General features: G+C 38.7%; 2 protein-coding genes across 20 annotated transcripts in view; both read left to right on the top strand.

Moving 5' to 3' along the window:
* The first annotated feature begins 24,164 nt into the window (after window positions 1-24,164).
* Window positions 24,165-43,027, top strand: SH3BP2 (SH3 domain binding protein 2). Of its 2 annotated transcripts, none has more exons than XM_075148599.1 (13): window positions 24,165-24,382; window positions 29,191-29,330; window positions 30,411-30,513; window positions 33,268-33,385; window positions 33,983-34,053; window positions 34,456-34,544; window positions 36,503-36,568; window positions 37,150-37,738; window positions 38,834-38,942; window positions 39,260-39,315; window positions 39,755-39,836; window positions 40,098-40,157; window positions 40,618-43,027. In XM_075148599.1, the coding sequence occupies exons 1-13, from the start codon at window positions 24,273-24,275 to the stop codon at window positions 40,753-40,755; spliced, it is 1,731 nt and encodes a 576-aa protein (XP_075004700.1). In that variant the 5' UTR covers window positions 24,165-24,272; the 3' UTR covers window positions 40,756-43,027. The 2 variants fall into 2 exon arrangements, with proteins under 2 accessions (XP_075004700.1, XP_075004701.1); XM_075148600.1 differs by having other exon boundaries at window positions 38,837-38,942.
* A 7,490-nt stretch (window positions 43,028-50,517) lies between these two features.
* The window catches only part of ADD1 (adducin 1), a 67,144-nt gene continuing 45,572 nt past the window's right edge, over window positions 50,518-72,089 (top strand). For 9 of the 18 annotated variants that reach the window (XM_075148601.1, XM_075148606.1, XM_075148614.1 and 6 more), the window contains exon 1: window positions 50,518-50,712. The gene's annotated coding sequence lies outside the window, so the exon portion shown is untranslated. Of the gene's footprint in view, window positions 50,713-51,282; window positions 51,463-71,279; window positions 71,349-72,089 lie in introns of those variants that run through there. The other 9 variants (XM_075148605.1, XM_075148612.1, XM_075148604.1 and 6 more) reach the window with 5 other exon arrangements.

Here is a 72,089-nt window from a genome sequence, read left to right on the forward strand (position 1 = left end):
ATGATCTTTTTCTTTACGTAGAGCCTCCTTCAAATCCAATAGTAGGTGTTAACAGCGCTGTATTTATGTTATAAATCAATCAAAGATCATCACTACACCCCATTTCCTAACCAGCTTTTGCTAGTCTCTGTTGTACTTAACACACAGGGCTTCATTTCACAGACCAAGCACTCTCTCTATTGTATTCTCTTTGCTGCTTCATACTACAAATTTCTGTGAACGACAAAGAAAAAATACCAATAAGTGGCATTCACAGGAAATATCACACCACCTTATTTTCTGACCACAGAAACTACTCTAATATCATTGTAAAGGTTAAAGGCTTTAAAACTAAATGAAAGTATTAGCTGACTAATCACCAAAGGAATCTGCTGCTTTTTATTCAAATAAGTCTACAGAATTATGCAAAGATCAATGTTTTGGGAATAGTGCTTTATTATGTGCCCTCTTTCAGTTACATTCTTGTTACAAAAGTAAACGGAGTTAAAACTGACCACTTTGTACCTCCCATAGCAGTACTCTCACGATAATAATACTAATTTGTATATCATTTTTACAAGACAAAAAATGCATTCTAAGTTGCTGAGCATTTAAATAACTTTCTGATAGTTTTTTTTCATATTTTGCTTCTGTATATTTTTACATGTCATTTTGATTTTTCAATCTTCTGCTCATCTTATTTAAAAAAAAACCAACTTTTTTTTTAGTTAGAAAATCTGGGAAGTAATAAAAGGCAAATGGAGAAACAAACAAAAGGCCAAGAGAATCCAAAATACTGAATGAAATAAAAGCATATCTTAAATTAATATTTAACATGTGAGAATGAAGTGAATGAAGTAAACTTCATCTTATCAAATTTTAAAAGTCACCTTTTAGAGCACTTACTTAAAAATACCTTTCCAACCGTGTAATATCTCTTGTGGGTACAGGTAAGCTTCAGAGTAATGGGGTCTAGTTACCATGGAGATAGGGGAAAACTGGATAAAATGAGAGTTGAGCGTAGACGCAACCCAGCGTCTCTGCGTGCAGCCAGCCTGGAGCCAGCACGGCCGGTGGGGCCCTAGGCTGTTTCGGACCCAGGCTAACTCTGCACTGCTTCTGGTAAGAGAAGCAGGGTAGAGGCATCCCAACTACTTCATGGAGAGCCAGCCTGTGCCCACATGAGCCAGGCTGCAACTTACCGCTGTACCTTCCCCAGACCCGAGCTGGCCATCCCCGCAGCAGGGCCACGCTGCTGCAGTCCGGCCAGACCTGAATCAGTACCTCCACCTACTTCCCAATGGACATGGGACACTCGATGATCTTCACCATTTGCAGTTACGTTACAGCCTGCTTTCTCCCTGCCCCTGGTAGGGACCTGTGGCAGACCCTGGTGTCAGTCAGACAAAACCCGGTCCTACCAAGTCATGTCCTCCGGGGCTGCAACTGATACCCCTGCATTTGGCAGACCTGAGGGAGTGACCGCCGCCACCAACGGGTCTCATGAGGCCGCCGAGAGTTTTCAGCACACGCAGACCTGTCAGAGCCGAGCGGTGGCTACGGCTTCTAAACCGGACCCCGGCACATCAAGGCAGCCCCTCTGGCACAAACGGCCGTTGCTCCGGCACTGCGTTGTACAGCCCAGCCCACTCCCCGCCCAGCCCTCCCCCGGCGGCCTCCACCCCACGGCAGGCCGAGGAGCGACAGCACGGCGCGGCGCGGCCCGGCCCGGCCCGGCGCGGCCCCGGCTGCCGGCAGCTCCCAGCGGCAGGGCGGGTGAGGGGGGCGGGCCCGTCCCGGCAGGTGAAGGAAGGGGCGGGCGCTGGGCGCGGCGACGGCTGCGGGGCCGGACTGGGCTGTGGAGCGGGGATGAGGGGCCGGCGTGGCGGCTGCCGCCCGCGGAGCTGAGCCGAGCTGCGGCTGAGGTAAGCGCCCTCTCCTCACGGCGCCCATCCTGACGGGATCAGGAGGAGGCGGAGGCGTTCCCTCTCCCCCCAGCCACTGCCACCCCGCTCCACGCGCGCCCTCTCCAACGGTCCGCGCGCGAGACGCCCGCTCCCTCACACGGCCCTCGCGCGCCCCTTTCCCCCCTCACGGTCCTGTGCGGGGCGCCCGTGGGGGGAACGGGGCCGGGAAGGGTCCTCGGGCGTGTCCACGTCCCCTTTTCCCCCCTCCCGCCGCTTCGCTGCCGCAGCGCGGTGCCGAAGGGCGCCTGCAAACTCCTCGGTGAGTCACCGGCAGCCTCGAGAAGCGCCACTGCCGCCCCGCGGGAGAGCCCTCGTGCCGGGCGTGAGGGCGTGCGGCCTGGCGCGGGAAAGGCGAGGGGTCAGGCGGCCCCTGGAGCTGCCGCCTGGCGTTGAGGCGCTCGGGAGCGGCCGGTTTCCCCCTCGAGGATTTCTGGAAGCTTCCCCGGCCTTGGGCTGCGTCCCTCGGCAGCTGCGTGTCTCTGGGAACATAGATAATCCTCACCGCGGCTCTGGGGAAGGTGCCGTTCCCACTGCTGTGAGGGAGGCAGTGGGAAGATGCCTCGTGTCTCCCCGTCCCATGTGTTGACGCCTTCAGTTCGGTGCCACTTTGGTCGTCTGCAGGTGGAAGGTGGGACAGAGTCAGTTTGGCAGTGTGAGTCCGCCCGCGCGAGAAGGAAAGGCTCTTCAGGGTGGAAAAAAAAGTATAGGTGCTTTCCTTCAGGAAGGAAAAGATGAAAGAGCTGTACTGTTTCCCCACTTATGGTGAGCTGCAGCTTTGGTGTTGAGTTGTGAGCGTCAGGAGTAATTTCCTAGCACGTTTCCAGTGATAATATGTGTTAAAGGATGAGGCACAACTTTTTTGAGATGAAATATAGAGTACAAATGCATTTTTTACAGCATTTTCTTTAGTGTTACCATCTTCTTCAAGCCCTTCAATCTTGGAAGCCCCCTCGTATTTACTTGGGTCACACTGTCACTTCTGTCTAGGTTTGAAATTCCCATTCATTTAGAGGTGTACGCTCTGTGCAAGCTATGTACTGTACTTGTTGTGTCAGTAGAGAGCAAGGACACCTGGCATGTGTTTATTTAATTTGTCAGCTTTTATCCCACAAGTGCCCAATGGGAATCGGTAGCAATTTAAGGATACTGATATCCAGAGATGAGAATGTGGATAAATGTTTCCCCTCCTACCATTCTGTCTGCTAAGACCTCTTTTCTGTGGGTCTTGATGATGCTAGCAAAGAACAGGTCAGTAGTGAGACTGAACCGGCCTTGTACCTTGTCTAACTTCATCATTACAGATGAAGTAATGTTGCTGAGCAGATGTCAAAGAGCCTCTCCTGCTGGTGTATGCACTCTGGCTGGCCTGTGCACAGACAGGACTTCAGTTTCCTGTGTGAAATTAGTTGCATTGTACTGGTATGTCTCCTACTGTGAAAAGCAAATTTCCACTTTCACTCTGCTCTTAGTGTCTTAGGGGTTATGAAGCGAATTCAGATCTGAATAATTATACATGTCTTCTGTTTATTTTAGTTGTATTTGTACAGGAAATGTAGAGCTGGAGCCTCTGCAGTTTATTTCATTCATGTACCTCTTTCATGCTACAGACGAAAGTAGAATTAACTTGCTGTTTTTCTTTTAGGCATAACACATGTTTCTTTCCCTTCCTGTTACTGTATTTTGGAGCCATCTTGCTGTTGCAAGAGAGCTGATTAATAGATACCCCTTGCCAATATTCCATTACTGAGGAGTCAGTACTGGTTCAGCTTAGTGGTGGGTTAAATGCTGTTTCCTGTTTGTAATTTTTTTATTTTAAAATCTCCCACCTCTCTGTAAACTTCTCCACAAAGCATGACAAACTTCATGCTAAAACATCCAGAAAATAAATAACTTTTTTTTAAGTTATAAAGGAGGGAGATACAGAGGCATCAGTTCTGGAAAAGGTTTAAAGTTTTCAAACCAGTAAGAATGAATACACCAAGATAAATTCGTGCAGGCACCTCAGGCAGGGCTGAGTGAGAATTCCTGTGTTTGAGGCCAATCTGATCAGTTGACTAAGCTCCCATGGGCAGATGAACCCCCTGTACTTCTAAGACCAGGCTTCCAATCTAATTTTGTTGTTAGAAAACTTAGTTAGCTTACAAAAAAAAAAAACCCAACACCCAAACCACACCACACCACAAAACAACAAACAAACAAAAAACTCCCAACAAACAACAGGGGGCATGAAGAGTCTCCTCCTTCACCTTCTTACTTAAGCGGATATGGAGCAGTCTCCTTTAATAGAAAACCAAACGTGGCAGCCACTTTGGTAACGAATACTAAGTAGAAATGGAAATGCATTAAGAACTGTTAACTTACTCTTTACAACCCTGAAACACAAACATGGATGACCAAAAGGCACGCATATATTTGTCATTTTACCTGTAGGAAAAGTGCTTTTGACACTCAAACCCTGGTGGCTGCATTGTTTGCTCTTAGCCCCGTAGCCCTTAGGTTGTTAGTACATTTATTGCTATGCATTACAATACGGTAAGATTGCAGTCATAGCGGGGTATGTGTTTTAACTTGACGACATTGACTTAGTGTTGGTATATCTTCCAGTCTGTTTGGCATGAGATGTTAGACAATGGGTAACTTACACTTTCGTCAGATTATCCAGCAGTTTCATAAGTCGTTTGGAATGTGCAGCCCTGAAAGTATTGTGTCAATTAATTGGTGCTGGCGTAAGCCCTGATCTTAAAAGTACTTGCAGATGTAAGTAACCCTATTATTTGTAAAACTGTTAGTTTGTATTACTGTAGGATCAGGATCTTGGCTTACTACTTCTATCGGACCTGACAGGAAAGTTCATAAAAGCTCAGACTCTCAGCAGGATTGATGGATAGCTCTGTAAACAATGGTGAGGACTCATAATAGTTATCAGGGGACTTCCAGAGTAAATTGGTTTTGTTTATATTTGAAAGTATTGGTTGATACAATGATTCTTCCACAATGTGTTTTGTCTTCTGCTGGGGATTTCTGAGGGAGGAGAGGCAATAACCTCCTGGATGACTACTCCTCTCTTGCATAGCTAAGCATTCTTCTGGCCTTTTTTTAAGGTAAACTTATTCCATGAAGGCATTTCCTGATGAAATTGCTTCACATTTGCTTTTGAACCTGTACTGTAGTGGAACAAACAGTGTCAGGAAAGGAGCTGGGAGTCTGGAAATCAGAGGGACTTAAGGCAACCTCAAAGGTAATCTAGGAGACAGAGACGCACTTCTGTAAATATGGTACTAAGTGGAATGTGCATTTTTTTATACTATTATGACATGATCATGTGTCACTGTCTATTCCTCTAATATTTACAGACCATTGCTAACTCTCTTGTTAATCAATACCTCTTCTACTCACCTCATGCTAGAATGGCTAGACAAGTTAATCCTTTTGTGATGTGTTGAGGAGAGGCACTGAAGTTTTGGTCAGTATAACTACACTGGGTATCGTTGTAAACTTTAAGGAATTATTTATCATGCTGTATATTACAAGCATGTGTGTCATCAGATAGCTTGCTTAAGATAGATGACTAGACTAGAACATATAACTTTTTAAGAGCAATATGCTGTTTCCACAGTATTTTCCCAAACCCTGTTTGAAGGTTTTTTCAATCTTGCCTCTTCTCCATAAACTCCTATCTTGAATTTCTTATTTCTTTGTTAAAAAGAAAACAGGTTGAAGAGTCCACATTTCATTTAACACATGCAGGAATCTGAAAACTATTTTTCCCGAGGTAAGGGATGAATTTTAAACAGGGCAATAGTTAGGGGAGAATGCAGAGACGTGACTTCCTATGGAAACAAACCTAAATGTTATTCTCCCCCTATCCCAGCATACCAGCATAACTGAAATAATCTATTTATTTTACTTGCATGCCAGCTTATTTCCAGTAATGACCGAGTTCTTATCTCTTCCAGGGTGTTGTTTTTGCAGTGGTTACACATATCTGAATATCTTTGGCAGAAAGATATCTAAAGATGATGTACGGTGCAGAGAAGGAATTACAATCATTCAGAAATCAGATCTTCGCAATACTTATGTCTTCGGCTACCGCAAACTTTGTTTTTAGGAGCAGAGAAGAGAATAGCTTGCATGCCTGTTGTAAGGATTCCTGTTGTATCTTCCTGCCGCAGTCACGGGCTGGTTTAACCAGACTAATTCAGGGAAACCTAATCTGTAGCTAGGGCTCTCTCTGAAGTAGTTCTGGCAAATCTTAGCTTCATGGAAAGTGGGCATTCTGGATCTGTCTCCTAAAATGGTTCTAAAGAGCTGAGCTAGATAGCTTGTGTGGAATAAGCAAATCTTTGGCTAAGTTTAGGAATAGCTGCTTGCTGAATTTTGTTGCTGGATTTATCTTCGTATCTGTGGTTGCCCAGAGGTAGGGAAAGCAGACCTTTGCTTCCTTACAATCTTATCTTTCCAGAAAGGCCACAGGTAAAACTCCAAGAAGCCTAGGGAACTCCTGTTTTCATCCTCTTCATGTTTGAAAATTCTCACTGTTCAACTGGTTATGGTTAAAGCTTTCTGGATTTTTATTTTATTTATGTTGTTTTAACATTGACTGACAATGTTAATTGTCATTAGTCATGTATGATCAGGATCACTTCCGTCCTAATGGAACAGTAGGTACGTTTGAATCATTAGGTTTGTTCTGTCTTCCAGGGAATGCATATGTCTTTAATTCCCACCCACCCACCCCCCGCCCCGCTCTGCTCTGCTCTGCTCTGCTCTTCTAGTGTTGATTTGTCAAAGAAGGAACTTACCAATTCAAGCTAGCTTTGAATCCTTACATTTTTAAAAGGTAAACACTTTTTCCATAGTTAAATGCAACCACTCTACTGTAACTTATAAAAACATGAGATTTGTTTTTGTCATTGTAGACCGTTTCCTTGGGTATGTTAGGGCAGGAAGAGGGAGGTTTGAGTTCTGTTCTTTATAGTATGACTGACTCTAATTTATGTAGGCGGTGATACTGTATATTGTAGTGTGTGAGCACAGGATGACTGTGGTAATTTCTGGTAATTCCAAATGGACTTAGGTGCCTACAGAGACTTTTACAGCATGGAAATGACTTTCACTCCCTCACGGAACATTTAGAAAACTTAATACCTGCACATAGATTTGAGATCACTTTACAAAAACTTTAACGCAGTCCATGTAAATGGATTATGATTGTTGTTGCTTGATGTAGTAGACATTGCAACTAAACTTTGTTTATGTGTACAATATCATGTCCTCTTGACACATGCATGCACAAAGGACTTGCATATATCATTGTAAAACACTTCATTGATATTCTTTATTGCTTCAGTGCAGAGAATACATAACAACCCCCAAATAGGAAAGTTACTGAACATATTTAACCAAGGGTTTTATTTCATTATCCCTTTAGCTTTGCCATAAATGAGAGTACTAGGAGAAACTCGGATTTATGCCTTTAATCATGAACTCACCTGTAAGCGCTCTTCAAACAGGAAATCTTTCATTCCAGATGGTTTCCTCAAAATATGAAAATGGAACTTCCATCGGAACTCTGTGAGCAACAACTGAGCGAAGTATCAGCCTTAATAACTTTATTTAAAAATTAATAATTTTCTTTAAAAATCTGGTGGCCATGCTGAGTAATATTTAACTTTTTTGTGAGCACCAAACCCTGAAATTTTAGAATTCTATTCTTTTTGGCAGGAACACCACACAAATATGCAAGGTCATGAGTGAGGTCCCTAAGAAGAGGGAGCTGTATATATTTTAAGCAACCATTTATTGTTCACTTTCTTTCAGGGTGCCTGTACTGTATGTTTTAAGCCTTTCCTCTAATTGGAAGGATAACATGCTGTTTTAAACCCCTAGAAACTAAAATTCCTCAGCATAGTAGCTGGAGCCTTAAAAGAAGCAAGACTCAAATTTAGTAGTCAGCAACATTCACTACTACTTAAATATGATAAATAAGGATGCCTTTCCAAGGCTCTGGGTGCTTTTGCAGAGTTGTCAGTTCATCAGATTATTTCAGTTCTTAGAGTTTTAATTCAGTTCTGAGTTTCTGTATAGATAGAGCATCATTTTTGCCCAGTAAAGGAGATAGCTGTTTCACAGACTGCAGCAGCTGCCTTTTGTCATGTGGGTTGACTCGCTATGTCAGGGTGTAGTCATCCTTTCTTTAGTGTATTCACCTTTCTTTTGTTTGTTCACTTTCTCTGCCCCTCTCCCCGTATCCAATAACTGTATTGCTGTCTTTTTACTGTTTTCAGCATACCTATGAGAGTGGTAACAGTCTGTGGCCTGAGTTTTCAGGCAGAGATGGGGTTTTTTGTTTGTTTTCTCCTTTCTTTGTCAAAATTGATGGCACGACAGAAAGACTGGAGGTAGATCAACTATTTATCTTGCCAATTATTTTTAACTGTGCTGTGCAGCAATACCACAATATGCTTTTTGCATATATGGAGCAGTAGTGCAATGATGCTAGAATTCAGGTACTGTATCAGTTTCAGTATAGTTTCAGTGAGTTTACAAAAAGAAACCCCACACTGACTGACCAGTGCTTCTAGACAGTGGCTGCTCACACCCAGAGCAGAGGAGCAGCAGCAATAGGTAGACCAGAAATTTACTAAGAGACCCAGTTCTTGACATTGGCTGTTAGTATTTTATGTTACGGTTTATCTCCTGTCTTACAGCTAATTTTGTAAATTTCCAGCACCCTGACTTAACACTGGTTATCAAATTCCAGTTAAGTGATTAGTCCTAACTTGCTGTAGAAAAACAACCTGCGTTTTGGAGTTTGATTGATATTCCTTATTCTTGCTTCTGGCAATACTTGGAAAGAAAAGGCTGGCAGAGTCCAATGGCACCAATGTGCGTGTCTGGAACTGTTGCTACCTCGGAGATCTTTGTTTGTCTAAGTGTTGACTAGCGAGAGAGAGAGATGATGTTAGTGTGCTGCAAGACTCATCATGAAAGGTGATTTACGCATAACAGAGACGTTACTAAAAGCAAAAGATTTCTCAGGAGTTTGAAGTGTATCCAAATAAACAAGAGGAGAGAGAATAGTAGAAGGAAGTAGGATGATTTAGGATTCCTAGGTTTAGTACTTGTATGGTCAAAAAAAAAAAAAGTAAAACATACTGGGTGACGGAAAAAGTGTGGCCAGCAGGAGCAGGGAGGTGATTGTGCCTCTGTACTCGGCACTGGTGAGGCCGCACCTCGAATCCTGTGTTCAGTTTTGGGCCCTTCACTGCAAGAAGGACATTGAGGTGCTGGAGCGTGTCCAGAGAAGGGCAACGAAGCTGGTGAAGGGCCTGGAGCACAAGTCTTATGAGGAGCGGCTGAGGGAACTGGGACTGTTTAGTCTGGAGAAGAGGAGGCTGAGGGGAGACCTATCATGCTCTACAACTACCTGAAAGGAGGTTGTAGTGAGGTGGATGTTGGTCTCTTCTGCCAAGTAACTAGCGATAGGATGAGAGGAAATGGCCTCAAGTTGCGCCAAGGGAGGTTTAGATTGGACATTAGGAAAAATTTCTTTACTGAAAGAGTGGTCAGGCCTTGGAACAGGCTGCCCAGGGAAGTGGTGGAGTCACCATCCCTGGAGGTATTTAAAAGACGTGTAGATGAGGCGCTTAGGGACATGGTGTAGTGGGCATGGTGGTGTTGGGTTGTCGGTTGGACTTGATGATCTTAGAGGTCTTTTCCAACCTTTATGATTCTATGATTCTATAAATGTAGTCTGCATGTATGGGTTTTCTCTCTATTAGGACAAGAATGTGAATTTAGATTGGGCTTCAGTGACCTGAACTCTGTTGTTACTGAGTGTAAATGTACTTTTTCATTGTTCAGGTTAGCCAACCTGGAACTGCCAGCTGAACTGCATCTTTTGGTGTTATTCTGCTTTAACAGATGGAAATAAGGTCAGGTCTAGTTTAGCTGGCAGTCTTCCTATTTAGATGAACCATGAACCTGTGCTGTGCAATTTAATAATTAATCCTTAAACAAAAGCAAGACTTAATTCTAAATGTTCTTAAATTGAGATGATTTTAAATAACTCCAGCTTCATCTTGTATTAGCATTGAGTTTTTCATTTAAAGATATGCAAAATAAAAGCCAAGAACCCTAGGAGGAGGGAAATCTTACTTAACATGTCAGTTTCCACTTTCATGTCCAGTTCTTCTCCAAACAAATAAGCTTCCTACTCTCCAAAAGAGCTTTACTCTGTTGAAATCAGTCACAGAGATGTCTTTATCTTTATTTATGCAGCACTTCAGGGCAGCATCTCAGATCCTGAAACAGATTTTAGTAAGTGTAAAAGCGCGTATTACTCATTTTCATTTTTCGTGTAATAACTGCTTAGTAACAAAAAAGGAAGAAGAGAGCGGAAGTAGATAATGTGAGTACCTCAGTCTTGTCTGGTGAAATACGGCTTCTAAGACAAAAAAAAAAAAGTAGGGTGGTAGGAAGCTTTGTTTCCCCGTTCTATTTTTAACTTAAGCTACTGTAGTGATAGACATTATTCATCATTCTGGAAACAGTCATTTTTATAAATATTTGCATATTTTCCTATTAAATAAATGGTAGTCTGAGGTGGGGAAAAAACTCATTTTGAGTTTAAAGTTGTATGAACTATGATTTTTGGGGTTATACTTTGTTGAACCTATAGAAGTAGAAGCTAGATTTGATCTGCAATTTCCTTTCAATGTCTGCATGCAAATCTTATTCCAAATTAAAATCCCTTTGAGATGGTCCTTCATCTTGTGTTTTGTTAACTCTCTTACATTATTTTACAAGACTTACCATACTTCTTAACATTCTGACATGAGTGAGGGACAATCTCTCTATAGTCAAAACTCTTCTATGAAGTAAAAAGTTTTGGTTTAAATGCCACATCCTTACAAATTTCACCTTGAAGTCTACCTAGTTCCCCTTAATTTCAGCAGAAGTTGCTCGCATGCATCTAAGTGCTGAGGTTGGCATTCAAACCAGAATGTAGTTAACCTGAGAGCTAGTTCCTGCAACCAAGCAGCAGAGGCTTAAATCATTAGTCTCTAATCTTGTGACAACTCTACTAAAAAAGAGTAAATCATTACCTTGATGTTGCTTAACAGTAATTCTATTACAACATGTCACACAATTGTTTGTTTCTCCTAGACCAAACTGGAACTCTGAAAAGACTAAGTTCAATATATTACAATTGCAAGACAGTTATTTCCTCAAGTGAGAGCATCTCCTATCTCAGAGCACTGTGGTATGATCTTAATGCAGAGATGGCATAGGTTGTTACTGACATTGTTCTTTCATTACATTCAAATTGAGCAATCACACTGTTTTGACCAAGGCTATGTACTGAAGTCAGCTTCTGGTATTTCGTTATACTAATAAAACTGTACACTTCAGATACATAGGCTTGTGTAAGAGCTAGTCTTTTTCCTTTTCGTTGTTTTCTGTACTTTCCTGTATTCCTGGAAGGATTAGTATTTTTTCTACTTTATGTCCTGATAACGATGTAGAGAGAAATTTAGCACGAAGAAACTTGGACTATGAGCCTACAGGTCCTGTTGACAGATGAAAGGCTTATAATTGGCTAATTCAAAACTGATCTGATCTGTAAACTTGACTCATCAAAATGAGGCTATGTTTGGGCAAAAGAGTGACCTGACTTGCACAGCTGCTGAGCATCTGCAGCTGTTAATTGCCTTTAATCAGTCAGGCTTAAACATTCAAGCTTTCCACTGTAATTTTTCAGTCAGTTAATCAGACTCCACTGTCATGCCAGATAGGTATGTTTCCAAAGCACTGCGCACTTTTAAGTGAGTGGAGTCAGATTTGTGTATACACACTTTTGTACACATTGTGTGGAGAAATATGCCTTCTGCTGTCAAAGTGGGCATACCACCTGTAGGAGCTTGGGACAATCAATCCTGTGCAGTCTCTGTTGTTTGGTGTCTAGGACAGAGTACTTACCTCTGATTTCTAACTGGAGACTTGCATTAGGACTGTAAATAGAACACTAACCAGTAAGGGTTTTCTGAGAAGACAAAATACCCATTGCAGCAGGGGCAAATGAGTCTTCATATAAGATTATTAGTTCTCTTACCCCTAAAGAGCTGGAGATAGAAAACTACCTTGAAGAATACTAATGGGATTACATACAACAGAATTGTGATCCTGGGTTTAGGGGAACCCAAACAAATAAGATGATGATGCATAGTCTGGCCCAAATGTATTTCAGTCCCACCATCAATAAACTTGTGTGGGTACTCTTACTCAGGAGTAAATTAAGCATGGCAAACTGCTGGGATTATGCTAGCTAAATACTTGATGTGTGACTGTGCAGTGGGAGAGGGAGGGAAATTTGGAAGGGAAAGAGGAATATTTTAAATATACTTTTCATGTTTAAACTAGGAGAACAGAGTTAGATAGCCTAACTGTGGCCTCAAGTTGCGCCAAGGGAGGTTTAGATTGGACATTAGGAGAAATTTCTTTACTGAAAGAGTGGTCAGGCCTTGGAACAGGCTGCCCAGGGAAGTGGTGGAGTCACCATCCCTGGAGGTATTTAAAAGACGTGTAGATGAGGCGCTTAGGGACATGGTGTAGTGGGCATGGTGGTGTTGGGTTGACGGTTAGACTCGATGATCTTAGAGGTCTTTTCCAACCTGTATGATTCTATGATTCTATGATTCTATGATTCTCTGGCTACTTAGAGGAAATTGTTTTTTTGGGAAGCTGTTATGGGAAGAACTTGCAGTGAAATTCTTTTTTTCCTTCTGAACTCAAAGCCTCAGTGAGTCATACCCACCCCCCAAAAAAAGCACCCTTATTTCTCTCCCTGGGCAAATATCACAGCTGTTGTGAAGATGATTGTAGTTCAGGAAGCCACTGAGCTGAGTGCCTGAAGAGGCAAATTGAAGCATTATCAGAGGAATGTGTGAATTTGCTGAATCTCACATCTTTTGCTTTGAAGTGCAGATAACCTTTCTAATAATGATGGAAACAATGCTGATAAGATGGAATACTGTATTTCCAAATGTACACAGTACTACGTGATATCAAAGTGATTAAGTCCGGAAACTATCTGTCATATTGGCACTACGCCTGCTGTGCCTCTGCTGCCAGACTTTCTCCACAGCTGTGTGGCATCCCTACTCCCACAGTGGAGAACAGTTGTGTTTCTCCTCCTCCCTGCTGGCTGGCAGCTCTTCTGCTTAGCAGAGCTGGCTGATGCTGTCGCTCCTTGGTTCCTGAGGAATGAGAGGTCTGCCGGGGGTAGAAGGATATCTTAGTGGAAGAGAAGGGTGTTACAGTGCTGCTGATGCCATCTGTGTGCTTGCACTGTGGGATTCAGCTCCCCAGCAAAATTGGGTTGGCAGGTGGCGAGGGGTTAGTGACAAATCTAAATCCAGTTAATTACTAAAGATGTACTAACCTCTGATCTAACGGGCTGCAACAATATCATGCTATTTAATAATTACTTGGTAGTAGGAAGTTCACTGCTGGGCTGTTGAACAGGAAGCTAGGTCTCTTCTTCCAAAGTTGGAGATCTTACTCTAAGGAACGCGGCACTTGGTTGTCGGGCTTTGATTATTGAGAGAGCGCCAAGCAGAAGGGATTTGCAGCAGTGTCTTTGCTGTGCAGTGTGGCAAATGGAAGTCTTTTTGCTTGAAACTCTTCATTTGACAACTTTATACAATTCCTTTCCATCCTGGAGTGTTCTTCTCCATTTTAGATAGCAAGGAGCAAATTAATTATATGAGTGGATCTATGCCTATGCCATTTCTACCATTCTGGCCGATGTGCTAAGTCGTTTGACCGTCACATGTTAATCAATCCCTGCCATTTTTGTAGCCCTAAGGAGATGATAAAAAAAGTGGTCTGGCAGGATTTTGTTATAAATGTGCTTGCTGGTCTGTGTTAATTGAGAAGGTATGTGGAAGAAACGTGCCTCACACATGAATCAGGAGTTACAAAGTGTCGTTTTTACCTTCTTGTGGAAACAAAAATTTGAGAAAGCTCTGTCTCCCACACAGTCTTTGCCAGTTGCAGTAGTGGTGTTGCCCAGTCTTCCCTTCCTTTTTTTAGTTTCTTATTGGTTTTTTAGGTTTTTGAGCAGCTTGCAGGTAAAGACGAAATATTAATTTGGCCTGATACTCAGGCATGAGTCCACATAAAAAGCAAATAGAAACCTGATGTGTTCCTAATAATCCTGTGCTAAGAAAAAGACAAACCATATCGCTATTCACTATTTAACTCTTGGGTCCTAAGATCTGATGGTTTTATGTTGCATATTTCAGCAACATCACCTAGAAAAAGAAGAGGGAGCTTGTAGTAGAATGAAAAGGATTGAGGATGGTGTTCTGTAGAACAGCCAAAATATCAAAAAGGAAATGGTGAGTCTTGGGGAATAGATTCTGTGTGATTTCTAATTGAACAGTTGCATCTCCAACCAAGTGGAATTAAAAATGATAAAGAAAAACTATATAGCATTCCAAACCAGCAAAAAATTCAAGCCTTAAGTTTTCAAGGTATACAGTACATAGAAAGGACTCTTTCGAAGAAGATCAATTGTGTATACTTTAGTCTTAATACTTTCTAGTATTCTCTCTATCCTTTTTGACTTAAGGCTTATTTTTTTCACATTCAGATAGACTATAACTGTTGCAGTCTTTGCACGTGTTATTTTTGATTGTGCCATGCCAGCAGCTGGTTCTCTGGTAGACTGCACAAGAGAAGAAGCGGCACTGGAGCAATGGAAGTGAAGCATAATGATTTTGTTGTTACTTTCCTGTTGCCCATTTCAAAAAAAAACAAGAAAAGTTTTTACTAACTGTTATTACAATTATAAATGTCTTATCTGGACTTAAAGGTAGACAAGTCTTATTATGTCTTGTGAACAATTTGACTTACTCTTTTTTAAAATAGGTTGACTGAAGATTATTGAATCTCTAAGTTAATGCTTTTGCTACTTTTCTTTTTTCTTGTGGAGAGAATCCACACAAGAGATCTTTGGAAGAGGAACAACTACTTCTCTGATATCTTGTTCTTGCTTAGATGCAAATGGAAATGGATGTACTTGTTTGTACATTTAGAAAAATTTGGCACCATGTTATAGCTGGAGTAATCTAACCACCATCTGTTATGGTTCTTCCAAGAAAAACAAAATAGCCATAAATGAAAGACCAGCATTGTTAATCAAAATTAGTATTATGCTACTTTTTGTTAAAGGTGGTTCTTTCCAAAGAATGGATTTTATTCATACATACCCACATGTTATGCTACATATATAGTGTGTATATGTATATAAACATGCACGGATATAGATGGAATATAACCTGAATAACAGGAGGTGGGAAGAGTCTGCAGTTTTACCTAAAACAAGCTATTTTCCAGGATGTGCCTTTGATAACCATAATGATGCTTTTGTTTCTCTGGTATGAGAAGACCTTTGTTGAATAATCAAACTGCTTCTTTTAATTTTCCTTTTTTTAAATTGATTCTTTGGAGCAAAAATCCTGCTTAATCTATCAGTGGTGTATCTCCATTGGTTTATCATATAAACGGTATGTGCTTTTGTGATTATATCAAAATCTTTGCTAACCTGTGATGATGCTAAATGTAGAAATATTTTATAAAATTCTGTAGACAACATTTTTTTTCAAGTATGTAATGAGATAATTTTAGTTTGAAGCATTGGGGCTGTTAAGTTTTGATCTGCTGGAAATGTACATGACAGAAATTGAAAATGAACTCCATAATAACCTGGGAAATGTCTTTCATTAATATAGTAGCTTACTAGTTAACATTAAATGACTAGAATGCATGAAAGATTGTCTGTTATTTTCCGGAGGAAGGGGAGGCTTTTTGGACAGAGTCTAATGCATTTCTAATGCTTTCTAACGCACCTCTTAAACTGAGAGTTCTTTTTATGGCTGTAGATATAAACATGTGTTTGTAATGCATGTCTACGCTTTGAGATAGTAAGTATAGTTTTTTAGAGGATGTTAAGTATATCAGTCTGTATGGTTTCAAACACTATATAAAATGTCACAAATGCCATTAAATATTTAAAATGTGCAGAAACAGCACTTTCTTACTTAAAGTTCAGCTTCTGTAGATCTTTTATTTTGTGGTGCCAGTAACACACACAGCTGAATCAATCCATCTGTGATATGTATGATCTGTCATTTGGCTTGGGTCTGGGCAAACTGTTGTTGTATTTACTACACAAAGATGTCAGGTTTGATTACTTACGTTGAAACAGGACTAATCCCATTGACCCAAATTCCTGAATTTCCTTTGTGCAAGTGAAATCCAGCTTCAGCTCTTCATTGTGTACAACAAGTGACTTGCATTTAGAATGTCTTAAGAATATCTAGGATGTGTATAGCAGGAAGATAATCTGTAAATATTGGAAAAGCTTCTGCTGGAAACGTTATATGCTCCATATGTAAAAGTAGGCTTGAATTTTATGGAGTACTAAAACTTGGAAATGAAAGAATGCTATACAGACTTCTTGGAGATAATGGCTGTTAGTTCCAGGCAGTGCACAAAACATAAGCTTTTGGAGGTCATAAAGAAGGGTGCCCTTATATCATAACCAGTTCATGTCTGTGAGGAGTCTGGCTGCACTGTTTTGAGAAAGCTTTTAAAAAAAAACTTTTAAGAAAGAATGATGCACAAAGGCAATGTATTCCTTGTAGCTCATCTTGCTAAGAAGATTAGTAGGGTTGCTGGAGTTTAAAACATATACCATTATTTAAGAACTGTATAGATACAAATTTTTTATATATATATTTATTTATAGTGTGTTATAAATAGAAGTAAGCTTTGGAGGTGAAAAGTCAATGAGGCCAGGAGTCAGCTAAATGTTCTTTGGACCAGCTTTGATGTGACCATGGAAAGAATAGACAATGCTATTACATGTTTAAGAAAGGATTTGGAAAGAAGCAAGTTCTTTAAGACAGGATAGGTTAATGTGATGCCAAGAAGCATCTTCAAATTAAAACAAGGTGGGAGGGAGGGAAATAATCTGACGGGACTGTAGAGTGTATGTGAAAAAATTCCAGGCTTCTGCTAGATTCAAACGTTGGCTGGAATAGGTCCTTACATCTTAATTTAAAACAGAAGAATTGGTGGGAAGGAAATGGAAATATATTTTAAAGTGAATGTTCCAGTTTACAGACTTCTTTTTTTGAGCACTTGATGGGACAATAGGAATGGCTATGGAGTCAGATCTGAGGAGTGCTTACAGAAGAGTGTAAGAACTGGGCAAAGATATAGAATATTCTTCCAGCCTAAGAATTTGCAGCTCAGGGGCTTGCTGGTGTCATTTCAAGTGCCAGAGACTGAGATCTTGGAGTCCGAGATGGATTTCCCTATTCCCAACTTCTCAATCGCTGTGCACTGAACTAGATGCATTACGGCATTTTTCTTTTGGGGTGGTTGGTTTTTTTTTCCCCCTCCTCTGAAATATTAATAATCACCACTGTAGGAAGGGTTTTGATTTACATGTGCAGTACCACTAAATCCATTCCCATTATCTTTAGTTTTCTGAAGTCTTTTTCCCAGTATGAATGAGTTAACCCTTATAAAGGCTTTTGTAAGAGTAGATGTCTTGACTTTCAAGACAGGTCAGAAAAGGAGATGATTTGAAGAGAAGAGTTAAGTGATGTCAAGATCGGATGGAAAGCGAGGATCTAGAACTTGTATTTTAGCTCCTCGCCTTTGGCCTATCTTACTGTCAGGTGTTTGCTACTCTTCCAGTATGTTGTGGGGTTTTTGTACCTCTTGTGAAACCTTTCTGCAAACTTTGGCACTATACCAGTGATATATTTGATTAGGCAAACTGTGATCTGTGTTGTGAAATAAGAATGTTGCTGTTCATGTCATATGAAGTATGGTACATTAATGTCTTCTGTACTTGAAAATAGACCTGCATGAACTCACTTTTGAATGCAACTCTGTAGCTTTGGAGGCATAGGTCAATGTTGGGCTAATCCTTGCTGTTGGAGTTCATTTAAACAAGATTTAAGGGGGAATAATTTTTTTTTCCTTTCTATCATACGTCTGAAGCAAGTAGTGGTTTCCATAAAAGAAATGATAATATAAAAGGGCATTGTCCAAATTGTCTTGTAGAAGAAGCTCATTGCATGTGACTGTACATTTTTAGGGTTAAGTGATATGAAATGACTGTTCCCTTTCATATCTTCAAAATTAAAATTGTTTACTGCAGTCTTTCTGGTGCAGCCCTGCAGTATACATTTGTTTTAATTTTAAAATCTTGACCTAAAACCCCAACTATGCGTGATCTGGTGCTTACAATTAAATTCAGCTTGTGTAGAAAGTAAGCATGAGCTTGCAGAGATTCTTCTTTCCAGTGCATGTTTAAAAAAAAAAAAAAGTACCTAAGTGATGAAATATACGGTAGCCTTAAATCCTGGTTATTGTAATCCATGCTCCTTTGATGGATTTCAGTCCTTTGATTTAGTGTTTTGGGTAGTGGGAGGTGGGAGTGGCAAAATACTTACGCCTTACGACATCCTTTAGAGAAGTTCATATCGTGATTTAAAAGGGAACAGTCATTGGAATCGGAATAAAGAAACCTTGTTGCTGGTACGCCTACTTGCTTGCATGAGGTTTTGAGCAAGGAGCTTCAAACACTGGAGGTGGGGACTGTCCATTAGCGATACAGCCCAGTTGGGCCTTCTAATTCTATCAATTACTTTGCATGGTTATTAGCTTATTTTGAGATTCTGGTTCCTAGTCAGAGTTTCCAAGTATGAAGAGAGCATAACTTCATATGAGAAGAGCAAACTGAGATGCTTCACTGCATCACTATTTAAAACCCAGCACCATCTACTGTGTTGTACCGCAGTAAAGTATAGAGTGAGTCTTTGCGGTTACACTTTGTCTTTAAATTGTATCACATGATGTCTTTATAAGCAAAATAAAAATACAAAATGTTTGTCTTGTTTTGTTTTTCCAGGGCCTGACGGAAGTTGAGCTGCTTCTTTGGTGCTGGCTGCAGCCGTTTGCCTGCAGAGGTAGATTTCCTTAATTATTGGTTACTGCAGTCCACCAGAAGAGGGGGATGCAAGCTCGAGGGGCTCACAGATAACAAGACCAAATGCTTCCTTTAAACTAGGGCTTGCTGAATTTCTTTAATATTCAGTTGATAGCTTGTTATTGGGGTCAGCAGTAAGAGTTTATAAATTTACTCATTGCAGTTTTTTGCTGATAGACATTCAAAAGGGCTTGCTCCATAAGCTTTATGTGGTTTTGTTGTTTTTAATATCCTGCTGCAGGAATGTTTTAAAATTGCTTATGTTCAGTAATCTTTCTGTTGACTTGCATATACACTCACATGAATTATTCTCTTTAACTGGCAACAGTAGTCTTGGACCTAAGTTTGTTAGTCTTGTGCAAGCACAGTATACGATGAACTGATGGATGTTGTATTTCTTGCCAAAATGCTTTAGTATCAGAAATGGTAGAAAATGGTGAACGTAAGTGTAGGCCTCTGAGGTGGCATTTTCCCCTTTCTTTTTTTCCCTTGGACTCTTGATTTCTTTAAATTGATTTAAGTAAAATTCTAAGAAAACATAAAAAATATTTCCTAACAACAGACTTAACTTTATATGGTAAGATGTCTGCTGGTTAAATGTACCTATCAGATATGCTTTATAATCAGTAATGGATATTTGACTCCCTCTTGTAAATTTCTAAAAGGCTTTATTTAGGTGTTGTTTTTACTGAAGTTCAATGGTCTGCCAGCTTAAACGCTTAAAGGTGTTTTGACATGTAAGCAGAAATTATTTTGTGGTCTAACAGTACTTCCTAAATTATCAATTATGAGTACGTTAGTGATAGAATTGTATGTAGTTCATCACAAACCAGCCTAGCAGTAAAATTGTGTCAACTGTAATACCTTAGAATCGAAAACTTTTGCCAAGGAAATAAGTAGTTTGTGGAAACTCCCACTTCAAATGTCTACGAGTATTTGCGGAAACTCCCTTTGCAGCTGTCTGCAGCACAACTGCAGGAATAGGACTTTGGCAGTCATGTTTGTATTTCTGCTCAGCTACGTGATTTTTTTTTTAACTATGGTCTAGTTTAAATTGTTCTACAAGCATTGATGAAGGATATCATTTAATCATAACCATAGCTGCATTTACAGTCTTTTTTACAAGGACCTTGTATATAGGTAACAGTTAAAACAAACAAAGAACTTGTCCATCTGGTTTGAATAGTAAATGGAAGTCTTGCTTGGTAATGTGTCTTTGAATTTATTTTAAAGAAATATGATAAGCAGCAGCAAAAATGTTTAAGAACTTGCCTTCTATTTTAAATGTTACTTATACCAGGTGTTACTGGTATAGTCTGACTGGTATAGACTTGACACCTAGTTAACTCGAACTCCTATACAGGGAGGTGAATATTCCTATACAGTTTTGAGGGGCCTTTTGATTCAGTAGAAATCCCTTAAACTTAACTTGAAAAGCTGCTCATAATAAAATTGCCAACACAGAAAATTATGCTAGGATAGCTGTACTGATTTTAATTCAATCCTTATTTACATCAGTATGAAGTCTTAGGTTATTTTCAAGGCTAGCTGATGTAAGAGAATCTGTTAAATGATAATGTTCTTATATTGAGAGTTTGCAGAAGGTTCTTCTCTTCCAGCTGCACAGCGTAATTTTTTACAAGCTATGCGTATACTGCAAATACTTTGCGGTTGTACTTTGGTCTACAGACGTTTGAGCAATATATGACATTAACCATATTCCAAAATCAAAGTCGGCATATCATCTTCTAGGACTTGTGCCAAGCTGTTTGGTGAAACAACCAAGAAAAGTTACAACTTTGTTTTAAAATTGATATGCTCTTTCTCTGAAGTATGGCTTATTTATTGCAGACCAGTGCTGGCTGGCTTTTTTGAAGTTCCAAGCCAACAATAGGTCCCTAGATGTTCAGAGCTTAAGAGCAGCGGGGTATAAATAGAAACTCAGAAGCTTTTTGACCTGAGGTGTTTCTCAGTTTTAGATTGAATATATATTATCAAGGCTTCAGCTACTTTTTAAATATATATAAGTAAATATATTATTAAGGCCTCTTCAGCTCTTTCTAAGTAAGCTGAATGAGGAAATTATAGTTGAAGTTTAAAGAATAGGAATTCTTTTGACATTGAAAGAGGATTTTTGGAAGTTCTGGCCTCATTTCTCTCCTGTGCTGATCTTTTATTTTTTTCTTTTCTTTTTTGAATTATTATTCTGCAGGTCACCCAGCAGAAATAATTCTGATGCATGGTTATTCACATTTTCACAGGACTGCCTTACCTAGCAGATGAAGGATTCAGGCGAGTAATTTACACTTGCTCTTTTACAATCTGCAGTTGTGGAGTATACAGTGGACAGATATATCATCTCTCAATATAGTGGATGTGTTTCCACTGTGATCTAGAAATGTGGGACTAAACTAGTTTGGTAGAATTAATAAAATAATAAAACTCATAATAATCTACTCCTGATTCAAGCTCATTAAAGTCAGTAAAAATTTAACAGAATGTGGCCTTCTTTAATGCCTTACTATACTGTAGGCTTTTATGGAAATATATAATGTATGAACTCTTATGTTATTCTGAGTGGAACTTGACTACTGAGCTGACTACTTGCTGCAGCTGAAGGAAAGTGGTTTTTATGCTATTTTAATTTTTTTTGTTGCTTTGTTAATTTTTCTTCCTTGCCTGTTGCTGTGCTCTTCTCATGCTGCTTTTTATTTAGAGTCCATTCTTGCAGTTTCCTGTAAATTGGTCAGCAAGAGGAAGCTCTCTTGCTGCAGAGACAACTCAACCTGTCAGCTAGTCTAGTGAACTTATACTGTCAAGGACAGCATAGTGCTAGATGTGTATTTTATTGCTCTTGCTTTCCATTAGCTAAAGATAAGTAGGACTGCTTATGACTGGGAGCAAGACCTGTTCCTAACAATGGCAGAGATGATTGGCTGACTTGCTCAGACAGTGGCCTTGCTGGAATGAAATCCAAATGTTGGTTTCTGATGCTTTGGTTCTTCCTATTAAGGCTATCTGAGTGAAATCTCATAATGTTAAAGAAATGAAGTCACTCCTTTTGAGTTAAATTCTCCCTAGGCTACCTTGGTGCAAGGCTGCTTCTCACCACTGATTTTTGTGGGAACAAATGAAGGTTAGTGGTCTGAAAGCCATATACCAGAGTTCTTTGCAATACTAAATTTTGTGTTATGAAGAAGGATAAATTTAATACTCTTTCACTTCCCTGACAGACATGTTAATCAAATCCATAAGGATTTAATGTCTCTTTACTTGCAGTTTTGAAACACAACCCTTCTGATTAATGTTTGGTCAGAAAGTTAAGCTGAATTGTCATTCTTCCAAAACTGTGAAACGTCTAAAAGTTTTTTGTGTGTGTTCCTCAGTGGAACACCAGCTTGTGTGTGTGCATGTGTGAAATGGCCTCTGTTCTAACTCTGTGACCATCTTGACAGTGTTGGAAATCACCAGGAAAATCGAAAGGGGATCTTGGAACTTGAAATGAAAATTTCTGTATTTCTGAATGCTTAAGTGAAGAACGGGAGAGGACAGCATCAGAAAGGTTAGAGTGGAAAAGCAGTACTTCAGGAACATGTGTTGGATAAATGAGACATAATTAGAATGAGACTGTTGAGGCCAAAGAGCATGGTACTATAGTTGCGGAGTTGGGAGGGGAAAACCAAGACTTAGGTGTGTCAGACCAGAAAAGGGAAAGAGGAACTGATTTTTTTCCATTGTTACATATACTCAAATGCTGTAATTTTTACGTAGCTTTTTTACTGAGGTAGAGATAAAGGTTGCAAAGATGGTAATGCAAGCTTAGAAGAGTTTGCTTAGATAGCAGAGAACTGGTGACGGAAAGATCGCTTAAAGCGTTGTGTGTTAATGCTTAAAGTATAAATCGGTAACTGATATTGTAGCAGATAAAGCAAGTGAATTCACTTCACAGACTGCTGAGATGTAGTCATCTTCACATCTTTTTTGTGTAAAAAATCTGTTAATTAAGCCACTGAGACAACTGGGTATTGATTCTTACTAAATAGCATTGGGGTTTTGTGTTGATATGCTGATCCTTTTAGCTAACAACAGGTGTGTGATATTTATGGTTTGCTTCCCCTTCCTAAATAGCCTGGCTATGGAAGGAGTGCAAATGGGTGCCCTATGGTGAAGACTGAGAATTGCTTTTCTAGCCGATACAGCCATGGCCAGTATCTGAAATGTTATTGTCTTCTGTGCTTTGACTGTTGGGTGGTTTACAAAAAGAAAAGACATTATATGGAAACTTCTTCCTTTGATTTTGGAGTACAGATTCATGTCCATTTCCCTAAAAATATGTGAAGTAAGCTTTACTTGGCATACTCATGTATGTAGGTTTTGTCCATCATTCTGAAACTTGCTAGTTGTTTTTGTCTTATTTGAACTTTCTAGCCCGGGGTCTCGGTTAATTCCAAAGTTAGTGAAACACTTGAATCCTTTTAAGAGCTCCAGATGAAAATAAGTGTAAAACAATGGCATTTATTCATCATCAGTTGGCGATACTTGTCCTGTAGAATTGATGCCCTTGCGTTGTGAGCCTCTTGGATTCAAATTTTATTGTCTTTTGTAGTTTGTGTAGCATCAGACATACAGGCAAGACTTGCTCTAAAGCATGTATATGCTGCATAATCTTTCAAAATGGCTATTTTTAATTTCTTCTGTTGAAGAGGGAAGGACAAGCTCCAGCTACAGGAGATAAAAGAGAGGTGAAATACTTATCATAGTTCTGTGGTGCAGTGCCAGTACCTGAAGCACAGGCTCTTCAGGAGCACAGGCAGCATTTCTGAGCTGTGCCTCTGCTGGTGTGAGAGCCTGAGTACACTGTAAGAAAAAAGGACTACTTCCTTTTTCTCCCAAGGGAAAGAAGTTGTTGAAAGGTGAGTCGGAAGCAAGCGAGCACTGGAAAATCCCCTCTGCTTTCTGGCTCGCCATCTGACAGAGTTTTGAGGTATGCAGGGTTTGATTTTATAACCTCTCTGGGAAGTTGGGAAATCTGACAAAGATAGTGCTGCCCACTAACACTGGGGGAAACAGGAAGTAACAAAGGAAACAAGTCATTGCCTAGGCGTCCCTTTTGGCCGCAGTGCAGATGCACAAGCAGTTGGGGCAGGGTTTCTTTTCCTTTTGTGTGTTGAGCATACAGCAGCTATCGCAGTCACTTTCAACCTTATAATACACAAATCGGGGAGAACTGCAGAGATGTTCCTGTCATGCCTGAGAGGGGTCATAAGTTATTAATGGCATTGTCATCACAAAGGAAACAATCATTCGGTGAAACCGTCAGCAGAAAAACTATGTGTCGATCGGGCACCGTCACCAGGTTAGTGCATATTTGTGGCTTGTATTTCTGTCATCTTTTCTCTTTTAAGTAGAGAGCAGACTAAAATTAAGATTGTTTCTGGGGTAAAATACTTGTAACTTATGCAGAAAATTCAAGGGTAAAGAATTGAAGGGGGAAGAGATGAGGTGACTGTTGGTTGAAAATGTTTGCCGGAAAAGAAAAGCAAGTTGAAGCAAGTTAAACTGAGTAAACTTACTTACAAGAGTGTATCTCAGTTGGGCTTACTTCTCTGTTCCCTTTGTCCTGTAAGATTTATTTGACTTTACAGTGTTTGTACTGTGCTATTAATCCTTTTGAGAGACTGTTGTGAAATGGGCTGTTAGAAGTATTAAGAAATGGAATGTGTAACCAAAAAATTAAGAAAGATATGGAAAAGTATTTCAGAAATACTGGAGAATGTTTACTAAATGGAAAAGAGACCCGAAAATTTTGCAGAAAGAAGTTTTAAGAACAGATAAATGGTAATGTTTAGATGGTTGAATCGGAGAATTAGTTTTTGTTTGGAATTGCTGAGAGCACATTGGGAAAGCTTTTATTTTACAGTTTTGCTGTATGTAATGCTGCCTCATTTTTGGTTAAGCCTTTTGTAGAGACTGAAACTTCAGTCTCCCTCTGCATTATATGAGGAATGAATTAGTTTCTCCAAGTTATACGTTATATGTGTACTGTTATATGTAAGTTGTATATTCAGAAGGAAACCTGCTTTGCTAGGTTTTACTTTCAAAATAGAATTTAAGGACTAGAAGTTACGAGATATTATGGAGTTTAAAAAGTTCTCAGACATAATTGGCACAGAAATACTTGTTACAAATTTAGATCAGGTTTACTTTTTGTACTGCAACTTTGGAGGATGTTTTTTATTTGTTTTCAACATGACCAAACTGGGTTCCAGAACAGACCATAAATATTGTTATAACAAGTGACAATTTTTAATACAACTTTTGGCAGCTGTAGTTTCAGAGATGAGGGTAGTGTGTTTTTACGCCTATATACTGCAAGATGTGGAGATGATCGCATCTGCCATATGTTCTGCTGAAGTTAAGCAGGAACTGAGGACTCGTGGCTCTTCCAGGATGCGATCCTTAGTTGAATCAGCTAGTATTCGCTTTAATTGAGCTGAACGCCAATAGCTCTTAAGGCCAAAGGGTTCTTCTATAATGTAATCCAGATTTTTAACGTGGCAGAATTTTATTTTTACTCGTGGAGGGACTTTTAGCCTGTAAAATTATGCCCTAGTCTCCAGTCTAGCTATTCTATATAGGGGATAGGTTAAAATTACTTCACAGATGTATACATTTGCATACTATACAATAACAGAAGTCTACTCTTGATTTGGAGTTTGAGCTTGGTAACAATATTGTTACGATTCAGAAGAAACTTCTGCATCCGACTTGCATTATCTAGGTTACACGATGAAGTGTGTAATTTCACATTTTTTCATGCTGTTGTGACTTTCATGGTACTTTATCACAATGAGCTGTTTTTTATTTTAGTGTTTGAGAAAAGTATACTCATGTGATAGACTTGGACTGACTTTATTGATACATTAACAATGCACTGCAAATTGGTTTGGTTTTTAGTCTGGCAGACAAGTTTGTATATATGAAGTAATTACGATAGTAATTGTATAAGCTCTGTATCACGCTCGAGAGTGCTAACTGCACTGTTCTGTCTTTCCAAAAGCACTGTTGAATGATGAAGCAAATCCTATAAACTGCTGTTCCACCATTTCTCCTTACTACACTCTAAGGCCTGTCTCCCTCACAGGCATAGAATTATCATGGGGATCATCTGAGAAACAAAGCGATGCAAGGCCTTTATCTGTCTGCTGCCATTTCTTCTGGATCAGAGGGTTCAATTCAGTGCTGCTTCAGTGGGGGAGAAGGTTGATTCAATAACCACTTGTAAGGGGTTTGGGGGCTTGATGGAAAACTTAATTTAAAAATATGCATCTAGACCCTTGGTCAGTGGGAAGAATAAAACGTGTAGCTATTACTAGGAGCTTGCACAAAACAACGCATGAGTAATGTCACCTTCTGTTTGTAACAGAGGACCGACGTCAGAAAGAGAGCATCACTTGGCTCTGATTGCACTTAGTGGGCCCTTTCTGTGAACTTCATTGTCAGCTCCATGGAAGAGTCTCTGCTTATGCACCTGGGTTGAAAATGTGTAGTGGGGTCTTTGGCAAGAATGTGACTGCATAAGAAACAACTTGGAAATACCTTTCTGTTCTTAATGATCACGGAGCTAACAGGCTCTACAGTGACTTCAGTGCTTGCTATTAGTCTGTTCTTCATGTAATGGATTAAAAAAATTATAAGAGCAATATCAAGGATGGAAGGAACGATTTCAGTGAGCTAAAGGCAACCATATTGTAGATGCTAAGACCAGAAAAATCTTCTAAGAGCATCCATTTTTCCTTCCCCTCACCCCTACAATAAAGATCTTGCGGTTACATTGTTTTGACAGCTTTCTCCCAGCAGCTTGATGCAAAATAGCATCTAGATTGTAGGATTGTTTTGTACTGTCAGGAAAAGAAGAAAATCTTCTTGGGATTAGATTCAAAGTACTTAAATGGATTTTAGAAGCCTAACTCAAACGTTTCAATTCAGAATACCGAAGTCCTCCCTATGTATCTGCAATGTGTCTGCAAATGAAAGTGCTTCAGGAGCCTACAGATGTGATAGGGAGTGCTATAAGCCACAATGAGATTCAGAAAATAGGCAGCCGCTAAATCTATTGAAAAGCCCGGTATATTAGGTGGGCTCTTTAGCTCATATAATGTGTACTTAGTTCTGTAGAGTTCAGCCATATCTCCTTTTATTCACTTAGCTGGGATGGGGAAGTCCTGAGGTTTGGTCTCTACTCTCAGGACTGTTTTATAGTGAGTAGTCAAAAGTAAGAAACGATCGTGAATAGAGGAAGCAGAACCTGATACTCTGCCATCCTTCCCCCTTGGTTAAATCCTGTAGTCATCACACTGTAGAACTGGATTTCCCCCCCCTCCCCCCCCCCCCGCTTGCTTCTCTGCTTCCATGGTTTTTTTTTTTTCCTTTTTTTTTTCTGTCTGCCTGATATTCAGGCTTTTCAGGTAGAGGAGAAAGTGCCCCATCCAGGCACGCTTTAGTGAGTAGTCTAACTAGTCTATTCCCGCACAGAAGGCCAACGTGACCTAGTGAAATATTTCTGTTTTCTGTATTGGCGGGATACCCTTTGTCCCCAGTGTCTGTCATTGGCTTCCTAGAAATCTCAGCTTACTGGTTATTTTGGATAACCTCCCTGAGACATTTAACTCTGCCTCTTCTGTTATGTTTTCAACCTAAGTGCATAACACTGAAACAGTTTCACACCAAAGGCTAGGTGTTTAAGTCCTTTCTCATTCTGTTCTTTGTAGTAAAAGCACACAGGATTTGATGACCCATGATGAACTTGAAACTGTTGGATGGCATTGAGATTAATGTTAGAGTTAAATGAAGAAAACTGAGATCAGAGTATATTTGTCTGAATAAAAAGGCTCCATTTTTACCTAATAATTTTTCTGAATGTAACTAGAAACAAACTGAAATAACTTAATCATAAATTAATTTCTAATGTTTGAATGTTGATGTGCCTGTTCTTTTAAGAAAAATTTAGCCTAGGACTTGCCTTTGCATTCCTCATTTCAAGGAAATTACTCTTAGCAGTACTGCAGTGTGGTTTGGTGTCAGCAGCCAGCTGTTTAATGCTCTCCATTTCCCTCACTTCGACTTTTACGCAAGATGTGGAGAAATAGTTTGAAGGAATTTATTTTTTTTTTTTTGGGGGGGGGTAACTTTTGTTACTATTTTTTTAATTCTTAAAAGCTTAAAGTATCTGTGTGTAGCCCCTTCTTGGGCCTGTTAACACATTGCTGCTGTTAGAAATTTCCAGTTAGTTTGCCTCTTACCAGCAAAGGTCTCTAACCCTACACCTGAGGATAACAGACCATTTTATGTCTAGGTCAAACTTCCCATTCAGTTCATGCATGATTTCTTTTCTGTATTACACAATAGGATTTTTAGCCTCGTTCTGTTAACAGTTGAAGAAAGAAAGGTCTCATAGTGATATATCAGACAGAAAAAACTACTACTAAGAAACTAATTTTCTTGGTAACCTGTTTAGGATGATAACAGAGTGGTAACTGCAAAGGTGCTTGGTGGAGCGTGGCATTAATAATTGATATATAAATTAAATGGCAGTCTGCAGCAATCTGTGATAAATTTCATTTGCACAGGATGCTGTCACATATGACATCCAGTATGAGATTATATAATAATGCTTTCATTCAGAATAAAACATGTAAATATAAGGAGTAAGTAGTATTGGATACTGCAGTTACTAAAATATGACTGTTGATTCCCTCATTGTACAGAAAATTATATTGTATATACATGTGTGGCATAGAACTTTGGAGAAGAAACTGATTTTCTTTCTAGTCCCTGCCTGATTAAGTCTCAGGGTGTTATCTGAGGCATTTATAAAATATAAATACTTCAATAACATTTACTAAGCACTCTTCCATTGTTTCAACAAATGTCAATCACTTTTGAGAGCGGTATAAAAATAAATCGGGACTTTTTGCACCATGGGTTTTTATACATTACAAACTTCCTGGAATCTATGAACACGCGTCTGTGCTACATACTTGGCTGCTGAACCATGTTAGTTGTTTGGAAAACTTGTTTAAGGAAACAAGCTTTGTTTCTTGGTATTCATTTCTTAAAATAAAATCTAAGTTCTAAACTGTTTTTAATTATTCTACATTGCAGAACGATGGCCTCGCAGGAGCAGGTCTGGCCAGTCCCAATGAAGGCAATTGGAGCACAAAACCTTTTGACAATGCCTGGAGGAGTGACCAAATCAGGGTATCTTCATAAAAAAGGAGGCACCCAGTTGCAGATCTTGAAGTGTAAGTTGAATGACGTATTAACTAAATTAAATGTTTTAAATGCTTGCCTTTGGGGCCATTAACATATTTCATGTTAGCAGACTATTTAATGAAGGTGTTCTTCCACTTACTTTGTCTGTAATGGATTACAATTTTACTGGAATATATGTATGAAAGACCCATATTGAAAGAATTTCCTTTAATTGTTTTGGAACTGTAAATCTTAGATGATAAATGTTGTGGTTGATTTTTTTTTTACTTGGTTAAATCTCTTGTCTAGTCCTTCACAAGTAAAATTTTAAAGACAGAAACAGATTCCCGGGATATGTACCAATTTCAAATATTCTTTTCTAAAAGAAATTAGTACTCAGCTTTTTTTCCAGTTGGTTATTCTGTACTGGAAAAATATCCCCATCTCCTACTGCTGTTGTGAAATGGAAATTTTCTGACTGCCAACATTAGGCTGTACTTAAAAACAGTAATTGCTTCTGGAATCAGAATCTATTTACATGGAGAAAACTTAAGATTTTGGGTTTATTTATGCGCTATTCATTTGCTATCCCTGTTTACAACTAAACTGTACTTATATAGATAAGGACAAAGATTACTGCCTTTGATAAAGGAAGGAATGTTGGCCCCTTTAAAAAAAGAAAATAAAACAACATTTTATTGGCAGCTTTATGTACTTGAGGTGGAAGAAGAGAGGGAGATACCACCATGGTTTTGGGGTAGACATAAATATGTATTTGTAGCCTGTGGCTGCCTTTCTTCCATTTTGTTTTAGGTTGCATTATTACATTAGCTTATTCCTCTAATAAAGGAGCACAGATGGAGGTCAGACCTGCGGTCTCTTAGGCTTCTTTTGAAGTTACCAGATCAGCTGCCTCTCAAATGAGGGAAGCAAATACTACCTTTAGTCCTGAAACTCTGTGAATGGACAGTTTTACCATGTGGCTGGTCATCAACAAGCTGTCACTTAAGTAGTTTGTGCTCTTTTATAAAGATCAATAAGATTACTAAAATCTTAAACAGTTCTATCCAAGTTGAGAGGTACTGCCTTTGGATTTACATTTTGCTCACTTTTTTTCTTTATCTTTTCAGGGCCATTGAGATTTGTGATTATCCACGAGGGATGTATTTACTATTTTAAGAGCAGCACATCTGCATCTCCACAGGGTGCATTTTCTTTGAATGGCTACAACAGGTGAGTGCCAAAGAACTAATTTAACACCCAAGCTCCTTTTACTTAATGCAGGGGGCTATGGTTTTCATTTCCAACGAAGTTAAAGTCAACTACATCTGTTTGGGTTAAGCACTGATCTCAGATTCCAAGAGATGTATTCCTTTCAAATTGTATATATGATGTTTCCTGTGCTTTGCAAGTGTATAGTCTTCATCTTTTGTAATTTAACCAGTAAAGCTGTTAAAATTGCAACGGGTTTACTCTTGTTACTGACTTAATGCAGACTTTGCACATGCAGATACATGTGGATTCTTTCAGACAAACTATCTTTGTTTTCTAGTGATTTCAATGATCATCACAAAAATAGAAAGGAATCAGAAAGTAATATTTATGGAGTTACTGATTCAGTAACACTAATTAGTGTCAAAATTGAATCAACTACAGGAGTGATAAATGAGACAATGCATGTGCAAAATGTCTGACTCATTGCGCTACATGTTATAAATCTTAATATTTGCTTTTTAAGTCGAAGACAAAAATAATAGCTTTCAAGTTAACCAGTACTGTCAGAATCTGACTGAGTGCAGCATATATACAAGGCTTACTAATAGAAGTCCAACCTAACTTTAGGAAATTGCTGTTGTATTTGATGCTAAGAAAGGACTAATGAAAGAGAGAATGTAGAGAAATATCACATTATTGGTCCTAACTACTGCAATTTTATTGTATTTGTAAACACGTGTGTTATTCTTGTACTGCATAATATTCTGAGACTTCTGGAATAAGGAAGTATATGTAGAATGTGAGAGCTTTCTAACTGACCGCAGCAATGGCATATTTTATAGGAATGCACCTGTAAACACTGTAGCTAATTAAAGACTCAAGATTAATTTGTATAAGCAACCTATACTGTAACTTGGCCATTACACTAGTTTCTGTAATCACAGTAATGTAAAAAATACCATGGAATTTGTAAATGCTAGGGACTGTCTCATTGCTTTTTATATATCTGCATTCTAGCAGCCTTGTAGAGACCTTGGTTGGAACTGGGACCAGGTCTCTTGGTTAGTATTATGCACAGACATAAGCATTGTTGAAAAAGAATTTGAAATGAAAGAATTTGTTAGAATTGGTAGTTGCATAAGGTTGTGTGAAAACAAGTCACTCTAAGGCTTCCCTGGACTTTTATTTTGCAGTTTTCATTCAGTAGCCTTTATGTGTTAAGAGTGAGCAGGAGATGAGAAAGTGCTGCGTTCACTAGTGACTCAAAACGTATAGCGATGCCTATTGCTATATCCCTCTCAGCTGTACCATGGTTATTTCCCCCATTAACATCCTTATTAGCCTTACATTAGTGAAATAACTTATAGTTCCATTTGTGGTTTTGGTTTGAACTGAGCAGATGCAGAAGACTACAACCTCCAGCTTAAAAGCAGGGTTGGGGTTCTAAAAAAGATGCAATCTCTAATTCTGAAATAATTTTGCAGTTGACATTGTTCTTAATGGCAGCTTCAGGGTGTTGATTAAATATATTTTTTTCATGGAATAGTTTGGGTTGGAAGGGACCTTTAAAGGTCATCTAGTCCAACCCCCCTGCAATGAGCAGGGACATCTTCAACCAGATCAGGTTGCTCAGAGCCCCGTCCAACCTGACCTTGAATGTTTCCAGGGATGGGGCATCTACCACCTCTCTGGGCAACCTGTTCCAGTGTTTCACCACTCTCATCGTAAAAAATTTCTTCCTTATATCTAGTCTGAATCTACCCTCTTTTAGTTTAAAACCATTAGTCCTTGTCCTATCGCAACAGGCCCTATTAAAAAGTCTGTCCCCATCTTTCTTATAAGCCCCCTTTAAGTATTGAAAGGCCAAAACAATGTTATCTTAATTACGTACCTAACCAAATGTCAAATGTCTCTGATAATCTTTTTTCCTACGTTTACAAACCACCTTCCCTAAATATTAAGGACTTATGGAAATACTGTATTATATGAGGAAATTGGTGAGTTTAAAGGTTTAGGAACAAGCAAGAAAGCCCCAATAATGATTGTAAAAACTTTAATCAGATTTCTCTATGGCTTATGCTGAATAAATCTTGGAAATGTTACTTTTCAATTACTCAGGGTCTTGGGATTTTAGTCTCCTTATTTGTTCCAAAGCCTTATAGCGAGCATTTACAACCAATTTTTGTGTGTGTAAGGAATTTCCTCATTTGAGACTCCTCTGGGGGGGGGGAATAAAAAGAAACAAACATATCTAATGCAGTTTCTGAAAGACGTTGAGTTATGCCTGCTTTAAAACAATAAATTGCAAGAAAGTGTTTATAAAGGAAAAGTGGAAAAATCAAGTTAACTTTTTATATTAGTTCTCAATTATTTTCATGGACAACCTGTGTTTTGATTTCTCCTTTATGCCTTTCTGAAATAAGGATCACAGGCACCTTAAATACTTCTTGCCATGGTGTGAAGCTTGCGAATTAATGCAATTCATTAAAACTATTGAATAGGTGAAAACATCCATTTATAACTCTGGCTGGTGGTTTGACTAGTGCTTTTTCTCCTGTCAGTGCTCCTGCATTGTCCTTTCTACCACTTTAATGAAGAAGTACAACAAACACACATATGGGGATTTTGGTGGCGTTTTCCTGGGCTTGGGGGTTATTTTTGGTAAGGCAAAACTGGCCGGTAAAACTGCTTTCTATCAGAGCTTTATGAATTGCAGAGCAGAATTAACTTTATAGATGAAGGTTTTCATGTATTGGTTGCTTTGTTTCTCAGAGTTATGCGGGCAGCTGAGGAGACAACATCAAGCAATGTGTTTCCTTTCAAGTTAGTTCACATTAGCAAGAAGCACAGGACGTGGTTTTTTTCAGCTTCTTCTGAAGATGAAAGAAAGGTAACTTCTTCTTCTTTTGCAATATAATTTTCCTTGAAGCAGAAAGTGAATCTTGAACTTCCCTAAAATCTAAATGAACTGGACGCGCAGCTGTCGCTGAAATTTGTATACCTAGTTCTTTGAGCTCCTCTGAAAATCATGTCTGAAGTTTTAACTATTAAGTTAGTGTTAGTTTGAGTTGTATTCAGGGAATGGCTATAAGTGACATACTAGATGTCATGGTTTTCTCCATATCGCTCGTTTTATTTTTAGCCAAGGAACAAATATTTCTATGTTAAACCTTTGATAAAGTATGAAAACTGTTCAGTGAAATATCTCACCCATAAACATGCTATGAACAAGTACCTGGCTTTAGAAATAACAGCTTGAAATTTGAAAACTGAAAGTTTAATATTTTAATACGTTCTTATAGCATTTTAGATAGTCAAAACATTTTGACTGATAAGTCCTCTCAATGCATAAAGTCATGGATAAAAACTATTTCAATGTAGGTTCCTTGCACAGTTACTCTGTCCTTACAGAGGACAGATACTGTGCATCTTTGTTTAATGATTTAAAGATGGATGTGTTGAATGTTGTATTTTTATTCTTACTTAGAATTGGATGCTATCCCTGAGGAGGGAAATTGATCACTACCATGAGAAGAAAGAAACAATAACAGAATTCAGGTATCAACCCTTAATCTTTATTTGCTTTTTATCCCTTTTGCACTAGCTCTTGACAATGGTGTTTTAGGCTCTTTACACCTACAAGTAATTTACTGTTAAATAAAAACAGGTGCAGTAAGGCCCAAGAATGAAAGGCCTTCCTAACACATAGTTTAAAGAATACCAAGACAAAAATAAATCTTTTTACTAAGAGAACTTTAAATCTCAGCTTTGTGTAAAACAAATAAAAACTTTAAAATGACAGCAGCAACATATCTGGCTGTTAATTGGGAAATGGGAATAGATTACTTCTGTTTTTCCAGCATTCCTTTCCAGTGCTGCAGTCCTGCTAACAGACATGTTTACTGTCCCAAGACCCATAGCACAGTGATGCAGAAGGTACTCTGTTTTTTTCTTTTGCAGTGACTCTGGTTCTGATGCAGACAGTTTCTATGGCTCAGTAGAACGTCCCATTGATATCAAGTATTCTCATCATTCAGCAGATAATGAAGGTGCCAAATTTAGACACTGATAAATAAGATTTATTTATCTGCTTATTTATTTCTTCTGGATTCTGCAGGAACTATTCCCATAGCTTAAGCAAACTGATCCAATTTGCAACTATAAATTCTTGTTTTTACAATGTGTGTAGTTGTAATTTTAAATCAGAAGCAGATATTCTGTGCCATAAACCATTAGTAAAAATAAATGGTAACTAAAGAAATTCAGATCTTTCAAGGAGGTGTCTGACACCCTAATAACACTATTTAAAATTTTTATTAAGACTGCATGTTGGAGAGTTTGTAGATCTAGCAAAAAGATAAAACTTTTGAGTACGTCCATAGGTCATAGTGTGGAAATACGAAGTGGTCTTTATTATGATAATTGAGTATTATTGACAATAATTGAATATAATTATAATAATAGGATATTAGTCACTTAAAAGTATGTTCTGAAAACATGCAGAGACAATGCAGTAAAACATTGGGGAGCTAGTTACCTCCTATCTCGACTGTAAAATTAATTCACCTGTCCTGCAAAACAAGCAGTCACCCACACTGGGATATTGTTGCATCTGTGTTGTAGTCTGTTTAGCATGAAACAGAATAGATCATCCCTCCAGTTCAGGAAGATCTTAGACATAGGATGGGCCTATGTGAAACACGTAGGATAACATTCTTCGATGACTTTCAAACTGAGTAACTTTTTAAAGTAAGGCTCTGAAAATCTCATTCTTAGCATAACCTTTTTTATTCAAAGTTTGATACCTGTTCCTTGCTGTAGTTGTTGCACAGTAAACAGTTCTGGCTGACTGTGTTTATTTTTTAATTAGAAGCAAGAACATTACAGAAAGCCTGTCAAATAGGCATTCATAGCAGATTTCAGCAACTGATTTCCTAGTCAAGAAACGTGTTAGTAAAATCCAACATGAGAAGCCTTGCCTCAAGGTTCAACATAGTTCCTTTACTAGGCATTTTCCCGTCTGCCCTTTCAGATTTCTAAGGGCAGGGTTGATTGGAGCAAGTACTCTCATTTCCTGAAAGGAAATTCCTTACTATTTTTCCTGACTAGGACAAAAAGGCAGGAGTGAGTCTTTGTAGGAAATCCGGTTCAATTGCTGCAACGCAGAGGAAAACAGACTCATCAGCATTTCATGTAGGATTGTAGTTTAGTACTTCTGTGTTGATGTGAGGGAAGGGTTGGATGCAATACGAATTACGTTAAGAGGCCTAGCAGGAGTTTAAATTAGGAAAATTAGAAGAGCTAACTGATTTTTATCAGATACTCTTATCTTTCTTTTTTTTTTAATGCATTTCTCTGGGGAAATGCTGCATATTGTCCTTGAGGCTCCTATCATAGCCAAAGATGAGAAATTACTGCCTAGAAGTAGCATGTTTTTCATGTCTTGATTATTCTGACTTACAGTTAAAGGCAACATTGAAACCATTTAAGCCATTCGTTGTGGTCATTTTTTTTGTTGCCAGAGCAAGGCAAAAGTATTAATTGTTTTGTAGATCACTAGGCTTGCTTAGGCTTCTGTATTGCAAAATCATCAATGTTTCTGTCTTAGGGTTAGGTTTTGGGGATTTTTTTTTTTCCAACTGGTTTTGCCAGTGCATCCATGTAGCTGTGTCTCTGCAACTGATTTGAATTTTGCTTAGGAAGGCTATAGCACTAGAAAGTGTCACCATAAAGTATGTTTTAACTTGAAAGATGGAAAAAATTTAATGGGCTGTGTAGTTCATCTCCCACTGTTGTAAGCGATGGCTTTCTTAATTGACATCAAAAATTAAGGAAACACCTACTCTAAATAGCAGAGAGGTGGACCAAAATTTTTAATTTTTTTTTCACTTCTTTTTAAAAAAATTTAACTGAAAAATATTTGTTTATTAAAAAGGAATAAATACTCAATACCCTTTCTTGGTTCCAGGAGTACTTATCAGTCTGACATACTGATTTTTATCTGCAGATTATGACCAGGAGGAAGAGGATGAGTCTTACTTGCAGCCAGATACTTCTGACATAGTGAAAGATGGTATGTGATTTCTTTCATTCCCTTCACAAGAGGCCCCATGGAAGGCCACCAATGAAGGCAATACTCATGCAGAATGCCAAATTATTATTTTGGCTTGGTCATATCTTAAGCATTGCAGGTGGTAAAATAATTTAAGTAATGCACTGGTATCTAATCTTGAGAGGTATTTAGGGTCAAAAGTTCCTCGTAACAGCAGTAACAATTTACAGAAAGTGTTACATGCCTTTAAGGGCATGTTTTCTTGCAGGCCTCCTGCCCTTGAAGGACCTGTATCTGGTCATCAGTCTGGAGAAGGGGTAATGCATTTAACATAGTCTCAATTTCTTTATTTTTAGCAAAGGGAAAACTCTTTGCAAAGTCGTCATAAGCCATGCCTGAATAAAAATTGCAGAAGTTTACTACACATAACATTCAGAATTGTGCTGAAAGTTAAATGCTTATCCAGCATTTTGGGTACTATCAGACCAGATGCCAATTAAATATCTTCAATCACATAGAAAATAAATTTGAAAAGTCTCGTTTCCTGACATACTGTACTTCCCCTCAGTGTGTCATGTTTTTTGGATGTTTTCTTTCTGTAGATATGGTCCTGCCCCCAGCCTACCCACCTCCACCAGTTCCTCATGTCAGAAAAGCTGCCTACTCGGAATCAAGGGCAAATTCCTTTGCTGGCAAATCTACTGTGCCGGTACCACCACCGCCTCCTAAAAGAAGCTTACCTGATATCAAACTAGAGGATCTCTTAAACATGAGAGAACCCCAGTTACAGTGCCGAGCTGAACCTAATCTAAAGATTCAGTCCTCAAGCCGGAGACTAAGTGAACAGCTGCCCCCTGTACCCCCTCTACCTCTTTTCAAAAAGCCTGCGTGTGCCAAAGAATCGTGCTCATTGCTTCCAGAGCCTCTGCCTCTAGCTCAAGTTCTTGCTACTCCAGAAGGATGTGAGAAGCTAAAAACCTTAAACCTTTCACCGCGAACTCCTCCTCCTCTACCAAGCAGTAAACCCAAGCTGTCACAGTTTACTGAAAAACCAGTAGAGCCGAAAGTGCCAAAAGAACATGGTAAACCTGGACTGTTTGTGCCACCAGTGCTCCCAAAGCCACCTGTGCCAAGCCACCAGCCCCCTGGAATCAAGCCTAGACCAGAGAAGTCTTCATGTCCCCAGTTACAGTAAGTATGAAAACACAATGCACTATTAAATTTTTCCATTGTGTATTAATTAACTTGTTGACAGGCATGTTTCTCAGATTCACATCAACATTTGTTTCTCTTCCCTGCACCATCCCTCTCTTTCTCACAGTGTTGTGCTTTTTTGCCTCTGTATTTGTTATTTGAAAATTTTGCAATGAGTTTAGCTTCTGAAATAGTTCAGAAAGAAATAGTAGACAAACTAAACTTAAAAAAAATTACACCAAAATTTTGTAGTTCATTTGTTTTCAGGTCCATCTTAAGCACTTAAAGCCATTGATCACAGTGAATAAGAAGCCTTTATGTCAGAACTTCAATGAACCGCAAAAACAATTTTGGGATTTTGTGGAGATAGGAAATGTGTTTCATTTTATATTAAGATCAGCTCTAGTAAGGGATGTGGAACTAGTTATGGTAGTGAGTCAGATGAAAATATTTTTGTCCATTGGATCATTTAGCAGCTCTGAAGAACAAGTAATAAACTGTTTAAAGACAATGCAAGGAAGACACTGATGTACTGGAGTGAGTCCAGTGGAAGGCCACCAAGATGTTTGGGCTGTAGCACGTGATATGTGAGAAAAGGCTGAGAGAACTGGATTCATTTAACCTTTAGGAAGGTTAATGGGAATCACTGCTCTCTACAACTGCTTAATGGATGGGCATGGAGAAGACAGAGCAAGACCTCAGAGATCTGCAGTGATAGGATAAGAGGCAACAGGCAGAAGTCACAACCTGGGAAATTACGGGTAGATATTAGGAAAAACTTTTCACCATGCGGATGGTGAAACACCAGAACAGGTTGCTGTGGAGAGGCTATGGAATCTCCATCCTTGGAGATACTCAAAACTTGACTGGGCATGGCTTCCTGAGCTACCTGATCTAGTTGGACCTGATTTGTGCAGGAGTTTGGACTAAATGATCTGTAGAGGTCCCTTCCAACCTAAATTAATCTGTGATTTGGGGGCTAAACTGAAACTTACTCTTCAGTTCTAGTTTTATTATACCTTCAATGTTTTGTGTATATTTGTTCTGTTTTCCTGAGAAGATGTCCTTCAGTTTTTGTTCTGTTTCTGCTAGGAGATCACCACCAGATGGGCAGAGTTTTAGAAGCTTCTCGTTTGAAAAACCAGCACTACCCTCCAAGCCAAACCAACCTGATGATGATTCTGACGATGACTATGAAAAAGTAAGATCAAGCAGATGATTCATTCTCAAAAGAGTATTTTTCTTGCTTATGTATACTTTTGGGAACGTTTTAAATGCATATTTCAGGAGAAAAAAAACTTTCTGTGACCTTTTTTTTTTTTTTTGAGCTTCGAGGAATGCCTTGATAAATTCTGGATTTTAATATTGGATGTAAAGGAGGAAGAAGCATAAAGTAAAGATTAAATCACCATTAATAATTTCAGATACTGACGGCTGTAGCTTATTTGTGTAACAAGTTGCTAGGATTTGAGTTGTCATTGACTTATATGGTAATTTATTTTCTTCATATTTTTACAGGTTGGGCTGCCTGCTTCAGTATTTCTTAATACCTCTGAATCCTTCGAAGTTGAAAGGTAGAATGTGACTTTAAAATAGTTCCTTAGAAGTCCTACAAAAACCTGCACTGAACAGTAGTCCAAAGATCATTTTGATAGGTACAATTTGTGTTTAAAAACACAATAAAAGTATTTAAATTCCTTCAGTATGGAAATTGCTTTTTACAGGAGGTAGTTCAGTGCTCATGTATCAATTGAAAATGCATACTGCTTGCAAAGTGATTTGGCTGCATCTGGAGAATGTTGTTCTGCCAGGATGCTAGATGGGATAGAAAGCCAGATCTTCTGTGCTGCGTTGCTGGTTCAGATGCTAGAACAGTAAAATTCTTTCAGCTATGATGTATTATGAATTACTACAACCGAAACAGAGATTTGTAATAAGAATTTTAAGAATCTAGGCATTTTACTTATCTGATACAGAAAATGCTAATATGTGTAATTGCTGTGTTATTTTTAGGACATTTAAAGCTAGTAGCCCAAGGGGACAACCGCAAAATGGATTGTATTGTATTAGGAACTCATCTACTAAGCCTGGAAAGGTAACTTGCAGTTGCTGAATCTACCCCTCAAAAACCTTTTTGATTTAGAGATACTGTATCTTATATATGATAAAGTACTTAACAATTTAGATGTGCTTTTTCCTTAAAGCAAGAAAATCTGAGACGATCACAATCATAAGTGATATCATTCAGTGATTTTTTTTTTTTTTTAGGCTGGATTGTAACTAATTCCTTAATAATACATTGACTTAGAAGAGCTTATTAGCATAGACTGAATATGTTTCATTTTTCTTTTCCAAGGTACTGGTTGTATGGGATGAATCTGCAGAAAAAGTGAGAAACTACAGAATCTTTGAAAAGGTTAGTAGCTGCACTATGTGTGCATGTGTATATATGTGCATGTATATATGTATGAATTTCATGTATATATATGTGTGTAAAGTGTGCATGTGTATAGGTATATTGTAACTAACAAGTTAAAGTCTAAACTTCTTCCCATTCCTAAAAGTAAAAATAAGCTGATATACAAATATTTGGTCTAGGATGAGTTTGAGTACTTGGATCTGGGCTTTCTAGTTGCTGTATCGTGCAAAAGACAAACTAGCTCACATCTAAATTTCAGCTCCAGGCAAATCCTAAAGGAAGGAATATTAAATTCCTGAGTTTAATTTGGACTTATTTGTGTAAGTGACTAGTTTGCAAAGCAGTGGCTTGTTTGAAAGAACTTCTTAGTTCTGATGATGATGATTTGGGGTTTTTTTTAAACATGGAGTTGGAAAAATTACTGTCAATGATTACATATGTTTTTGTTCTACAACAGGATTGCAAGTTTTACCTGGATTCAGATATCATGTTTTTGAACATGGGAAGTTTGGTCGAATACTACAGCACTCATGTCTTACCTAGTCATGACAGCCTGATTCTTCTGTGTCCTTATGGTTACTCTAAACCAAGGTGACATGCCTGGCATAATTCACTGATGTTTAGGACAAATGGGTTCCCTACTGCCCTTGAATTAAATGTGGACTCCTGCCACTGTTGGACATCCCATTGTTTGCACACGGAAACTGAGTCTGTTTCAACCATTTATTCTCACCTGAATTGTATACAGACTCCATTTAATGAACTCTTGATAAAACCTTACAATCCAGATCAGTGGATTTTATGGTCTTTTCTTTTAAAAAGATCTGAACTGATTATGCTGTGAAAGCTGTCCATGATACCTACACCTTTTATAAAACTGCTGCTATTACTAATCTCCTTGGAATGTGGAAGATGGACAGGAAGTGGTCTGAATACAACCAATACAGAAAAGGGAAACTTCTGAAAGTATATTGGAATTCACTTGTGACAGGGAATACTAATACTCTGACTTGAAGGTATTAGTCCTTAAGTCAGCACTGGTGCTCAACTGAGAGTTTTTTGTATTACTTGTATAGTTGACGTGTAAATAATGAAGACTTCTGTGGAAATAATTTGGTTTACTGTAGGTAAAGATGATCAGGAAATGTGGCTGTTTTTTTAAGCCACCTTATACATAAATGTAACTTCTGATTACAATGTCTGCAGTAGTCAACATCAGGGTACTATCCAACCGATACGGTTGTGGCATCCCACATATTACTTAATGACGTGCACTTCAGATCGGCGTGGAATAATATTGACTTGGCGTTCATGTGAGCCCCATTACTTAGTTCTGAACTGGAAGGGTAGGTGCCACTAGTATTTTTAATGGGTATGAGAAAAGAGAAAGGACTCCTTAAGATCAAGGGGGAAAGGAGGGAGTCTTTTGAATACCCCAAATTCTGACTAGAGAGCAGTTTACTCTCACATTGCCATCATCAAAGGTTCTTTAAAACAAAACACAAAAAAAACCCCTGAAACCATGAGTGTGATGCTATTATCACTCCATAAATCTTTGTGGTCAGTCTCTTAGGATCAGGTTGTCAGCCCATTGCATTCTGTCCTGTTCTAGTGGAAAACTTATTGCCCTAGTCTTTTTGTAGTTCAACAAGAATTCTTCCATTATTAAAATCGTTACTCAGTTTGTAGTTGCATGCAAAATATAATCTGTTTTTAACATACTATCAGCACTATCAGACTATCAGTGATAGGCATTAGCAGGGTGCTGGTAATATTTGTCCCCTAATATTTTGGGGACAGGTATCCTAAAACCAAGGGCTTGATATTTATGCCAAAATTGCCCTATTCCCAATTTTTAATAAAGAGGAGAAATTTATTTTAATGACCTGTTAAGTAACTTTGTTGATTCAAAAGTACTGTTATAATGGTCTCATATCTCTAATAATGTTTACAAGACTTGTAATAATAATTTTAAAAAAATCCTGTCACTCCTAAACCAGGAGAAGGTATCTAGTTTCTACTGGTCTGAATCTGTATCTATAAACTTCATTTTTTCCGTTACCTTTTCAAAGTTTATACATGTCAGTTTTAATCTTGTTACAGTTAGATGGTCACAACTTCAAAAACATAAACAAAACCATTACAGAATAAGAATTTTCTCTTTATGAAAACACAGAATTTAATCCCTAAGGGATTTTCCTTAATCAAGAGATGTAATATTAGGACCATACATACGAGTCGAGGCAAGAAACTCTGCTTCTGTCTTGTGCAAGAGACACAGACATACACAATATCAGTCTTTTGATCTCTGTTCCCACTGTAATAGGTTTTATGTGCATTAAGTAAGGAATATGCAGTACTTAAATTTCAGATTTTGTTGAATATTGGATATTTTAAGTTTCTAATCCCTTTTATTTTAAATAAGTATCCCTGTGGTTCCTTACCCTGATATGATCCACTCTGCAAGAACGTTCAGCCAACAAAGCACTTAAAAAATATTTTTGGCATATAGAGATATATATATATCAGAGCAAATTCTAGTTTCTTGCAGTATTTACACATGCTGTTTACACAGTAATTTTTTCTCTGTCTGGGAATAATTGACTTCATTGTGTCATGACAGTCATACTTACAGTATGCTATCTTTGGGGCCCTATTCAGATATTTAATTTTTTTTGTAACCATATACTCTTTAAGATTTTTAAACTGTAAAAATACTTATGTAATCCAATACATATAAAACATAACACTGTCTTTACCTATGTAATACAAGATTTGCAAATATGTAAATTTTTGTGTTAATTTCCTTTTTTATATAAATGTATATATTTCTGAAGTGGATAAACTTTCAATGCCAGTTCACCTAATTTTGTGCAGTCGTCTTTAACTTCATGGGGTGTGTGTTGTAATGCCTTTGTTTGCAGTTGTGTTAAGTAGCACCTGATTTTTCTAACTGTGAAGTTAGAAGAATTAGTTTTCACCCCCCTTAAGAAGCAAATCATGTAAGCAACGCTATAAGAAATTTGGCATTCTGGTCATCAGACAGTGTGGCTGGGGGTGGAAGTTACCCATTTTCCATTCACTTCAAAGTTTCCCGAGTGCGGGGTTGAGGACTGAAGCATTCATTTTATCTATGGACACAAAATGCAAGTACGACCACAATAAAAAGAGTATCTCAGAGGAACGGGAATGTTTGAGCAAGAAAGCCCAGTCTCCAGAGGTGTTCTGCAGGAGCTTGTTCGGGAAAAGAGGACCTTCCCATTTCCCAGCCCCTAACAGCCCTTCTGCTCAGAAACGTCAGTGTAACCTGGTAGGTTCACATCTGTAGGTTAGTACAAGTACGGTAGGCTTACAACCTAGGAGGTTTACATCTCTGACATCTTCAGAATTCAAGGTAGGAGGTATAGATAAGGATGTGCTAGGTAATCCCCTCATCCTTCCAGAAACGGGTAGAAGGGTTCCAAACAAATCTGCAATCATTTACACTCTCTCTTCCAAGTCATCTTGCTCCTATATATTGTTCTAGTCCTTTTTTTAATGCAGAATTGGATGAAGTTAAATTTCCGGTGTTTGTAGGGAGGAAAGGCACAACTAGAACATATGGCTCATAGTCTATCTGCTATACCTTACCACTTACTAACCTGACTCTCCTTTTTCCTTCACCACAAATCAGCCTCTTGCATATACAACCTGCTGCAAGCTCCTTAGCTTTAAAATAGTTTGTGGAGAAGTGTAAAAGCAGTATTTGGTATGTCAAAAAAATGCAGTTTGTGAGTTTGGTAATATCCAAGTCAAAATAATTGATACTAGTTTGGAAAAAAGTCTTGCCTCTTCTATCTAAACTTCCAAGAAAAAGTGTTACAAGTGATACTTTGGGGGGGAATTGCTCTTCTAGGGAAAAAAAATAGAGTGGTTGAAAATAAAAGTTTCAACAGGGGACTGTCAATCAATAGGTCGTGTATCATAAAAAGTGATCTCATATCCAGACAATTTTTCTATAGTGAATGTGCTTTGTGTCAGCAGCTTGTCAAGTATTCCCTAGTTCAGAACTTCAGTTTTTACAAGAATGCAAATAAGCAGCGAGAGTATTTGTGGCCTCTGGTGCTTCATGCTTTGGAAAGTTCAAAAGGGCTGTAGAGATTTCTGAAGCGTTAACTCTGATTATTTTGAATTTGGGGACATCTGCTGGTCAGCCCGTTCCACGCAGGGTTCCAAGCAACAGCAACACAGCCGCTAAGCGTGTGCATGGAAGTCATTTGGGTAGAAATCAGTCCTAAGTGGCTTTGGATAGAAGCTAGAGGTTAAAGCTTAACTTCAGATGGAAACTTGATGGGCCAGGTCTTTGAAACTTAAGATGTCTTTTGGGTCATGTTTCTCACTTAAGTAGCTATGTTATTTAGCAAAATTACTTCATCTGAATGTCTTTTAACCTAGATGACAATTAAATTAATTGAATTTTATATTCCTGTGTTTAAATTACTCTTAAAATATACTTTGAGGTAGAAATTACATAATGGACTTCTGAGCACAACCTAAATTATCGACATTATGGAGCATTAAAGAGTTGTTCTGAACACTAAATACTTCACATAGCAGCAAGCAAATCGTATGATGTCGCAATAGTTTCTATCTTACTAAATAGTCAACTGCTTGAAGTCAAGGTTTTCTCTTCTAGCAACGGGAGTGCTTGAAGTGACCATGAGTACAACCTCTTAAATAGAAGAGCTCACAGTTCTTTTACTATAAATACTCAAAGTACCAAAATACCAAATAACAAGTGCTGCTAAAACTTTTGGAGTAGATAGCATTTGAGCTCACTTTAAAACTGGATGAACTGAAGTGATTAAGTTCAGTGGGCTTAGGGTACACAGTAAGTCTTGTAGCATAGCCAGCCCCAAAATCTATTCCTTTGGGACTTCCATTCCTGTATCTTGATTACAGGATGGTCACTACTATCCCTCACCTGTACCGCCTTCCTTACAGCATCTAGTTACCAGGGAAATGGGTAATCCAACCTCTTAGGTTCATGACATGGCCCTAATGAGCATGTAATCTTAGAGATACCGAAGAATCATTTTTAATGTAATTTTACTCACGCATATCTCTACTGGAGTTGGTTTGCACAGAAATGACAGTAATAACAACTGTTTGCAGAATTATATCTCCGGATATATAAAACCAGGGAAAAGCATCTAAGCCTTCTTTGAGTTACCACCTTTTCTGGCTTTTGACAACCACGTCATACCAACTCCTTCTGCGTACAGTCTTGGCACCGCTGGCTCTCGTATTGGGAGGCTGATGTGCACATAACTTCTGACCTCGAAAGCTTTGTGCACCTGTACTGAAGGCCGGTGATGTGAAAGGTCTGCCACAGCAGCACAGAAAAAAGAAGTCTATTCCATGTAAACTTATTAAAGGGTTTTATTACAGGACGAATAAGGAAAGATGTACCAGGTGTGGCCTCACAAGCTGTCTCTTTTAGGCTTCAGTGATTATGTTGTGCTTTAACTTACACTGTGCTAACATTCATGCTTATTTATTTTTCCACGAAAATGCCAGCCACACCCTACCATAGGAGTACTGCTGAAAATGTGCCTTTTTAAAATTAAATGTGATTTAAAGGAATTCAAAATTTGATACTCTAATATTACAAAGCTTCTCCCAAGACTAATTGATTTTCTTCTGCATATAATAATAATAATTAAAAAGTTAAATACTTTCAAATATTTTTCTTATGCTTCTCAGCCCTCCTCATTACTTTGAACTTGCCCTGGTATCTTTTTTTCTTTTTCCTTTCTTTGTTTTACTTTCTTGGGTCTGTTTGTAAGTCCTACCTCTTCAAAAGTTCTAACTTCTGTTAGTGGCACTTTTCCTTCTCCTACTATGAAGGATGAAGATGTCATTAGAGAGCAACTAAAAAAAATCCTCAGCAGCTCTAGTGGAATTAGTATAGAAGCAACTTGTAGAGAACATATATCTAGAAGGCACATGATGCTTAGGAAGTCATAAATGTTGCAATTAAAAGAAAGAATTTTGGAAAAACAAACCCAAACCTCCACAGAGAGTGTTGTAATGTTAAAAGAGAAAGTTGGTTGCTTGATTTCCTTTTGGCTAAAGCAATCATTGCACCTTTGGTTGTGTTTATTGTGTTATTAACCAGCTTGAACCATGAAGCTAAATTTACATTTAAGCTCAATCATGTATAAAAAATTTCCCTACACCCCCCTGAGGATAAAGTTACTATTTTTCAAACTTAAAGCCAAAGTGGCCTCTCAGTTTAATAGATTGTCTGAAGTCTGGAAACATTTAGTCTCTTGCTGTTCCAGCTGCTCTGCTCTTTCCCCACCTGCTGGTTCAATTCTCTTCATTTTTACTTTTTTCAGCTCAGATAAACCTCAGCTATGTTTTTCTTTGGTTGTGAAGGGAGATGAAAGTAGACCAGAATACATTATTTTTTTTTTCCTCCATGTAGTTGTTCCATGTTGTTAGATATATATACATTAAAGATTGTTTCTACATACTGTTTTCAAATCATTGGGAAAGTTCTCCTTCCTTACGTTAATCAGTAAAATTCAAAAAAGCAACTCCCTCCTGAGAAGAATATGATTGCAGCTGGGACAAAAATAAAGTTTCTAATAGTACTTTTGACATAACCTTACCTACACTGACCACTTTAGTAATACTACACGGAAGCCATGAGATATTATTAATGCTGTTATACACAGCTGAAATCAAGATAACCCATTGCATGATTTTTAAAAAGGCATTTAAGTTCAATAATTTAAAAGAAAAATCCCTCACGAGATTTTCAGCAGTAACGCTACATGTGCGTAAACTCACTTGTACCAGCACCAGCAGAGTCCCAGATGCCAGAGAGACACACGGCGCTTCCAGGGCTGCTTTTGGGGTATTTGGTACAGATCATTTGTGCGTGTCTATGCACACCCTCCCGCCGCTCCAAGCCTGGTATGACTGATCAGGGACTGGCTTTTACTTTGCTGGCACCTGACAAGGAAGTTTCAGTACTAAGACTCCCCTTGTGAAGGCCTATGGGAGAACTAGCAGAGAATTCACATACTGGCGTTGCTTTATTTAGAGGAACCAGAACTTTGTCCGAACAGTGGAGTAAAAGGTCTGCGTGAGATGAAAATGAATGATGACAATAGGGAAGCAAGTCCTGCCCAGTCAACAGGCTGTCAGGATAGAGCAGTTCTGGCAGGCCAAGAGGGAAAGATCTGTTTTGATACTATCATGCCCAGTTTATAGGTAACAAAAGTGACGTGGAACTGCTTTCATGGGATGAGTGCACCCCATGTGAAGGAAAAGATAAATGTCCTGATGCCAGATTTGTGACATCAACTTAGTATCGTACTTCTCACAGTAGCTGTAAACAGTTTGCTCATCGAGAAGTGTTAATGCCAGGTAAAGAGGTCAGTTGCATAAAAATAATTGTACAGTTATTATTTTTCTGATACCTAGTAAGCCAAACTAAAATAATTAATAAATGAATACATTCACATTGACTCTTTTATTTGAGACTGTATGATCTAAGTTGAGTCCAGTGATGCTGATGCTTGAGTCTGCTAAGGAAAACAATGTACTGTGGATGAGGCAGCAACTGGAACATATATACCGCCTGAACAGTACCACATTCTGACACCCCTCATGGGGACATTGTGCTGTCTCTAAATACGCGGTAGGATTTGTCTATTTTTTGAAGGGCCAGTAACCATTCCCCAGTACACGTGCAGATGTGCACACAGCAAGTGCAAGGCCACTGGCAACAAGCTTGTCTCGGTCATTTTGCCAGACCCCTCACCAGCAGCGCAAAAACCTTGAAGGGGTCAAATACCACAGGCTGAAAAATACTGTGTGATTCCTATTGTACCTTTTGTTGTAGCTGTAATGCTGTAAACGCAGCAGGTAAGAGTCACCACAGACAGACAAGTTCTTCATGTCTTAAATAATGCAGAAGTGCTTTTTCAGGTTGTCTTTGATGCCGTACTTCTGCAGCACAGCATACTGCTTTAGTACGTGTCAGTACGTATGTGCCCTCCCTTATGTTTCTACCCGTGTAATCCTACCTTTGCCTTTGCACCAGCATTGCCGTTCCTGCAGTTCAGGAACCTGCTCAGGCCAAAAACTGAACTGGCAAGATTAATGCTGTTATGCATCAGCTTTAGCAGTCTCAGGCAGCAAAGTGAGTTGGTTGAGTCGGCTGATTCAGCAGAAAGCTGGCCTCGCCACCTCCTCAGCCCCCGATTCTTCCATCAGATTAGCCAGGTGAAACACTATCTTCTCTGGCCTCGTGATTATGGGATGTGATGCAAGGGGCAGGGGGGAAGGCTGGAAGGGGACAGTGGGAACCTGTGACCTTGGGCAGGTCATAGGGTGGGACAGCAGAAGAGAGGGATAAAGGAACAGCACTCTTCTGTAGCATTTCACCATGAGATCGAACAGGTGCGATGATAAAACACATCTTTTGATCAGCCTAAACTGCTTGTGACACCGCACCCAGTAGTTACACAAACACTTAAGCCAGCACTGCTAGTGGAAGAAACGACCCTGCCCTCTCCCAGTCCCTGGGCACTGCTGCTGTCCTCAAAGTCCTCCTCTTTCTTGGCACTGCTGTTCTTATAGCCATGCACCGAGCTGGACGGGAAAACCATTCATTTTAAAACAAAGCAGTATTTTTTTGCCGAGTTAGTTTTAACATGGATCCGTTCTCCCATTTACTTTACCAGACAAGAAGAAAGAGAGCTTTATGTGTTGAATGCTATGGTAAAGAAAGGAAAGAGAGGTAAGTGAGGTGCCAAGATGAAGGAGTTTGGACAGATAGTCATCTACACACCAAGGGGAAGACAACGCGTGAGGCAGGTGGCTGGACCCTGCAGGTGCGGATCTGCGGAGCACCTGCAGATCTTGTTCATTAGACTTTGAACAGGGACAAAAGCGTGCTATCTGATATGTAAACACATTCACTGGGTTTAACAGGGTTCAGTACTAGACAGGTGAAGTGACTGTAATGTTTTAGGCTTACAGCAACAGTTCTTACAAAAAAAAGTTCAGACACGATTTGCTAATTATTAGTAATTACACTAATATGTGTCCTGTTGTGGGATGTTTTTGATTAGGCAGATCTATGTCCAGCAGTGTCTTCTTGTCAGATGTGCGATAATCATTCTGTGTCATCACCTGGCCATTTCTAGTGGTTGAATTCACATACAAGGACGTATATCTTTATGGTCTGTTCTTCCATTCGGAACAGTGAACAAATGAAGATTAATTGCCAGAAAGCATGAACTAGGTAAGTGGAGCATGTTTCCTTGGTGGAGGTGGGTGGAGCAGGCTAGATTCCTCCCATATTCCAAGGGAGAGGTGCTTAGGGCTCCTGAAGGCACCCATCGGGTTCTGCTAGCAGGAGTCTATTTTTCGTCTATTGTATGGATAACTTGGGGGCAGGGGGTACATATAACAGAGAAGAGTAGTGTTTCTGAAAGCGTGTTCCCAGACCCCCAACTCTTCATTTGACTGAGGCAGGCGCTATTCTATACAACAGTTTCCAAAATGAAGTGTAAAGCAGCAGTCTTAAAAAAATGTACGGAAAATAAAGATTACTAACAGAACAAGTTAACTTTACAGTTGGTGCTTTATTTGCAGTGACTAACATACTGTGGGCTTATACTAGCCACGCAGCTCTTCAAAAGATTTAGAAGATCTAAAGGGATGATTTATAAAGATCTAATCAGGCCTCCTATATACAAACTCTACAATATATCTGCACACTTCCTGAATCAAGTATACAACTCCGCATTAGACTGGAATTTAACATCCGGAGGATATTCGACTGACTTAAATACCTTCCGTTTTGACAGATATCTCTTAACCCTTACCAACGCAGTTCTCAAGTTTGGCTCCTCTCACTGGATATCTGCCCTTCTGGATCGATCTTGACCTGCTCTGAGCTTCCAGCGATTAGATATCGTCACTGCTGTGTGTTAAGGAACCCTTTATGGTAACGCTTCCTTGGCAATCACTTGGTCTCTGCCCCTATCTCTCAGCCTGCTGTAAGACAAGCTTCCCAGACGACGCGCTACCCCTTTCTGAAGGGATCCAGCTCCACAGGAAACCCCTTCCCCGCGTCGGGGGGGACTCTTCTCGGCCTCTGCCCAGCCGTTCGGGAACCACCCAGCACGTCCCGAAGCCCCACGACCCGCGGCCCCGGCTGAAGCCACCCACCTCCTGAGGCGCCGCCAGCGCTCCCCGCCGTCCCCCGTACGCGCCTCCCGCCGACCAATGGGAGAGCCGCTTAGTCACCGAGCGTGCGCCCTCCAATGGGCGGCGCGGTTATTGGCCTGCGGGCTCGGGAAGCCGCACCCTGTCAGGTGGGGGCTGGGGCTGCTTGGTGGCTGTGGGGGAGGAGGGAGCGGAGCGGAGCGGCGGGAGGCGGAGCTGGGACCAGCGGCGGCGGAGGCAGCCTCGTCAGGGGGACCGGCTGCAGCGGGCCCTTCTTTCCCGCTCCCTCCTGCCGCCCTTTCTCATCTGTCTTTGGGTAAGCGCTGCCGCGGAGGGCTACGGGGGTGGTGGGAGGCGCAGGAGGGGCGCCGCCGGTAGCGGTCTGGGGGGAGGCGGGGTGGCAGAGGAATGCGGGGGGCGCGTGCGACAGAGGGGCGCAGCCGTTAACGGTCCCCGGCGCGGGGGGGGTGGCGGGCGGGGGAGCAGCCGTTGGCGGCGGGCAGGCTGTGAGGGGGAGGCGGGCGCTGCGGCGGGGCGCAGACGCTGCGGGGAGAGGAGGAGGAGGGGGGAGGCGAGGCGAGGCTGGGGCGCAGACGCTGGAACCAGCTTATTTAGCCCGGGGCGGGGAGGAGAGGAGAGGGGAGTTGTTGTCTCTGCCTTGAAAACAAGCCGAGGGTGGGGGGTGTGTGTGGAAAAAACAGCTGCCCGCTGCTCGCAGGGTGCCTGCGGTGAGGGGCTGGGGCGGGGAAGAAGATTTTCGGGTCTCTGGGGTGATGGGGGGCAGAGTGAGGTAGTCTCCAGCTGCTGAATGGGATGGGGCGGTGGGGGCTGAGCGGCGGGGGCGGTTCAGGGTTGGAGGGGCAGGTTCCTGTCAGCCCTCTCTCAGCAGAGACGGTCCCCCTGCCCGCGCCCACCGCGGTGAGCGGGGTGCGATGCTCCTGCTGCTGTTGCCGCCGCAGGAGGCGGCTGCTCAGCGTTTAAATCTCGATTGCACCCAAGCGATGCGTCTGCTGGCTCTTCCCCCACCGCCCTTCTGCTTCACCTGCCCCTTCTTCTAGACTTCGAGGTGACCTGCTGATTAAGCTTGGCAAAATGCGCGCATTAGAGTGTCCAAACTATCGTCCGCAGAGGACGTAGGAATGAAGGAGGAGATGTGATGCATTTGTGCGGTGTTATTGATTGGCGGGGTACCAGCAGCAGCAGCAGACGGGCAGTTGTTTTGTTTCCTCTGCTGGAAGGGGTATCTATATTTTAGCATTTCCAGTGTCTGTTTTTGATACAAAATGTCACATGTCTTTCTGTGCATAATTACTGCACAGACTCTATGCTGCTTTTAAGGTTGATTCTTAATCTAGTTAAAACTAGCAATTAGGGAGGGGGAAATTCCAGTCAAGCTGGAAAAATACCCATGGCCGTACTGAGACAGGGGGCTAGGAATAGTGCTGGGTTTAAATCTTTCATGAGTTACTGCTGTAGCTCAGTGGTGTAAGCTCTTGCTGTTTTGTTTTATTCTGCTTTTTGGAAAGTTGCTATAGATCATAACATTATCGTATACCAGAAGTATTCCGTTTTCTTGCATGGTGACTTCTGTCTCTATATGGAGCTTTATAAAACATGTCTACCCTCAGCTTATGAATTCTCAAACTGCAACTACCACTAGATAATTTCTGTATGCTTTGCTGAAAGCTACAGGTATCTCCATGCACACAGGCTATTTACGGCTCTGGGTTCTTGTAATATGACTGAACGTGCTGATGGAATACTTGCCAGTTCTTAACTGCCGCAAATTTGTTCTTTTTTTATAGAACAAAAGAATTTATTTTAAAAATAAAGAAGTACAAAATATAAATAAGGCTTCCATTTTTCTTTATTAAATTGATTGGCGTAACAATTCTGTACCTCAATAAGGAAATACTGTTTTTAAAGCTGTTGTATAATAAGTGAGAAAAAAATGCAACTATGGACTGGACTTCTGGAGCAGGTGGCTTTGGTATTTCTTTATATTCAGTAAGCAGTTTGATGCAATCGTGTCAAAATAGTCTTAAGTGAACCTAATGGTCTATGTAGTTTTCCTCAAGTACAGAATTTAAACTTGGTGGTTTTCTTAGGAGAGTTTTGAGGAAGAAACAATTGCAAGTTTTTACATTTTTCACTGTAGCAAGATAATATGTGCATTACTGTGTTTGCATGTTTAAGTATCTTGTAGTTTTACTGGAGTTCTCTTTTCTCTATGAGGTTCCACATTGAGGATAGTGCTTTTTAGCTAAAAACTGTTGTGTTGCCTGAATGTTTTCTTTTTATGGTTGAAACGGTGTGAGAAATCTGAACGTTTGTGCTTCATCTGAAACAAGCACTTTTGCTAGTGTGTTGTGCCAGTAAGTTCATTAGAGTATGGTTCACTAATGCTGTAGAGTGAAGAAGGTCATTTACTGAATCAGTATTTTTCTGTGACAGTTCTTTTTAGATGTCTCCAACAGAAAATGACTCAACTCTTCTCATTCTTTGACATTCACCATCAATATTAAATGTTATTTTGCATGTATGGAATTGGATCATTTGATGAGGTTATGTGGACAAACCCATTTGAGCACTGAGAGACTTTCACAGGAGTAAGGATAAAGCTACTTACGCCCCATTCAAGTATTGGTTTTTGAAGGGTAGCTTCGCAGCTTGAAGTGCTTTTAACAAATCTCCTCACCCAACATTCTGTGACTTGCTGTAGGAGGAAAAAACTGAATTTTGAAGCAGCCAATTTTGTTAATAAATAGAATAAAATATTACAACTGGAGGTTTCAAGCTAGGAGAAGGATGCTTAGCATGTTGATTGCTAGTAAGCATACAACTTCCTTGTGACAAGTGCTCTGAGGAGGCTAGACAGTAAATCTTGTAGTTGTAGAAATAGTTTTCTTAATTATTTAAGAACTGTAGCTGTGGTGAATAGCGAGTGATTTGTAAATCCCAAACTGTTGCTATGCAAATGAGCCAGTCCTGCTTTGAGGGAAAAAATCATAGTAACAAAACTTGCCCACTTTTATGAAGGAGAGCATATCAGAGAAATGTCACTTCTGTTGTGCAGTGAGGACACCTGAAGCATGAGGACGTGAAGTAAAAAATAATGCTAAATCTCTGATTTTGATGGCTTTTAAATTAGAGTTTACTCTTGGACTATGCTGCGTGGCAGAAAGCAATCTCTGAAATAGCACTGTATTTGTAATTCATACCATAACTAAATATTTCTTAGACACTTTTGGAGTGATAGGTGAGTGATATATTTAAAAAGTGATTGTGAGCACATATGAATTTAGGTTTAAACTGCTGATTCTGTTGTGCAGGTCATTTTACATCTGCTGAGGAACCTGTCTAAAACTTTTCTGTTAAATTATAGATCTGCTCATTAAAAGATTCAAAAGCAGATATTTTTTTAAAATAGTAGAAGCTCCTAGATTACCTGAGTTTTGCAATTTTCATTCATATAATTTAATCAGCCTTCTCGGGGGGATAGGAGAACATTACCTAGTCTTGCCACTTATTCAGCATTCCTCTTCAAAAGTACTCCTTTTTGGTAGGGCTGAGAACAGCAGCTGTACAAACCTGTTGTTAAAGAAAGGTGTAAAGTGTGAATCATGTAAACCAGTTTATTTCCTGAGGAAAGCTTCTTTTCATTAGAGGTAATAATGCTTTAAAAGTACTGGTTATACAGATATTTTGGTCTATGATAATTTTTACTTTAAAATTACGCTTTTCTACGGTTACTTTTCCTATCATTTTAAGTATTATGTGAACAATAACAGGGTTTTGTAGTAATTTAATGGAATGATCAACATAACTTTATGATAACTTTATGTTATCTCAGTAAGCATCTGTTGTTTATTGAGAATAATCTTGATAATCTTTAGTCTGATTGAAGCAAATAATTGGTTTATTTCCTCACCAGTCAGATGTTGTTCATTGTGGTCTTGTCAGTTCAGAAATTGTAGTGGCTAGTAGTTGCAAGAGTTGAAAGGGCAGAGACTCCAAGAAACACCGTTTTCAGACCGTTTTTAGAACTACTACTTTTTCAAATCAGGTACAAGCTGAGATGGCATCATTTGTCATGAGGGCTCCGGTTTAACATTCTAACCAATGGTCCTGGTCTTGAATAAAGTTTAAGTATTACTGCTACTTTGGGGAATTTTACAGTCTAACTGTTCTTCATTTCAGGGCAAATTAAGTTTTAGTGTAGAGATGGATTTGAATAACTACTACCAGTCAAGCTGGCTGACCAGCGTGTATGCTTGCTTGCTTTACTGGATTGACTCTCTGACCGTTAAGAAGAAAGTGAAAATGTCGTCCTTGAAGGCGTAGCCAAACAGGAGTAACAACTTCTTCAGCACCTTCCTAACCTTCCTCTTTTTGACCTTGCTTATTAGATTGCATTTTGAGAAATGATCTCTGCCTGCTCTGTTGGGTACAGTTATTATTCAGTGAAAGATCAACCTTTCAACCTCAGATCAGTTGTGTTAGCAAGCGGGACATCAAAAGAGTTTTTCACTATCGCTTATTTGAGTGGCTTTCTCTGCAGATTAATTGAAAATCGACATACATGAAAGCGCATTTCAATTCAGTTTTCAAACTGGAATATTAAGAGCTACTCTTTAAAACTGAGATTTGAAGTTTCCATGCTCTTCAGACTCATCAAATACTCCTTTGTATTTTTAATTGACCAATGTATTGGGGTTTGTCTTTTAAAATCATTGATTTTTACAACGTATTTTGTGTATGGTTTTCGGATCTTGACTCCTGAAATCTGAAAAGATAGGGAGTAAAATACTTCAGAGTTCTGAGATTTTCTTTTTCTTCCGTATACCTAATTGAATTGCTGAAAAGGGGTCATGGAAACTGAACAGTAAATGCAGTTAATCAGTAACACTTTATGGTATCTTTGATACTTTCACATCAAATGAGTAGATAAATATTAAGTTGTGGTACATTTATGCACTGAAGATCAGGGGGAAATCAAATTACTATAGCTAAGATCATCTAGGTTTTTGGTTGGAATCAGTAAACATGTAAAAGCCAATTTGGACTAAAAACTGTAATTTGACTTGCAGGCATAGAAACTCATTTTGTTTATTTTGGGTTGGTTTTCTTTTTGTACACACAAATTTCAAATTCCTGTTGTGGTGCCATTTATGCTTTTTACTTCTATCTTGTTTCAGATCTTGAATCTTGAGAGGTCTGGTACACTATTTCAGCTTTATTATAGCTAATGCCAGATTAAACCCGCAAGTGTCTGCAAAAACCTCGACCCATGAAGATTGTCTTCTATGGTTTTTTTTTGGTGGTGGGTTTTTTGTTGGTGTGGTGTTTTGTTTTTTGTTATATAATACTGAGGATAAAGTTACTGTTCCTGCATTGTGACTGTGGAGGTGAAGGATAAGGCATACTTTGAGTTTAGTTTTCTTTTAACAGATGAAATAATTTCTTTAGGTATTGTCACTGCAAAATATTGATGATAATCTATATATGTATGCATGTGAAACATCCATTCCATCTAAAATTCAGCAAAATAAGACATTGCTGCTGTTGTGCATTAACTGAGATATGCAGTATACTTGGTGGTTTTTTTTTCTCTGAAAAATCTTGTCTAGCATAGCTTTGCATAGTAATCTTGAATCAACATAGCTTAAAGTATTCCAAAGTTAAAGGGACTTACTTTATTTTTCTCTTAAACTTCTGAACCTACTAGCTACGTTCAGCTAAATTTAACAGGAAAGTGGTGACTTCAAACACACAAAGTTTCTGCCAATAATGTATAATCTGATTGCCAAACTTGTGCCCCCACAAAGAGAGGGGCATGGCTCCTGATCTGTTTTGAGAAGCAGGAGCATCTGGCTGTGTAGCCGTTACACCCTTGCCTGCCAGCCAGTATATGGGTAGCTCTGAACCAGTCGTAGTGTATTTTGCCACTTGCATGGCCAACCTGGGCAGACCAGTGCTCAAGTGAAGGGAGGAGCAAGGATGGACTCATGCAGGATGTAGAGGAAACATGAGGATTTGGGATTAAAAAAGGATAAATAGGGAAGCTTAGGAGACTTCAGTTGAAAGGAAATCATGTTTCATTAGTTCTGTCATCTTTCTCTAGGTGCTTGCAGTTACTGAAAAGTTTTTCACGATTTTCGAGTAAAATTCTACACAACTAAAGTGTTGCTTTATTTTTAAATGTCACTTCAAGTTTCCATGTGATTTGAATAACAGATTCAGTGTAAAGCACAAGATTCTATTTTGATTCCAAAATAAGTTTTCTTTCTTTACTGTGGATATAATTTTTAAGCCTACTAGTATATACAGGAATGTGGGGGGTTTTTTTTGTGTGTGTCCCGCCCCCCCCTCCCCCCCCCGCCCTTGAACTTAAAGTAAAATTTATTAGATGGTGAATTTTCAAAGATATTCTGGTAATTTTGGTTATAACTGATAACTTGGAAGCATTTCAGAACAATTTTATATCTTTTATGAGTGAATTAAGGATGAAGGTGTCAGGAAAGTGGTGTTCATTTTTGTAAATTATTTTTCATAAGGTGTTGGTGGCCAGAAGTATACAGTAAAATTTTATTTGGTTATATAGAACATTTGCGGTGCAGTATTAAATTATTTTGGAATCTATTAATAGGCAGGAAAAATAAATTAATAATGATCTCTAGATGTTTGCTTAGATCTCAACTGTACATATGAAATGAATCTTTTTTTTTTTCTGTTTGCTTATATAGGGATTTAGGTAAAAAGTTAGTGAATTCTTTAGAGCTTTCCCAAAGCAAGTGAATCGTACATGGCTTGGATGGAAAGGGAGATAAAATATATATGCTTAATCTGAGGGAAAGCTATTATGTCTTTTATGTGTCAAGGAAACGTGGTGGATTTCTGTGCCTTGGACGCAGAGAGGACCATCCTGTGTTCTCTTTGATTGCTGCTACTTGTAATGAATGTCTGCCTGTATGTTTTTCCTGCATTACTTCAACCTACTTTAGAACCTGCGCTAATCTTGATGCTGCTGAGTTATGTGGATCATCTTATACTGAGCTTCTTGCCTCTCTTCTGGAAAGAGAGGATGTTTGTGATTGCAGCATAGGGTAAGGATTTTGACAAGTGGGACGTCCACTTCTGGATCTGCCGTAGTCTTTATTGCTGATCTAGGGCTGCTGATCCAGTCTGTTAATGGAAATGTTGATTTAAGGACAAGGAAACCCCAGTTAAGATGCCTATACCCTTGCTTCATAGTTGTGGAATGGTAGTCCTTCCAGTATCCTCCAGTTTTCCCTCACTGCAGCAACTTTTGGAGGAGCCAAGAGCAGAGAACGCAGTGAGCAGTTTGCTGCACAAATTGGAGGAAGGTAGTCTCTCAAACTACCCTCTGGCCTGCCCAGCCACCAGAACATAAAGAGCATTTTGGCAGCTGGTCAGCCAAAGTCAGGAGTGGTGAACAGAAGGCTGGGAAACATGGTTAAAATCTGAATGTCAGCCAGAAAAGCTGGACCTAGCCAGTCTTGCAAATTATGAGGGCAGCCTTATTAATTGAACATTCTGGCTGGTGGAAAAGTTGCCTGAGGCTTAGAGTCTTTATGGGTCAATACTTACCACTAAAGTGGGGAGACCCCTCCACGCCTCAAGCAAAGCTCACAATGTCAAAAATAAACCTTTGTAGCTGCATTTGCCACTTCAGCTGCATGTTTAATGGGTTTGGGATCCTGTCTGATGTGAGTAGGCTAAAGTATTGAAATAGCTGGTCTCCCAAAAAGGACTCCCAAAACCTACTATTTTTCTTGCCTTTTTTCCAGTCATTAACATAAGTATGGTATTTATTGTTACTGGAATAGTGTCCATTATGTTAATTATTTTTAAGCATTTATTAAAACAACCGCAAAATACAAAGAAAGCTGAAGATTGCATAATGAAGAGACATGAGAGTAACTAGTTACTTAGGATATCCTGGGTTTGATTTTCATAATGTCACCTTTTTAAAGAGCTTAAGCTTATTTCTGCATTCCTTGGTTTTCAAGGCATTAAGTCATTACTGTGTTCACATAGTTGTTGAAATATGTTAGTTCTATAATAACTGAACTATATTTTCAGAAATTCACTATACCTCCAAGTCAAATGGGGGCACATTATTGCACATTTTCAGTATTGTAGTTACTGGAATTGTTTAGTTAAGAATGAGGCAGATTTCGAATGCCTCTTTTTCTTTGCAGACCTTTAATCAGACACCTTCCTAAATAATACTCTATTTGTTATCAGTTATTGGTTTGAAGACCTGCTGTGATAGCAAATATTTAATGGTAGAAGGAAAAGGTGAGATCATTCAGTCTGAAATTTTCTATTTGCTACTTTACTTCTTGTACTACAGTTTTTGCTTGTTTAATTTAATCCTTAATTTGATTAAGGTTTTTTAATCATTAATGAATAGGATAAATTCGGTTAATTTGACTGAAATTCAAATCTAAATTTATTCTTTCAAGGATTTGATGATCTGAGAGAGTAATCTGGTAATTTTCCCCTCCCTCCTCTGTGTTGCTATAGTAATCCTAAATTTGAACCTTGTTTCTGCAGACTTTTTTTTCCTTCAAGTAAGTTTTGTAATAGCTGTGCAGTGTGTTCTCAAACCAAAATATTGATAATACAGACTTTGTTGTTGCTTTTTTTTTTTTCATTTGGATGTAACATCTGAGGTAAAGCTGAAATTAAGCAGCCTTAACTTGCCTTCTCTTTTTCTAGCTCTGCGGAGATGTTGTGGCATTAATCTTTTTATTCATGTTTTAGGCATACATCATTTAGGGGGGGGGAAAAAGCAAATGAAGGCCCAGCTAAAGCAAAAAAAAAAAAGACCCAAACTTCTCTGAGTGTCATGAGAAGCTGATAATAATTGTAATTATAGAAGTGAACATTGAAATTGCAAAGGCTGTAACTTAATTTAGCATCCAAATGTTCTTGCAATTCCAGTTTTACAGCGATGTTCAGGGCTTATTTGATGAGGTGCTTTCAGCTACTTCTGGTGTGGCTGAACTTCTGATACAGCAATAAATGCAGATAATTCTGGCAACTGTATAAAATATTTGTGCTTTTATCAAACTTTGATTTTTTTTTTTTTTTGGATATACAAAAAAATAGAGATGCAAGATCTAACAAGGTTAATAGCAAATTGAAGAAGAGCATCAGGAGTAAGCAGAAAACCTGAAAAAGACTGATCACCTGTCTTGTCAGGAAGCATGGGGACAATTAAATAAGACTAAAAATAATTTGGGTGAAAGACTACATGAAAAGTTTGCCTTAATTTTCAGTGAAGACAGTTTTGAACACACGCACTCTGGCAAATAGATCTTACTGAAGGGAGGTTATATGAAAATGATTTCCGTAAAGATAAAGTTGAATTTAAAGGGTGCAGATCAGTGGGACTATGTAATATTTACTCTGGAATTTTGAAGTAGGTGGTCTGCGTAATTAGAGGCTCAGTTGCAAGAATTGTTATTAAATGTCAAGGCAGAAGAGTATTGGATGGCTGGTGAGCAGCAGAAGTAGTCACTATGTTTAGAAAAAAGGTGGTTCAGGATAGTTATTGCATCATTAGTGTGACCTTAATATTCGGGGTTTGTTTAAATGTAGAAAGAGAAGCTATTCTATATGGAGGTAAGAGGAAAATGGGGTATGAAGTGATATAGCTCTTAACAGAGAAAGACTTTGTCAGAGAAATTTAACGGCTCTTTTTTATAAGATACCTGATTTTTTGGAGAAGATACGTGGTTAGAGCTGACCTCTTTTAACTTACGAGTCATGTAATGTGTAATATGATTCCATGTAAAAACTAGGGTGATATTTCTGTGAAAATTGATTTAAAACAGTGACAGGATGTGTCGAGTATGAATAGAACTGGATGACCAGAAGATGATGTATTGGAAGTATGTTAGTAGTGGTATTTGTCAAGGGTCAGTTTCAAGACTTAGAATTTTCATTAAAAACATTGATGCTTTCCTACTTCTTATGCCAATCTCGTGTTCTCTCATCAGATGTCAAGTATCATCAATACAAAAGAAGGTTTTGCACAGAATGAAGTTGAGACCTTAGGACATGACCAGTAGAAGAAGGAGTCATATTTAATAGGATTAAAATATGACGATGATCTTGTAACACTTCAGGATGACTAACCTATCAAAGTTAGCAACTGTGAAAAGTATTAGGATAACAAGTATACTGTTGTTGTCCTACTAATATTTTTCTTTTGAAGAAGTAAAGTGGTATTGACTTTTTCTGGTACTCGTGAAAGCTTATCTGGAATATTGTGTCTAATTCCTATCACCTGCCATCAAGTGAAAAGGGCATTCGGATTGGAAGAGGTACAGGAACTGATTTCTAGAATGACTAAGGGAATGGAGAATTTGCTCTGTAAGGGTGACTCAGAGTGTCATGTTTGATCTGGGAAAACAAAGCATGAAAGAGGTTGCTCTTCATAAAAATAAGAGTGAAACAACACACATGGGTAAAAAGAGCTTCTTAAGCTTGAGGTATGAGAACAAATGGGTATAAACTACCCAAGAATAAACCTAGTCTGGAAATTAGAAAAGATGGTTCCTAAGCAACGGAGGCATAGAAGTCTGCAACAGCCTTCCCTTAGGAGTAGTGGAATAAGACTGTCTTTAAGATGGAGCTGGTTAGCTTATATAAGGGGGAGGAGGGAATATAACATGTAGTTCTCCACAGTACCTTGGGATTTGAACTCCTTGACCCAGCATATCCGTTTGTTCCCATGATTCCTGTCTTGTTAGTCAAATATGATACAGTAACATGACCAGATACTGTCCGGAGACCAGTAGGTACATAGGTGGTCTGTTTCTTGAGCAAACAGACGATTTGCATTCTGAGGTATATAAAGGCTTATATCAAGGGATAATAAATGTTAGACAAGTAGGATGTTTTAAATACTGTTTTATGTAATATGCTACATTGTATCTTATGTAGTGGATATATATTATGTTTTGCATTAAGAAACCCCAAATCAACACAGAATAATTTAACAGATTGAATAATGAGCCCTGTATTGTTTTCTTCTCATGCTGCCCTGTGCGATTTAAGGAAGCTGCCCACAACATGTGCGTAGCTACGTCATTGTCTTTGTATTTCTCTGAGAATTCTCCTTTGAGCTGTTTAAATAAAAAAAAATATTGGTGCAAGCTGAAGGGTTGAGGTGGTGAAAACCGTGTATACCATGTTGCTATGTATTGCCCTGCTGTTTCTGTGTATTGCCCTCAGACTCTGTCCATCTAATAAGCTTGGAATGTAATTTTTTGAGGAAGCATTGTGCTTGTGTTTGCACTAATGAGAGACGCTCCCATATCTCTGCATAATAGAAGATTGGTGGTTTTAAAGCAGACTTGACAAAGAAAAGGTTTCTACTGCCTTCTCCCTGACAGAAAGACACTAATTGGCAAATTGGGGAATTAATGTTGCCTGAGGTTACAATATTTTTCTAATTTATTCAATTGTTATGACATGTTAAATCATGCTTTAATTCTTGTTGAGGTATTTCAGACCCAGGAGGGAACTTGTAAATGCTCATTTGTGCAATTGTTTCGTCTACATCAGTAGTGTAAGTTACTGGATGTGTTTTTTATCTGAACAGAAGCAGGCAGAAATACACTATCTGCTTTATATTTTCATATTCTCTAACTCTGTCTTATTCTTTTTTGTAAATGTTCATCTAGAAAGATTCATTTTTGAAAGGAAGTTCAAGCATGGAAAGTAGTTTGGTTAGGACAGGATAGAAATTTAATAATGTTTGAAAGGTTCCTTCCTGACTGTGTTTGATGTGTATTATTGACTTCCCTTCAGCTGTTAGGTGAATTTCCTGTTGATTTTAGGTATAAATAATTGCCAAAGCACTGTCTAGCCCTATCTGTGTGGTTTAAATGGGATGTGTTTTCTCTATTCACAAGTTTAACAGTATTTTAATGTTTTCAGAACTAATGTAGAAGACTGAGAACTAGATCTCATTCCCCTAAATTGCTGTATTCACACATTATGATTAATATGAATGGTAAATACATAGGCATAACATTAATGACTTAAATGGCACTTTGCACATGTTTAAGTGTTAATGTTAGCTAAGTTACATACCAAAGTGGAATTTTTGCAGAAAAGTGCTTGATGGTTATAATTTTGAAAGCTGATAAAGAATAGTTAATACTTTAGAGCTTGTGGAAGTGTTCACTATTATATGAATATTGATTAAATTGTATTTAATTGGCTTTATTATTTAGACATTCTATCTTGTCATTTACTGTTAAATATGTGTGAACTAGAGACAGTCTCATGCAATAAAAGAAAAAAAAAAATCCAATTTAAGTCTCAAACTGTTTGGCAATAGTCTCCAAAGAGTGGATGGCTTAGCAGATGTCATCTTAAAGCTCTTGCAATGAGAATATATTTAGGGATACTGGTATTTTGAAAGAATGTATGGACATTAAGAAAATTGTAAAAGTTTATTATCTTGATCTTTTTGTTCTTAAAGTATGTTTTTCAACTAGACCATATAGGATTTGTCATGGTAACCGAAAAAGTATCAGATTAAAGTAAATAATGTTATTGCGTTGGCATGATAGAAATAGTAGAAATAATTACTGAAAAGCCAAGCATTTTTGTTTTTTTCTAATTTGCTTTATGAATATGACACTGGAAGCTTATCAGTTTGCCCCTTCTGGTGAACCAGCTGATTTGTTTGTTAACTGAAAATATGGTATTAAATATTGGAGAGAATAAAAAGCTTTCTGGCTTTATATGCATTTTTAGATACATTATTTTTAATTCATTTATCTGTCAAAATTGAAGCTGAGTATTGCTCAGTAGTCTTAAATTGAAATAATCTTTTATTAGGTGGTCTAGAAGAGCATCCCCTGCAGATGTGGCCTATGCTATAGCTAGTTCTGAAAGGGATGCAGTCAAAGTTGGAATAATTTATATTTTCAGCAGCATATTCAGATCTGGCACTTTGGTTTCTTATTTCATATGAGAGTCATGTCTGTTAACTTTTCTTTTTAAATACTGTATCGTGTTAGCTGGTGACACACTTTATTTTTAAGTGTTCTTAGAGGTATATTTTTCATGGTGGTACTGTGCCTCATAAACACATAAAATCTAAACTGTCTTACAAAGTGAAGATGCAAGTTTGATCTTTGGAGGATAAATCAGAAAAATCTTACTTCCTCCTCTCCCCCCAAAGAGTAGTGAGTGTGTATCCTTTCCAAGACTTGTTGGATTAGATTAGTTTCCCTGTGAAAAATGTTGAGGAATAGTTGGTGGAGACAGTAACATCTGCACAGAACAAATTTGCAACAAGGAGATACAGTACAATGACTAGATAATGGGCTGTTCAGATTTTGTTACCATTAATTTCTTCCTATATTATTAAAGATCTAGAAACCGAAACAAATTAAATTTGAGGTAACAGTCTTGTATAGGTTGCTTGAGAGTGGAGGAGAGCAAGGAACTTGAGGATAACATAGAGAAAGATCAGGGATAAGGCTAATAGCAGACTCAAATAAGAGTTTTAAGCTAGTAAATTATATTGCTATTGTGTGTCATTGAACATCTTCATAAAACCATCTGAATTTTAGTGATGTTCATAGAGGTGCATGAGATTAAAGGGGGGGGAATCTTATTTAAAGTATTTCCTGTTCATTGTTAGCTGATAGATCTGTGAAATTCTATAGTAAGGTCTTATACTAATAGGAAAGAAAATAGTGGGCAAGTATGAGGCAGGAGGGAAAGCTGAGTTTTGTTTAGTTTAGAGAAGACAGATGAGAAAAATAAATTGAAGTAGAATAGAAAAATAAATTGATACTGTAAGGTCAGAAACAGTTTTAAAAATCTGGATTACATTACACAGGATTTCTCTAGGATTTTTTACACATAATGTGTTTAAAACACTGGTTTTAAAAAGTCACATTCTGTATGTAGCCCATGGGACTTAGTGCTATGAGGTATTATTGCGGTCAAGAGTTTAGCACGGTGCAAAGTAAGATTACACATTCTGTATCAGTTATACAAGGAATGTTGAAATGTATGTAATTTTTTTCATGGTGTAAAGCATAAATCAATAAATCACTACAAGTGTGTGCGTGTTATACTGTTCTTAAAACTGAACACTGCCCATGGTTAGTCAGGATATTTCAAGAGTTAAACCACTAGCTTGACCGAGTTTGGCAATTTTTCCCTTTCAGACAAAGTTTTGGCGTTTGCTTGTAAAACCCCAAATGGTTTTTACTCTGGCAGCTACAGAAACTCATTGTATACAAAAGAGAATACTACAGAATCTTCTTTCTTATGAAATCAGAGCAGTTGACTAAATAAACATCATACTTAATATTTGAGCATTAGAATTGTCAGACTTGTTTTGGTTTAAACAAACAAAAAAAACAATCTGAAGCTATGAATTTCTGGCTCCAGGATAGCTGAAGTTGAATGGCTGATATAGACTGCATATATCTTGTGTGGAGACTTCTGGGAGAGACATGATAGAATGTATTAGTGTCTGGATATGCACAGAAAGGTAACGTTTTAATGTTAAAAATGAAATAGTAAATGTAATTTATCATGTGGCCTATAGAATACATTTTTGTAGGATTTCTGTTGGATTTCATAAGCTTCATTGGATGCTTTTTTACTGAACAACTCCAACAAAGTGGGAATTGCTTGTGGCCTAATATGCTTTGAAGAATGTGGACATGTTAGATCGTATTGAAATCCCTTAAGGGCAGGAGCTTCTGTTGAACAGGTCTGATTGCAGGTTCGGATGGGGGGGCTTGTTTACAAATTACCTACCCTAGTCTATTATCCAGCTCATAGCATGACCACACAAACAGTTGTGTAGGCTCAGCGATGTAGCAGGCACTATGTGGGAATAACTGTCAAGGAGGAGTTTGAAAACAATACTGTGCTCCTGAGAAAGCATTATATACTTACAAAATACGGAAACAAAGACTTAAAGAATAGATATTTCTACATACGAAATAATATTTGTTGTAAAAACAAATACTACAATACAGGTCTAATGCTAGTGATTATTGTTTTCATTTCACACAGTTGTTTTGCCCATCTCCTTGGAGAGCTGCTTACCAGCTTCTAAGGTTTTGTTAAGATCTGTTAGACTTCACATGAGCAGAAACTGCTGGCATGTATCCGACTGCATGCTGTTTGGGAAATGACTGTAAAAGCTGGGTTTAGAGTTCTGGCTTTGAATACTGCGTGCATGTCACTGTGTTTTGCAATTTCTGATGCCAGTAGCCTTTCAATGAAACTTGAAAGAACTGTACATAGCATATTTCAACAATAAAATAGTGGCACTAGGGTTTCTAGAAAGAGTTCATTTTACAGCTTGAGGAATAGAAGTACTTTGACAGTGCTGTGTGCATTATTCAGAATCCTGTCTGACTCCAACTGATTTGACACAACTATGCATCCTTGATGTTCATTATTTTAACTTAAATTTCTGTTTCTGGGATTATAAGCCCAATACTGGCTAGGTGTGATTTCTAGAACACAGTGGGTAAAGGTCTCTGATTACTACTAAGCAAACATAAGCAGGTGTACTGTGTTTTTACAAGTTTCCTAGCTATTGGTAGTGGTAATGTTGAAAAATGGAGGGCATTTTGTCCATGGATAGAAGTCACTTGGATAGGGATCTGAGTAAAAATCAATAATGAAGACAATATGATAGAGGAGTTCTTTTTAGACAACCAATAATAAGACACATGTAGAAACATTGTTTTTTTACTGTTAATCTTCAAATGTTTGTCAGCTAAAACAATCCTTCCCTAAAGATGTTAGTCTTTATGGATGGATAGTGTTCAGTTTAATCTGAAAGCATGGGGATGTGTATAACTGGAGCCTTTCATGTTTTACATTGGGACTTCAATACAGTAAGTGCAGAATGCCCAGATGCGTGATTTCAGTTTTGTTCTTTTGGTTTTAAAAATGGTTTTAGTTTGTTTTTTGTAAAACATTATAGCCATGCAAAACTATTGGGACCTTCGGATTCTCTGCTGTTTAGGGCAGGTGTGCTCCTCCGTCTTTACCTAATGTTTGGGGCTGAACCTTGAGAAAGAACTTGTGTGCTTGGGATTGGTTCTTTCAAAGCTGGATGTGTGGAAGAGCAGGAGGGAGAGCTGATGTCTGTTCCCTGGAGTCTCAGACTGGATGGCTGGAACCAGACCCATAATGTAAATGCAGCCACCTTGACCCCTTTAGTGAAGGCAGCCTTTATGAATGGGCCTACTTGGTAACAGCTAAGCAGACCACGAGTTGTTCTGTTCATTAACTAGATTGTGGTGTGCGAGGCTCTGCAGCCATTCTATAATTGGGTGAGTATCAGGCTTAGGTTAGTCCTTGTCCTCCTGCAACGCGAACAGAATTTTATGCCATGGTTTGTGCACATGCTTCTGTGTTTTCTGGATTCTCCTTTATTCTGTTGAATCTTCAGTTGAATAACGTAACCATCTGGAGACTAGAATGGTCCTAGCTAAGACATTAAGAAATAGGCCTAGTAGAAAGTGTGAGAGTGGCCATGATTCCCGAAATTTTGAAGTCTGGGCTGCTGTAGACAATTATGTTTGTGATTCTGAAAGCAACTTCGCTAAAATGGCCTTTAAACACTGTTTGCATGATTTACAGTGACTGGAGTAACTGGTCTACTGCATTTCTCCCCAAATCTAATTCTGAAACCCTGTAGAACAAAGTCAGTAACATCTTTTTCCACTGTCAGGTGGAAACAATGAGAATCTCAGCTGGAAGATAAGTCCTGGGTTTGCATAATGTTAATTTATGCAGCCATATTCAGTCGTGCAATACTTGCCTGACGAGGAAGACAGCATGATCAGGAAGATGGTTTTCTCATGGTGTTTCATCTGTTGCAGTGTGGGTGTGCTTGACCCTTGAGGTTTACCCAGAAGTAGGAAACATCGCTGCATAATTTTGGGGTGGGGTGCGCATTCACACTCCCCTGGGAAAAAGAAAAACAGAAATGAGGTGCTCCTAAAATAGAGTTCATGGGGGTTTCTTGACATATTATTTCCTAATACGTAACAAACAACAATCTAATACAGGAAAATGAATTCCAGTAAGACTTTTATATAGTTTATGTGTCTTTAATCTGTAGATTAAAGTTGTCAAGAGTGTTCTGGGAGACGGAAAAGAGAATGCTCTTGGATTTGGGAACTGTGTAATGGGATGAACTTTGTCTTACTGTCACTTCTAAGACTTCTATGAAGATAGTGTTAATATCCTTTATATAGGGCATGTATTTTAAACACCGTTCAGAAATTTTCAATGTAGGGTGGATGAAGGATGTCTTCCTAAAATTTCTGATCTCCCTGAAAGACTTACAAATGCCTGATTAACCACCATGTAAAGGAGTTTTTAGTATTTGAATAAGCCTGACTGTTAGCTGTCTGATTTGGAAATAGGATAACGATATGATGTGAGGCTCACATTTCAAAGCTGTTTTCAGGTCCAAGTGCAGTATAAAATCTCACATGGAAGGTGAAGGCTTGCATTCTCCAAAGATATTTGTTTCCTCCTGCATACAGGCTTTTAAATTCTGTCCAATTCTACTATGTCAAGAGACTAGATTGGTCTCATAATTTATCCAGATTTCTGTCCCTCCATCCCTCCCCCATTAAAACTGGGAAGTGCTATAAAAGACCTGGGGGGTGCCACCTAGAAAAGCCTCAGCTAAACATGAATGAGAAATTAATGGAAAATTCAGCATCTCTACTGCCTTCATCTGCCTGATTCAAGCCTACCTGAAATCTCCAGTCTTCATATTAGCCTCTACCTCATTTATGTGCTTTGATTCACTCTCTTCTAGCTCAAACTGGTAACACACCCATCAACATTTGTGCTGCTTACATATCAAACTTGCTGGTTCCAGCATAATGCCTGCGCACTCTCTAATCACTGTAGCAATTTCTGAGTTACTTAGATTCTCTGCCAGAAAATAATGGCTGAATTCATGCATCTAATCATGAATATTCAGGTTAGTTCCATCTCAAAAATCTCAACCAACCAGTCTCATAATAATGCAGGATTTTTTCTTGTGGGGCATTTGCTGTGGGATTTCCAAAGTTACAGGTATATTAATCATGAATTCATCAAGAAACAGTAAGAAGTTCACCTTGTGGCTCTGTTGCCAAGTGGTGGCACACACTGTTATTTAGCCTCTTCATCCTTCTTTTTGTGATTTCTTAATCTTTTGGAGCAGCTACACTAATTGCTTATAACTTTATTAACATTTCCTGAAAAGCATAAAGAAATTCACGTAGTTCTTGAATTTTATTATTGGGGTTTATTACATAATTTTGAGTAGCAACAAATGCTGCCAGAGCATACTTAAGATTTATAATGTCATTGCCTAACAAATCCATCAACAAAAATGGGATATTGTATAAAAAAAGACAGCTTTAGTGTACCTCTGATTCAGATAAAAATGGCATAATGAAGTATAAGCTCTTAAAAAAAAAAAACGGGGGGGGGGTATGTCAAATTCTCTGAAAACTAATTATCACTGTTGATGGATAGGCAAGTTAGATTTTTTTTTTTCCCCAAGACCACGTACCTCAGAGCAGGAGCTCAGAACAACCCAAGAAGAGTTAATGAATGGGATGTCTTAGCATATCAAAACCAGATATCATTTAGTACAATCTAACATTAGTGACACTGTTCTTTGTTGTAACATGTAAGGAACATACTAATACTTTATTTCAGTCTGGAAAGCAAAACTGATACGCTTATGCACTTTTAGTTTGCCCTTGCTTCAATAAGAATGTCTTGTCTCCAAATCAGGATGTGTAAGAGCTGTTATTAACATTTAATAATTTCTGCTGAATGAAGAAGTTGAACTAGAGTATTTTGATTTTGCAGTCCTTTTTGCAGAACTCTTTTATAAATCCCTAAGCTCTGTTTACACAATCAGAATAAACTGTAAAGCAGAATCTGATAATTCATATGCTTGATTTTTAGAATTTCAGTTTCTTAGTAGACTTTCTTGATTAAAAAAAAAAACACAAAACCTTCTGTGGTTACTTATTTAACTCCAATAAGTCTAGTTTCCACATTTAGATGTCTTGTGGTTAAAAACCCTACAGAATCTTTTCCTACTCCCCTGTTTAAACATTCCGGTTTCAGCTTCTTAATGAACAGTAATAGTAAATGGAAAATTTTTCTTTAGGTATGGTCTTTGCCATATTAGAGGCAAGATTGAGAAGCGGTGCCCTGGTGCCTTGGTTCAGACGTGTCCATAGGCAATTTGGAGGGATTGTGGGCATGCCACCTTCACTGTTACTGATCTGTGGGGTTCGTATACTCAGACTGTGAAGTGTGGAGTTGTCCTTTACAGTCTGTCATAATTTCTATGACTGACTTGAACCCTTGGAATACAGTGCATTTAAATTTGCCCTAACATTGTCAATACAGTTATATTTAAAACTAAAATGACCTGGTCTTCGGGTTTTTTGTATCTGATCAGTTTAAGGGTTTATCCCAGGATGTCTTCTGTTCTAGAGGGTAATACCCAAATGAGTAAGTCAACAGATTCTTCATTCTAAGTTGAGAGATGTTTTCAGCGTTTAACCTGAATTAACTTTTAAAAAAAACCCAGCCAAACCCATAAAATAGCTCTCATGCTTCCATGAAGTGAAATCGTAGCTTTAACAAGTCTAGGGCAGTGTTTTTACTGTTTTACGTGTAACTGTGGGAAAAAGACTCTAACTACTTTTCTCTCCCCTGTAAATAAGTAAAGATACAAAATGTCATCCAGCTGTTCTGGAAGAAGTTATTTTTGTAGAATAGTTCAAAGGGTTAAATGACATTGTTCTGTTCATTGCCAATGCGTTTCAGAAATCTCATCCCTCGCTATTCAGTCTACATGAAAATTACTGGATCCTGGCCAAAATGGGGCCACTTTGCCTTTGCACTGCTGCATTTCAGTTGATCCTTTATGCATCATGATGCTCATATTTTAGATGTGAATACCTAAAGTTACTGAAATTTCTTGCATTTTTAAAGTATCAGGGAAGTAGCTATGTTCCTGTTAAAAAATGAGTTTTAATTTCTTCTGTCCTTTGTAGGAGATTTTGTTATTCACAGCACTTTTTGAAAGCATAGGTTCTGAGTGGCTTCAACAGTGGTGAACATTAAATTTTAAACATAAGTTTTTTGCGTTTTTATATCTGTGATAGCATTGGGTATGTGGGTGGGGACTTTTTGCTTGTTTGTTTCCTCCCCCCCCACCCCCGATACTGATCTGGTATAACCTTTTTGAAAACCCTAACAAATGTTTTAATGAAGATGGATTTTCATGTCTAATTTTAGAATGTCCACTCTCCTTTATTTAAAAAAAGAAGGGCAACACTGGATAGGTAGTACCATCAGAAAATATTATTTATAAAACCTTACAGGAAAAGTGGAACAATGCTACTGTGGTCATATTGCATAGTGGAGGGGCCTTGTTCATTTTGCATATTTTGCTGAACCTTGAGGTCAAAAGAAAATCTTGAGGGAAGAAGAAAGCTTCTCTTTCCTCTTGTCTTTGCACCTAGAGCATGTGTGACTTTCCTTTAGACTTGCAACTTGTACTGTGTCCTATATTCAAATGAGCTCTGGAGTCTTCTGCCTTCTGGTAAAGCTGCTTATGAACCCCACAGTTGTCATGCAGCTCTACAGCTTCTCCACTGCTATGGGGAAGAGCCTGTGCTGTGTGCTATTCGTCTTGACCTGCTGTGTCAGAAGCATCCCCAAGTTTATGACGGATGATGGTAAAACCTTGTCCTCGATTGTAGGTCCTGACCTAGTTCTCATTTCTGTCTAAAGCCACTGGTCCAACCACTGTACGTCTCCCTGAACTTGCTATTCTGTGAAGCAGGTGTAGACTCTTCTCGGGTAAGTGCCACCTCTATGTAAGCAGATGACTTTCCTTCCGGGGCACTGTGTGGAGTACTGCTAAGGAATTTGGGGACTTTTATGACTTTAGGTATGTTGTTTCCTAGGAAAATCTGATTTCAAATGCGTGTATGTGAAAATTATGGAAATTTTCTTACCTGACTTACTACATTGGCAAATTAAACATCTAGTTTTGCTTCGGTCAGTTTTGGCTCTTTCTTTGAGAAATTGATGTGCATTTGTGTTTTCCACAAATCTGGTGTTGGAATTAAAAGTCTAATGGCTTGTATAGCCTCAGCTTCAGTGTTCATTTTTGGGTCAGACGTGCTGATCAGTTTGTCTCAAGCTTTCTAAATACTCATTGGATAAAGCTGGGGATCTGCCCTTGGAAAGCTGGTGATCTGATTTGACCTGTGTTCAAAAAACTGAGAGCACTGGCTTATTGGCGTGAGCCTTGGAAAGTGCATGTGGGTTCACAGAAACCTAAAAATAAGCAGTATTTGGGTTAAACCTCTTTATTTGTATGGACTCATGACCCTAATGGCAAAAATAAATGTACATTTCTGGTACTGCCGCCACCATCCATGAATATTAATAGTGGAAAAATATTTTAATTTTACATTGTCTTGGCCTCAGATACTTTCTGCAAAATTAGAGGATGAAAATGAAAATTAGTGACTTGACTCATTCTTGTGTAGTACTGAGTGGCGTGTGTAGCTGAGTCTCTGTGACATCAGTGAC

The sequence above is a fragment of the Calonectris borealis genome, chromosome 4 (assembly GCF_964195595.1).
Source record: "Calonectris borealis chromosome 4, bCalBor7.hap1.2, whole genome shotgun sequence".
Taxonomy (NCBI): domain Eukaryota; kingdom Metazoa; phylum Chordata; class Aves; order Procellariiformes; family Procellariidae; genus Calonectris; species Calonectris borealis.

Bases quoted from the DNA above. Each gene is read 5' to 3' on its own strand.
- SH3BP2 (XM_075148599.1), top strand. From the start codon at position 24,273: ATGCCTGAGAGGGGTCATAAGTTATTAATGGCATTGTCATCACAAAGG. The intron at 34,054-34,455 runs GTATCAACCCTT...TTTCTTTTGCAG, and splicing joins GAAACAATAACAGAATTCAG to TGACTCTGGTTCTGATGCAG. The intron at 39,316-39,754 runs GTAGAATGTGAC...TGTTATTTTTAG, and splicing joins GAATCCTTCGAAGTTGAAAG to GACATTTAAAGCTAGTAGCC.